Genomic DNA, 71,259 nt, shown 5'->3' with positions numbered 1-71,259 from the left:
TTATACGCTCGAGCAGAACGTAAACATTAAACTTTACATGTGAGTCCGGTGATCATTCCGATTCTTTCAAGTGTGAATTCTGAGGCGTGCAGCTCGTTTCTTCCACGAGGTGCCTCCTGGTAGTGACGCCCTTTTAGAAGCCATGTACATCCTTAATGTACCCCTCTTTCTGCCGGACAATGAAATCCTACTATACTAATGTTCCGCCCTTCTTTTGTGGCCACGTTCTCTTTCCACGAGACACCGTCGCGTGAACCTGATGCCTATATAATGCTCTGGCTCCAGTTCCCAAGGGAACTGCACTTATGCAAAAATAAGGATCTCCCACAATTCCAGATAATAACACTTGCCCAAAGCTTGGCCTCGGCTGTGGGTTGATGTTTTAATGAGGTACTTCTTGGGGAACACCATTATTATAATTTAAAATGCCCCCTTCATTAAACACATTTAGAACCCAAATCTTCCACTAAAACCGCTGGAAAAATTTAAATGATCTCATTCCTATGACTCGAACACTGGAAATGAGTTTTTAATTGTGGATTCACGAAACCTTAATGTACGGAACTATAAATAATATAATATTCACAGAGGGGTGTTTTTGCAGAACCAGGTCGCTCTACAGAAGTCAAACGCTTTTACCGAACGTGCAGTAGGGAGTTTTGAAGCGATTTTATCTATTACTTCACTGTCATTGCTCCTTATCAAGACGATAGGGCCAAACTTCACTCTTCAGCGATTGGTGATTTATGGCACAGGAGAGAGGGGTAAAGATGTGCTGTTCGAGGACGCGTTTCATAATGAGTCATCCCCCCTACTCTAAAACCGCTCGGGGAAGAGAGTTTTACTGCATGTGAGTGTCCTTTGTAAATACAAAATGCAATGGTAATAGCAAAGAAAGCGGCACTTTTTCATGGTACTTCGGTACAAATTTATTAGTATTAGCTACGCCACTTGCCCATTATACGCTCTAACCGACACCTGCACATGGACTCTGCCAGTTATGCCGTGTTCACTTGTATTCACTACTCTATGACGGCCATAAATACTGCATAAAGTTATTACATTTTCTCTTTTTATCGAATCTTTGACTTTGTACGGCGATCTCTAAACACGGATAACGAATAACATACCGCAAAGCTTTCAAGCGGAAGGTTAAAGCTATACACAGTGAAGGTCACATCTCTCTTATCGCAGAAAGCAACAATGGGGCTCTCCGAAACCCTTAATAATATGGAGCTCCCGCCAAGCAACTGTCACCATAGCAAGCTACTAAAGACCTGGTTCTAATACTCACATCCCTCGGTGTACGTTGGTGCTACCAAGGTTACCAGAAGAACGCAGCTACTGAAGGAACCTAATCCAATCATATTCCTCGAATGCGCTTTTTCGCGCAGTACAGCGCTGCGTCCGCTCAATGCTCAGAGCATCCAGAATGGGGTTTATTCTTGGAAGAATAGATGCGTCAATCTTGTCATCTTGACATGAGAGGATGCGCAGGCACGGCCCTTCACAATTTTTTAAAGGAAATTGAAGGCCAAAAAATACCCATGTGGCAGCTTCCAAGATTAAAAATTTAAGCAAACGCGGAAAACAACCAATAATATTCGAAGGCTGTGGCACCTTCGGAGCATCACCGCTTACGCCAGACGTGTGCAGAATAACTATGTTTTTACTCCCCGGTGGAAGTAAACGTGGTGGTTTAAAGAACAAAAAGAATCTGGGACAAAAAACACAACGCAAACTGAGATGACACGAAGTATGTACTTTGCTTGTGAAAGTCCAGTGTACGTCAGATTTCTAACTCTGCTTATCCATATTTTGCGTTCTTAGGTGCAGCAACTTCCAAGTTTTTTGCGCCATCCGTGTGGCTTCAATTGTTAAAGACGCTCAATAATCTTGGTTCACTTTGGTCAGCCTGGCTTTGGAATATAATCAATACAAGAAAAAAAATCGCTGGTAACTCAGTGTTTTTGTTTGCTTTGCATGGCAGGAAACATTCCATATTTTTCTTTAAAAAAGGTAAACGATTTGAAGCTTGTGTTTTCTGCAAAACAGGAAACTTGTTAAGCATATCAGTTCTGGGAAGGCACGGGCGGATGAAATAAGTTGCTTTATTTTGCGAATTTTTGTATTAGCTCACCGAGAAGGTCACACATTCGTATTCTAACTTTTCGAACGTCCAGCGAGAGCTCAAATTTTGCTAAAAATATATAACATGGGAAAATATTTTTTTTACAACCAAGCCTATTCTCCATTGTTATAGAGCCGACCACAGGCAAATCAAAACTGCAACAAGGTCGTTAACCACGGCGACTGTTCGACTGGGTGTGTGTTTCTTTGAACAGTGGGTTTATGCTGAAGTTCGTTCACAAGGACAGTCCTAGTATAGCAACCCTTGCTCGGCTTCAGATGGCTCCACGTTTCGAGACGGAGTAATTGTAGGAGCCGGGTCTGAAATATAGCGATGCTGCCTACGTTGCGTGCAAGACGGCACGTGTAGACGCGAATCTTTGGCACCGTCAGGAGACGTTCGGATTTCCTTTACCTTTAACTCGGGGGCATGGTGCACCCTCTATCGATGTTATTTTATTTGATATGGTGCAGAAAAGCAAGTCCAGCAAACTCGCAAACAACCGGGTCAATCGACCATATTTAGGGGAAATCCCCTAGGGGATCTCCCCTAAATAGGGAGCTGTTTACCAAAGTGTCACGGCGTATTTTGGAATCGTAGCACTAGCGAGTGGATGGCTATTTCCATGCCACATAGTTCCCAAGCCTTCAATTATGGCGGGATTTCTAGGCAGCAGTAAGGTATGTCAATCTTATTGTGCCGTTTTCTTACGTAACATTGAAGACATGTCGTTTGATGTCCATGGAGTTGGCGGAACTGTAAAAGTGCTGTTTGCAATTTACGCACTAACGAAGCAAGACTACATAGGGAGGTGCTTACCCTATGGTCATAACTAAAGGCCCATCCACACGGGTGCTTAATATAAACATGGTCACCCGTCGACGTGCCTCGGCCTACGAGCGCGAAGAAAGCCGTACTGTGGCGTATGATGAACGGATTATTAGTCGTTAGTTGCGCCGAAGTCTGCGCAAAGCAGATATATGCGCAGGGCTCCTGCACGCGAAGTGTTCTGAAACCAATTCCGCACCCGTGTCAGAGTAGACGGCTGGTTGTCCGGCAAAGTTGCTAGCACGCAAGGGGCTCTGTGTATTCCCTACGCGTTACTGCCCAGGAGAAAAGGGGTTGTCATTCAAAACAAAAGGCCTGGTTTTATTGTTGTTAGCTCGGACGCAGTTAAACGGTTACAAATTACTGAAACAAGCTTCAGGTGAAGCCGTTCAAGTGGAGTTGAACTTAGGCGTACGGCAGCCGTTCATGTGATTGGTGCTGCCATGGGTTGGCTCTCCCTCGCTGGCACAATGCGCGTCAAAGTGTAGAGACGAAAAAACAGTATATATTATGGATTCTTTGTAGGTGCTAGAGGACGAATCTGTCAGGTTTCCGCTTACGTCTTTGACGATCTCTCCTGGAAAGGGGTGCTGTTCGTTGGACATTGGTTCTTGCGACATTGGTTTCTGTAGCGCGTTGCCCTTTCCCGATGCTTGCACATACATAGTACAGAGTCATTTTCTTTTATCCGCCCTTGCCACAGACCTGAGCCACAAGTTCGCCCCTCTAATCACCTAGTCATCCCCTTGAATTCCTCCGCCATCCTTACTCTCTGTGTCACCCTCGTTAATCCCTTATTAATCCATCTTATTTTATATGATTCACTTTTATTCATCCTAATTTAGGTTGATACACCAATATTCACCTAATGACACCCTCAGTTTTATTAGTGGTAGATAACCATCCACGCACTAGGCGAAGTCTTAGTCGGTTTCAGGCGCGGTTGGAATTTAGCGTGGCATGCAAAGTGGTATTACCACGCAAACTGCATCCCATACAAGCTGCATTCCAACACAAACCCCATGAAGTTAGGATTATTTTCTGCGCACCGAGCACTTTTTGTACCATTTGTCTGGACGACGGCTTTTTGTGAATCGGTTCTGAACAAACAGAGATACAGTGATACCTCGTTAACTCAAACTCGCATATCTGGAAAAATCGGCTAAGTCAAAATTTTCCTCGGCACCGAACCATTTCTTAGACGTCCCATGTATTTGTTGCCCTTTATTTCGAAGTATTTTTGGGCCAAACTACAGATACTTACAAAAATATATAATGAGAGGGGAGCAAAAAGTTCGCCGCTGCGGCCCGTTTCACACGATTCGTGCAATGTTGCCGCGTGTAAGACCCTGGTTTTTTTTCTCATTTAGGTGCGCCTTCCAAAAAGGTGATCTTTTACTTGAACGTGAAGTCTCAGCCTAGAGGCATATCAACTTTGTCAAGGAACTCTGCCGATGAAAGTCTCTTTTATGTCTTTTTGCTCTTTCAAACCTTTATGAAAAGCAAGATTGGAAGCTGCTGTTGAAGAGCTGGTAAGTAGTAGCGGCTTTTTTGCAAATAACTCGATATTTCATGGTGATTCGGGCAACTTTGCTTATCTCAAAAATCCGCTTATCTCGAAATGTTTCCCGGTTGTTACTACTTAGAGTTAACGAAGTATTACTGTTTAAATATCGCCCTAATAACTCGGGCCGTATTCTAAATGAGAACACCCACAATGACCAGGCATGTTCATCCGCATGTGCACCACGCCCGCAAAGCTACACTCATACCTAAACGCAAAATATACGCATAAAATGCATTTGATGTATGTGTGTCTGTGTGTCTGACCAGAGAGCTTCCCTCTGTAGCATGTAAGCACCAACTACCTGGAAGTATGTTTTGTTTGAGTTCTTCATTGCGATGGTTTTGCTATACCGCAAGAGCAGTAATTCTTTTTAAATTCAGTGCGAATACAAACAGGCCCCGAAAGTACAACGCACGATACACAGCGCTAAATTTCAAATAGTTTTATTCCTGATGGGTGCATATAAAAAGTTGCAGCCTTATCGCACCGTTGGAGCATCGCAACGTAACGTCAACTCTTTATAAGTCAATATAAACGACTCCCATTCGTCACATGTGCTTTACAAAAAAGTAAGCAGATTTAGCGCAGTTACTATTGCGTTTAGTTGTGTTTGTGTAAAATTTTAAACATTTGTTTTCAGAAACGCAACCTTGCTCCTGACCTGCGAAACCTCTCTAAAATTCCAAGAGCATGTGTGTGTACAGGCAACGACGCCAGGCGGAGGCACGCTGGCATTTTTTTGGGGGGTATGATACAGAAACGTTGGAACTCACACGCAGCTGTGGTCGCTTTGAGTTGTAACTGGGGGAAATAACACATCTTTAATGAGCATACGGTAGCAACACGCAACCAAAAAATTTAAACTTCTTCCGCCATGTTTGAATTGGACGCCACTTTCTATTCTTGGGATTTACTGGGATCTCTTCTGGTGATTTACTTACAACACGTACATTGAACCAATTTTGCGCCTTCAAAAAAGAGTGTTAAGGATAATTAATTCCGTAGCTCCCTGCTCTCGTGAAAACCTTTGTTCATTCACAGTCAGATAATGTCGGTGATACTGCTACGTGATTACCGTTCAGTTGTGTTATTGCATCAAATAATACACAACAACTCGCCTTTTCCAGCTACCGTTCCTAAAAATTCTTTCGTAGATAGTCGTTCTGCCTCTCAAGGAAAATATTTAATTCCGCAATTCAACAACGTATACGGCCAGCGACGATTGCGGTATACTGATGTGAAGATATGGAACGAGCTTCCTTGTAGAGTTGTTTTGTTTTTAAATCAACGTGCTTCGAATGTCACGGTCAATTTGAAAGCCTATTTTTTATTTTCCCTGTCCTGAAATAACAACCTTTTACATGGTACAGATCGCTGATCATATTTATGTATTGTTCCGCAAGCGATAATCTTGTATTATCCCTGCATTTTCTTCTCTTGTTTCCTGGCTAGTCAAATATTTGATCAAGTGTTTCTGCATGGTCATGCTTTAACTCTTGATTGTGAATGTTTCTGTTTCAATTGTTGTCATATTTTTTTGTGCTGTGCTGCTCACAGGCTGCCTTTACCTTTACACCTTTTTTGCCTTGAATGGTTGTATGCGAGCCGATACTCCCCTACGTAAATTTCTATATTTTGAATGAATCCCGAACTAGCCGAAGGGTAGGGACCCAGATGTTGTTGTTTGTGTTTTGTACCTGTGGAAGCTTCGCAATAAACAATAAACATCATCCTTCTCTGGGGCCGCTCCCTCTATAGGGGGTGGCACTCAAACAAATTGAGTGCCGTGACTGCAGGAAAAATCTAATGAAGGGCTTATTCTTTGACTTGAAATGTCAGCCTAATGGGCACACTTGAATAGGAAAACACGGCGGCCAGAAATTAACGTTGTTGTGGACACGGGGGTGCTATATTTCGCACATCTCCTTGCTCCTCTACTCCTCTCGACAATCATATGAACGGTGTCACCGTGCACTCCAAAGAAGCAGGCAAGTACACTCCCACGCATTCTTCGAAGCATTTCTTTATTGTTCAAAAAAACAATATTGCAATTTTGATCCCCATTTTCCTAACCAAGACCAAGTAGTGGCTAACGATGTCTTTGCAAAGAAATACTGTCAGTTTTAGAACATCGACAACAGGCTCCTCTTATTATAACAAACAACTTTCTGTGCGGCCGATGACCATTCCCCTCAGTAGCACCGGCCGGTGTAGCAAGGGCGACGGTGGTACGCACACCTCGTGCATCGTCTGTAGTATCCACCGTACGAATCTCTGCCGTAGCCGTATCCACCACCTGCATTAACAATTTGGCAGCCCGAATCCCACTTCTTTCGGAAACTTGAACGACTGTACAAATTCTGGTCAACAGAGATAAGTGCACGCGCTAGAGTACCAGGAAAGGTAAGCGGAGAAAGTCAAAACCTAAAGGTGAAAAAGTAAAAATCTTCCAAACCCGTCATCAGCGCCGACAAAAGTTAAATTCTGCTTAAGAAAGTACTACCTTTTAACATGAAGTACGGAAGCATCACCCGTATCGTTATAACGAGTACAGTTAGTTCTGCACTTAGGAACCACTTAAAAACCACCAGAAAATCACGGCGGACAATCGTGCATCGAGCTTTGCAGTTGCATGGCATAAATGTTTTTTCTACACGAGACAGTATCCTAAACCATGTTGGTTGCTTCTTGTCTCTAGTCCCTTAACAAGGCGTCTTAAAATGCGAGATACTTTCTTTTAAGTATTGTCAATATGTAACTCGCATTTCTCATACTTGCCCGTGTGTGCGTGATATTTCTAATTAATTATTTTTACCCACGCAACACTTCACTTCAAATTACGTCGGTATTATACCAAAACAATCTCAGCAGTGCGATACCCAACGTCCTCATTTCTTTATTCAGGTTGAAGTCTCCATGATTGCATAATTTTTTGGTCAATAAAGCTATTTATTTTCGTGTTTGATTGCTATAGGCGGAAGAAAATATTCACGGTATGAATGCCGGTAGGTCTTCTGGATCCGGCGCTTAAAACAGCATACCACTTCAATCGCATTAATACCTTGTAGGGAACACATAAGCAAACGTTTGAACCTTTAACCTCTACTAGAAATCATTAAAGTTGAACGTCTAGTGCCCTACCGCTGAGCACACGTCTCAGGGGTCTGTCGGTGCCCCCTTCGTTGCACCGGTCTCTCGTTTTCGCTCTATTTCCCATTGTCGATGTGCATGGTAGAAGACTAGGCTATAGCCTATTTGACATACCAGCTTTCCTTTTACTTCTTTCCTTCCTAACTGTTTTACATCGAGTAAGGCGAAACTTCGGAATACTTGAGTCCCTGCAATGAACTGTGCCGTTATATACCAACGAGGAAAAATTTACAAACTGTTCTACGTGACAACCAGCCCATATTTTACGGCCGATATAAGTGCACAAACTAGCGCTTGTAAAATCATTAGTTACATGAATTAATGCACTCCCTACATCATGCCAAAGAATAAGACAGGGATGAGAAAAAGGCTATGACCTCATCCATGAGTCGTGCGCCTGTGCATAATTGAATGAGCATGCATCTTTTTTTTAGTAGGAATAATGCCACTGATGACTGCAAGAAAACGTTGTATAAGCTACGTACATCGCTTTGAAGATTTCTCTACATTGAAGTGCTATATTAGAAACAACACAAACTATGGCCCACCTAAACGCACTTTTGTGTGCAGTTTTGGTTTCCGAAAGGGAACGACGAGAAGTAACGGGCTTAGGACTGAAGGGAGGTTTTAGTGCATTTGTGCCATGTATGCCATGTACAGTTATTTTTCAGTACAATTTGAGCAAGTAAAACGTTTATTTGGACCGGCTACTTTGCAAGCGACAAAGTTATATTCTTGTGAAACATTTTTATTTGCAAGCATTGATTCAACAAAATAAATATTACTAGAATGTTCACAACGTGTATATTTGAATGAAATATTTATTCATGAAGTCGATAATTCTGAACACATGCATGCTTCGAAATCCACCCTCGTATGTTTATACACCCCGAAGAGAAATTCATGTATTTGTTAATTGTATATTGTGGAGATTTTTCCTCCTCCTGGTTTCGTTCCGTGTCTGAGCTTAACACTCTAGTTTCTGTGCATAATTGCATGGTACTATTGTAACTGCGACCCCTGTTGTATTTCTACGTTGGAACACTGGAGGCTTTAACAATGTGTGGTATTAGAGCTTGCTTGTAGCTTAGGTATTTGTTATAACCACTTACCATATCCATCATACAAACGGGAGCCCAGACTCCCCCTGCCGCCGCGGAGGCCCAAGCGTCCCAGTCTACCAAGTAGGGAACCGACTAGCAGGCCACCCAGTGCGCCTCCCACGATGGCGCCAGCCAACCGGCGACGTGCTGCGTAAAAGCAGCAAAATATAGCGACATTTTCAGTTTTCGCAGCTTCCGATAACTCGCGAAGAGATGATATGATGGTGGTAGTAGGCTCATTGCATCGGATGACTCGTTCGCCCGCGCCCGCCATTTAGGGAACATGTTAAAGGCTTCATGCGTTACAAAAAAACGACTCCCGCGAAAGCAACCTAGGCGCCTCGTTCTTTCCGGTGGCATCAAGATAGAGCGTCATGCCAGCCAGCCAGGTCCACGCATCGTACGTAGAAAGCAGTGTTTTGTCAAGATTCCACTCACTCGGGGTAGCTTGCACACCACACTCCCAATCAAGTGTTAAGTGGTAATCATCACGGCAAGATTGCAGGAAAGGCAGCGGCGTGTTGGTCGCGATCCAGGGAGTGGTCACCAGTGCAGGATGAATATTTTCTTCAGAAGAAATGGCTGGCGATTTTTTCGGCACTTGTACAGCTGTAGTCCTAGGAGGCTTAACGGTGAAGCGCTTTTAAAGCATGGCCTATTGCTTATCTTACTAAACATGACAGCTGTTGTCGTAACGTAATATTAGATACATGATGAGGATGCTGTCTTCTCCGCAGAAGCAAAAGTTTTACTTGAGACATAAGATGGTCATTGCACTACTTTGGCTATCATAATTATCCCTCTGACTACTATGTTATAGAGCTATATAGCCTAGATATTTGTGGAAAAATACCACTGCTGAAACTGCTCACCTCTTCGGCGTTCTCCAACATCTGTGTAGCGGGAGCCTCCTCCGCCTCCTACAAGTCCAGTGAGAGATCCTAGCGCGGTACCCAGATATCCACTACCAAGTCCTATAGCAAGTAGAAGAGGTAAGAATGGATCAAATGTTTGAAACAATTGCGGTAGTTGGCCATGTTGTCGTTCGTTGTATACCCATGTCTTTACACCTTATACGAACCGTTAGAATTCTGCTACCACATAGTAGCAATACCTTTGGGACCAACAGCATTGGCAATATTACTGAGCTCCTTCAACTGCCCCACCTACACTGAAAACCTTTATTCTCCACGGGTTACTGTAAGTGTGGCAAGCAATCCTCTTCGTAGCACCACTATCATCACCGGATCATGTGGAGTTGCTGCTGTGATTACTACTGGCTTAAATGAGTGAAACAATTGCGAATAATTCGTACAGGATGATATATGGCATTACACGGCCCCACTAAGTTTGTACTTTTGCATGAAAAAACCGACAAGTTTTCTTTAGTTCGTCCAACTAAAAAGATTCGGCTTCAGTTCCGGGTGAACTTGTGGCGGCTTTATTATTTGTCGTTTTATTTCCTGTACTAGGAAATATATCAAATCAGTTTTTAACCGCTTCCTTTGGGTTTAATCAATTTCGCAAGTTAAATTGTTAAAAAGTCCACACGGAAACAAAGTTCTTGAGTTTGTCACCACAAGTCAGCTTTAAAGGGACCCTGCAACACCTTCGGTAAACGCTTTCTCTCTTTCCTTCGCGTCTCGAAGCACTGTGAAAGCAATAGTTGTCGCCAGCACGGAGCGGCACTGCGTTATTTGCTCGTCGCACCAGCTACGCCTTCCGTTTCTGCTTTGTTTTTGTGGCTTTATTTTTAAAGATGCTATTGAAAAGCGTTTATTGCTGCTACCATGAAGGCCTCCATGCTGCTACTAAAGGAAAACCAGCCAACCGCCAATGCATGGCCTCAGTGACGTAATTCGGGCCATCGAACAACGTAAATACTGGGAAAGAGAGAAATATCTTTTGAACGGGTTTCCAAGTTATCTGATGAACATAGAGCAGTAATGTTTGGCTGAGGTACTTCGCGACTTCCTAATCAGAGTACCGGGCGTGTTGAGTGACTAGGTTATGCAAGCATTTAGGGTTTCAAAAAAAGTTGAAATAGGTGTTGCAGGGTCTCTTTAAGAAGACGCATCCTAATAATAACTACGATCATGGTATAATACACCGCCTTGCTTACGATGACCTTTACGCCCACCCATATGGAATGCTTCATGCATCCCTCCCGCACTTAAAATCAATCCCAAAAACTCACGCGCATACAGGTGCCCAAGACACACACACACACACACACACACACCAGGGATGTCACGGCATCTGCGAAAACCATAATTTTTCAGTGAGCTCCGATTGACGTAAGTGCAATACATGAAGGATGCACTCGGCACTGGGACAAACATTCTGACAATGCAAGGCATTTCCAAACGACATGATGTGCGAAGCCTTTGATACAAGGCAACGGGAAAAAAATGTACGCAAACCGGGTTTGAATTCTGTGAGGAAATCGGGCATGCCAAATGCATGCCCGATTGCTCAAGTTTTCAGTATTAGGACATGTAACCAAGCCTTTGTTTCCGGGGTGATAAAACGATGTTACAATTTGTGGTTGCAGATTTTGTTTTATGCGAGAAGCTATTCGGGACAGCAATTCACTGGTCAAACAGATAAAGCACAAAATATACATCATCCTGACCGTAAGGTTGCCCCATAGGGCCTGTAGGATTTGGATTCGTCTTTAATGCAGTGCGGTATAGATAAATTCTGACTCGTGAACTTGTGTTATTGTACTCGCAGGATTTGTCTTATTGAACTTTTTGCCCCACTTTATTCGCAACAAAAATGAGAATGCAGCCAAGATACGAAAAACATTGCTATCTTCTCAACACAGAAACATTTCTTTCTCTTGCCTTATTCTGTTAGAACTATTAGGAGACAACCCCCAGAGAAGCATTGAAATGGTTTATATATTATAGCAGTTGCGCAATGCTATACCCTGATACACGGTGTAAGATATACTTTTAGGTGTGGACACAGCAGCCCAAAAATCTGTCAAATAGAGTTTGTGGCGCCATGGCGCCGCGCGTGGACCTTTGATTGAAAGGACATCTGGTCGCAGAATTCTTACCTAAGCTTCGAAGCGACCGAGGCTTCAAGTGACTTGAACAACGACTCTCCGAAGCCAGGTGGTTCGCAGGCACCAGCGGCATGCGTGTAAAACAACATTGTTTGAGCTCACTGTCTGACCTCACACAACGCGATCTTAACGCGTAATTTATTTTATTGTTTAAACAGCTGCGATATTTTGGGCGTCCTAAGTTCATTAAGACGCACGCGCAGCTCCTCAGAACATTGGACACCGGCAGTGAGTTTGACAACATCGATTCATCTCCGCTGATTCGTGCTTGGACTTACCCCAGTTGTGCAACGTCATTTACGACGAGGAATTTTCAGTGTATTCGCCGCTAGTTTAATCCATTTCACGAACTGCCCACTTTCCTTGTATGCCGGGGCGTTGTTCGGGCAGCGGACGCTTTCTGTTGCCGCTGCTTGTACGGAGTAGCTTGGGGGGCTGTAGCCAACGGTAAATTCGACGGCACTGCATCGTTTGCGAGCGCGCACCTCTAGTACATCGCCTCAAAGCACCAGAAAGAACCCTTTCGCGCTACCGTACTCCCAAAAAAATGCTTACCGCAAGCAGCATCATTTTCTGCTGGGGATTGCTGCAGAGTAGGCACTCATTCGTTTAGGATCGCAGGTAACGTTATTACTGTCAGGTTTTCTTGCCATCCGTTGCAGTACGTACTCGATAAAACATTTGCACCCCATTTTTTCTTTGCGCAAGCATAAAAAGCGCAGCATAAAATCTCATTTGTGTGAGCGCTCAACGACTACCACGGCACACATTCCCTTCGGTTTAGTGTTGTATACCTTCTTTTGATTGTTACCGACTCAAAACGCATGCTTAGAACATGGTGAAACACTGGGGCGAGCGCAAAGGCTTTCGCACGGCTTTCTTCAAATTATCGTCTGCACCCCCGGCCGGCGGAACCAGCCAAGCTGCGGTGAGCAGAAATCAAGCCGACGACCGGGTACGGAAGCTGCCGAGAAGGCCCGACAAGGAGCCGAAGGGACCCGAACACCTTCGAGTGGGCGGCGCTCAAGCAGCTTCTTTTCTCTGCCGCTGAAGGGCGCTGCAATCAACGGTCTCAGCGGCGCCAGTTTGGCGACTTTATCAAAACGAAGAGCACACGTTCATTTTGTAAGCTGTGTTCTCACCTAATAATATATCTTACACCGTGCCCTGATATAACAGAAACCAATAAATTTCACAAACCGCCGTAGCCTCCTCCGTATAAGCCACTTGGAAAATATCCGCCAATTTCAGTGCTGTACGGCAAACCACCGCTATATCCGAGACCTCCTCCAAGAAGTGGGCTTCCTCTGAGAAGCAACCCGGTTCCGCCGATGCCGGCTCCACTTCCGTCCCCAAGTAAGCCGTATCCTAGAAAGTATAAGAATTGGTGAGGTATAACGACACTACCAGAATACCCAGGGGATAAAATTACATAAAATAAAAACAAGGAAAAGAGGCGTCAGTGCACCGTGCCTTATTTTGCGACGCAATAGGCAAAAAATTGCTTTGAAGAAAGTACGGGTTGCCTTTCTGATGACGGCTTATATATACAGCGAATTAGATTGGGAAATGAGGGGTTCATTGAATAAATACAGAAACAAGGGTAGACAGTAAGCAAAGCCAAGGAAAGGAAACGGGAAAATGTGGTAGCCACTTATCCTTCTTGAAACGATGTATTTTTGAAAGAAAGAACGTGTAGAACAATGCCCGCCACTTGGGATCTGAACCCACGTGTGTTCTGGAAATCGTGGGGTCGGATCCCACCCGACCGGCACTTTCTCTCCACTTTTTTCTGTCTTTGAGAGATGTCTCTTCGGGCGTGTGATGGCGAAGAAGTTGCTTGCAATCAGCTTATTTGAAAATACTGCTTTTTAATGCAGGCAAGGGTGCCGCCACGTGGTATTTTACGTATTTCACGGGATTTCCTTACATTCACAAAAAACGTTGTTGGCAATTACTACGTCGCTGAAAGTACGCCGTTAGATATCACTCGTATGCAACCTAGAAGTGGTATATTGGCACTTTAAGTAATTATTACAACTATTTAAATAAATCATATTATCGAAGAAATTACTGGCCGTTGCTCCATTGTACTAGAAACATTATGCTCAAGGTGTTCATCGAGTGACGCTATTTCTCTTTCAAATATTGGTTCATGATAGTTGGGACACCTTGTATATTCCTTTTTTTCTATTATCAATAAGCTTCACTTGTTCACTCGCCCTTCAAACGTACTCCACCTCCTTCTGTTTTGTGGTTGTACCCTGCAGTTGCAAAATCGTTCTCCGGTCTATTTGGTTTAACGCTACTAAACGCTGTTATCACGAACTAAAGCAAAACTATTCACACAGTGTTTTTAAAAGTTGGTCTTTAGTTGAGATTGTGCGGCCTGCTTTATAGCTATACCTGGTTAACTAGAACTCGGATATCTCGAAATATCGGGCAAGTCGAAACTTTTTTTCGAGTTGCATTTACCTAGCATAGGCGCCTTGTATTTGCCCCCTAACTTAGAAACTTTTTTTTCGGGGGACCAGGGATTTCAAGAAATGCTGGCAGAGCAAACGTCAGGCATAGTCCGCTAGAGACAGCCGATGAGGTCTTTGTTTGAACGCTTAGCTCCCACTACGCGCCAAATGTGGTTGTGAACGGCAATATATGCTGTACGAGGTCAATGTTTCAGTTGCAGGAATGCTGTCTGACGCCTACATCATTGAGAGTGGTGTGGACGATGAAGCTGATGATGCAAACGAAGGGTGCCACGAGAAGTACCTACAACGGCAGAAACAACATAGCTTCTGCGCCTGTTTCGCAACATGGTAGAATGTAGCGACGGCGACCAACAAATGATGCGATGCATTGAGCAGCTCGAGAACACTTTTTGGGACTAGATGAGAACGAGCAACAGACGAGCATCAGCCAGTTCTTTCTTCCGCAATGGTAAAAATGTATTTTTTCTGCGAAGTTTCGCCATAATAATAATTTGCCTTTTCTACAATCGCTTTTGCCTGAGTTAGGAAAGCTCCCCTCTGCGTGGAGCTTTTGCTACCAGCATTAGGTAGTTTTTCAGTGACCTGGCCACACATTTCGGCGTTTCGCATAACTCGAAACTCCGCTCATCTCGAAAGTGTCAGCGGATTTTACGACTCCGCTTTAATGAGGGATTACTGCATATCTTCTGTATGATTAGATTGTCCGTTTTGCTTAGTTTAAAGGGAACGCACAGAAAGCTAACGGCGATACTGAAGGACCGAGAGGTGGCGAAGCAGCCGTTAACCCCTCACCTAGTAGAGTAGTTAGCCTGCACTGAAAGCGCACGAAGAGACGGCCCAGTCGACCCTGAGCGATCAGTGCAGCAAAGCCGCTGTGCAGGCAAAGCCTGCGAGCTGAACACTCTTGCTTGGGCCCTGTCCCGTCCCTCGTTGCTGCCATACACGGCACATTGATGATGATTGTCGCAGCATCCCCCTAGGGATTGGCCAATCAAAGATTGGCCGAAGAGGTCATAACGTTCAACGCGTTTGCTGCTACCCAACAAGGAGGAGAGGAAGAAGAAGAGGTTGTCGTTCGTCGCCTGCGAGCTCAAGACTCTTTCTCGGGCCCTGTTCCGTCCCTCGTTGCTGCCATACACGGCGGAATGATGATGAGTGTGGCAAGATTTCCCTAGGGATTGGCCAACCAAAGATTGGCCGAAGAGGTCAAAACGTTCAACGCGTTCGTTGCTACCCAACAAAGAGAAAACGAAGAAGAAGAGGTTGTCGTTCCTCGCCTTCTAGCTGAAGACACGTAGTCGACGGCCAAGGTGGCTAAAATGTCACACATCGAATTCTACAACTTACCTACGGAGATTCTCATCGTCCCAAACAAGCCCTACGTAATCACCACAAACATCGACGTCAACGGAGTGGTGTTAAGCTTGACGTGTCGAGTCTTTATATGATGTGTGGGCGAATTTTTCACGGTTTTACCGATAAGCATTTTAATTTCGCCCCTCTCATCATCATTAACTTCGTGAAGATGGCGGGATTTTTTTCTCCGCCCTATGCTAATAATTTGTGGCCTCAATTAACGCGAAAATAGACATGTTACTCTAACAACATTATATTTTGTGGAAATCAAAAGCAGCCTTCAAAATTCTGCTACGATTTATATTTTTTCTGCTTTGGTGTGACAACACTTTGTTCTCTGTATACTTTACCTGAATCCAAGGAGTAGCCTCCGCTTCCATACCCTCCTACTCCGTCCACGTAGTCATCGTAATATCCGTAACCTTTTCTCGAAAATGGGAGACAAAAAGGATACAGTTAGGCCCCTTGTTTGTGAGGATTTCTATTATCTTTGTCCGGGAAAGCTGCCGATGGAACCAGCCGTACTCTTTTTCCAGAAGAGGGCACTTGTGCATTCCGCCAGCTCGAGCTTTATTTGGCTTCAGTGACAGCTTAGAATCATTTCGGGAGTATTTATACTCGAGGTTGCTAAAACGAAACATTAGGTTACATTGGATTGTTTGTTTTATTTCTCGAAGAGAGATGTTGGGGGAACAATCGTCAGGGCTTCAAATTTTTTTGTGCTCTGGACGTATGATACAGTTCCGTTAGCTCAGAAAAATTCTGGTGAAACCCTTCAAAATGATAAAAAAAATGCTTCGATAGGTTTAGCAACATCGCAACTACATACATCTTTGAAAAACTATAAGTTATTCCTTCACACAAGTTATCTTTTTACCAGACCAATACAAGACGAGTTTGATGATTGGGTGAATATTCTTTATGACTGATGGTCCGGTGAGGCCGCAGCTATTCTTCGTGGTAACATAATATACTACGAATGATACCAGTGCATTACCATTAAGGGTAGTTCGCACGGATACCCGTAAATGCAAAGGAAGCCCACCAATTTTATAACCGCTCTATGCTTTTTGGTACTGGTGTACAATATGTGGCAATAGTTGTCACACACACATCAAAACTAATATATACGCACACTTATCGCCCATATACCCTTGATATGTGAAGCACTGCTACAGTGTTCCTTTATACGGCATAGGTTTTTGCACCTAGTTATATCATGCCTAAGAAACGTTTAATTGGTGTGCATACCACTTTTAGGTAAGGTTTTGCATTCTTAAACAATGCGTTTTTTAAACACATTTTTTACGCAAAATAAATATTCTGAGATTTGCGCACATACTCACGTAGACACACTTACCGTATACGTGTCCAGTTAATGCCACTAAAAGTAGACAGCCGAGCTTCGTCATTTTTCCGACTCACTTCCTTTCGTGAGACTAAACCACCCACCAAGCGTCCCCAAACTCGCGTCAAAAGAGGTTTATATAACAATGACTGCGTCAATCTTGTCGTGTGTGGTAACCGGGCGGTAGAATTTTGTGCTGGACAATCTGATCTCGAAGTGTCCCAAGGTCTTTTTGACAGTGCGTGTTTTTTGAGGATCTTAAAACAATGTTCGATGTAAGTACCGAATTTAAAAAAAAATTGTTCAAGCTAGCTAGGCGAAAGGCATGAAATCCATTCTTTGTATTACATCATTCGCCATGTACTTCGAACTCTTAAAGTTGCATAGGTTGCCCTAATCACACCACATGCAAGGGGGTTTTAAATAGAGCTAAAAACTGTTTGCAAGAAAAAAATACACTAGAACCCAGGTCTTAGGTTCCTCAGTGCTGCGCTTTCCCTGCCGCTATGTTGTTTTTCTCTTGTCGCAGAGTAGCGCACATGGAGTCCCATGTATTGAAATCCTCACTGTTACGTCGTCGCTCATAGTACGTTCCCGGATCATTCGTCGCAGTCTGACATCCCGAACCCGCCCGGGGAACATGCGTGGACCACCATTTTGACGTTTCACGAGCCTTGGCCAGGCTTCGATAGGGGACAGACTGCATAATGCCGCACGCGGGTGTGATTCGTCACCACTAAATGGCCCTATGTTACTCTATGCTATCACCATCATCACTGAGCTTACAACGGCAGTTCCACTTCGAAATGACGGAAATAGGTGTTTGCGATAAAAACACCACCGGAAGAATAGCATGCGCTCTCGTCATCATCTTGCACTTCAAGATTTGAGGATACCATTGAACTTGCCACCGCGAACCTCGTCGTGCCTTGATGGCGTCGCAAAAACGGGAGGCGCTTTCCGTTCAGGAAAAGCTTGACGTACTAAACACAGTAGACAAGCAGGCAGCGCGGAAGAGAGTCGACATCCCTAGGGATCTTGCATTGCCTCGCGTGATGTTTTTCAGCGATCGCAAATAGCGGCAATCCTGCATTTTCGAGTTTTTTAAGGTTCGAAAGCCAAAGTTGCAGACATACATGGTCGCAAGGGAAAGCTACACTGTTTTCGTTCATTTTCTAAGGTAGGTCTCCTCACTGCCGCGTTTTCCTTGTAGTTACGTTTTGTTTTCCCGGTTCGGTGAAAAACGTATGATCGGGGCTCCGCTGTACTTCCAAGCACAAAAAAACCTTCTCACTTTGTGCAGTTTGCAGTTGTATTCCCGGACATTGCAGTTAAGCTTTGTTTGAGATATCAGAAGAAGGCGACCATTTGACACCGTTAGCAAGCAGCGTACTATCTGGAGTAACTCCTCTCCGAGTGTAATGCAAATATCCACTGAGATACATAAACTTGTTCCTTCCATGTTTTCGACAACGTATATTAAAACTGCTGCTATACGTCAAGAGGGCGTTGCAGCTCTGCGCGGTTGTCAGGATAGTTCCAAAATTTGTCTCTTGTTCCGGAGAAATCTATGGGAGATGTAGGAGTAATATTTTGTCTTTGTAACTTTTTTTTCGGAAAATGGTTGTTTTGAAATGAAGGATGAGGAGCATAGTACTGTTTATTTTCTTGCTTCTCGATTTAGGAAAAAAAAGGTATTTTTCTTGCGGCTTGCAAGTCTGCGGATAAATTCGCACGTTCGAACTATGTCACAGTGTTCGTGCGAAATGTTGGAAATCAAGAAATAGTAAATGTGTCACCCTTCATTTTTGCAGCCACTGTAAATATCCGCAGCATCGTACAATAGTTTGAAAGTGCCAAGTATACGGAAACATATTGCCATTCTAGTAACAATTGCCGTCAGTGCCACTGGTAGACGCACTAACAACCGCAGTGGTAGCTTCAGAGCTCCCGATGTCGGTACAACATTAGACAATATCTATTGATGTTCCTCTCAGAGTCTTCGGAAAAAGCTTGAATTGTCTTTGGCCAGTTGCTTCGCTCGAGCTGAAGTTTTTTGGGAAACCCATACGTCTTGTCATCCTGCACTGTAGATCAATTGGGTAGGAATGCTGGCCAGCTGAAGTGTGTTTATACAGCTGTTTCAGTGCAGGACGGCTTCCTTACAGCAGCGGAAATATTGAGCGAGCTGTCTTTGTCGGTTAGGAATTTCTACTAGTTTACTGCAACGTATTGGGGAGGTGTTTTTAAGTCAGAACACAGTTTATCTACCCTAGCTAACGCATTTACAGCACAACGGTTGGTGATCGTATGCGGATTGTTGAAACTAAAAAATATCATGATATCCGGGGGCGCCTAACACTTCTTGGGAGTTGTAAATACGAAAGAAGTTTTATTCGACTGAGCGCTGAACTGCGCCCACTGACGCGTGTATATTGACGTCGCTGCCAGTGATATTTGTTTATTCTTTTCGTTATTCGCAAACAATAGGCGGGAGAATACTGAGTTAGTGACGGTTCAATCAAATAAATACTTCTTATTTCATGCGCCTTAGTCCGATACATGGTCCATTTCGGTGTGCTTCAATTTATTTACCCGACATCTTATATTCAATATTTCCACTTTTTATTTTCACCGCCAAGAAATTAAAACGGACGAATGATACCGGTTTGGAGAATTCAGTACTTTAGATAATAAAGGAATTAGAACAAATAGGCGATATTAATATTTACCAAGGAAGTATTACATAGAAATTCGTCTAGACATGGTAAATATGTACACTGTCCTCGACGAAGGTTCTGCAAGAATATATTTAACTTTTGGAGCACACGGAAATTTGTTTCAAGGTATGTAACCTCAACGAAGGTGCGTGATAGCTAAGTAAAGGTTAGAAACATCCAGGTCTGCGTCGTTATTTATAAAGCACTCATTCTTTGAGGTCACACCAAAGACAACCTATATCGCTTTTTTGAGGCACCATAATTCTCGAGCTATCAATTTTTTTAGGGAAAGCATTAGTTACTTGACAGATCCCAAATTCGGCGCCGTCGAGAATACATGTCCCGCAAAGGGCCGACGGATGACGTGCGTAGAGGCCAACGGCTAAACGAATGAAGAAAAAGCTAAAAAATGCTTGCAGTGGAACAAAAACATGTGGGGATGCTCATCTAAGCCTCGTTAGTAAGCTAAAGAAACTAAGTAAACTGGACTCTGGGCAGAAATAAAACAAAATAACTCCTGAATTGGAGAAGACGAGGCTCCCTCAATGACAAAACAAATTGATGCCTTCATATTGCTGACGCTGAACATAGTAATTGCGCTGTTTCCCGCGACCTTTGGGCTTCTGTTACACATGTTTGGTGGCCAACATAAGTAATTTGATCATGCTATTTACCGAAGAGGCAACTGGCTAACAGAAAAGTGCGCTTTGTCTAATCGTCCTTTTTGCTTGGCGATGAGGATAAGCTCTTGGTCCGGCGGGATGCCAGTAGCGCCATCATGCGGACCCAAGAGAAACCTTTCATTTCATAGCCCTGCCTCGACAGATGACACGCGAACATTGTGAACTTAGGGGATCTATGTCACACTCACGTGAGGCCTAATGTTACAGTTTCATAAGCTCATAATCCAGTACCTGCGCATAACTCACCCTGCGTTTGTAGAAGTTTGGCTTAACGAAGGCTCAGAATTCCATCGTCGGGGGGCAATAGTAGATAGAGGACAAATCATGGCTATTGGAAAAGTCTCTCAGTCATATTAACGGCAAACATGCGGCGCAAATGGGAAGATGATAACAGGGGGACATTTCCGCCAATTGGGCACTAGTGTTTTCGCATGCACTTCAACATTCCGTTGGCTTCTGTGTCCTCGTAATACTTAATATACATCTGGAGTTCCATTAACACGCAAAAAGAATCGCTATTGTGACACACAAGCAACCCAACGCTGGCATGTAGGTGACATTGTCATACCACACATCAATACAAGAACGTCAATTGCATATTCTTGTGGCCTTACTTAATATTTCCTTTCGTAGTCAGTTTGTACTCAACGCCACACCCCTTGATTCCTCCCTGTGCTTTATATATACAATGGCTAGTTATTGCTCCCATTGCGCCTAAACTATCTCTCAATAGCACCCACTGCAATTGAGAGATAGTGTGCAGATATTGCAGTGCAGTGCAGATACGCTTCGTCAACTATATTTACAAGTTTCAAATGCTGAACATGTGCTCTAAAATACATTACCGGTTTGGCTTGAGGTCGCTGCAAATTTTACATTTTGAAATATCTACAGTGGGAATCTTTACTCATTATTTATTTTCTGGCAAAATAGGCCTTTAAGCTCGTTTTGTATATAAAGCTTCCTCGTGCCTTAAACGCTGCAGCTGCTTTAAAAGCAAGGTATTTCACAAGCGTTTTACAAGCATTCCGAACGCGCAATTCAATCCACAAATGTTTATGCCTAGTTTACGCTTTCAAGGTCTGAAGATTCCATGGTTCCCAAACAAAAACCTACCTCCTTAATAAAACAATTACGTTTGCTATAATATGACGCCAGGCCAGATAACGTGGCATGTATGGAGTAAAATTGCGTTTGTCACATGTAAATTAAAGCTTCTTCATCCACTCATAAATCAGATGTTCACATTTTTTTATTTACGTAAAGTAAAAAAAACACTTTAAGGGAAGTACCTCTACAACGGTACTGCCCAATGTCCATATATCCGAGCGAGCTCCTTACAGAAGATCGCCCATCTGTCGCCATTTATTGTGTGCACAATATGACCTCTCCTACCAAATATTTACGATAAAACTCCGAAGACAAACAAACGTGTTGACAAAAAGAAGTATTTTATTGCTTCCAAAAGACCCTTCTCAATTTGTTGGGAGCCTACTACCAGTATCGGCGGCGGCAATTGCCGGAAAGACAACGTCGGGAGCAACGGCGACATCTTCTGTAACGACCATATCCGCCATACCCGCCGTATCCTCCGTATCCACCGTAAGGACCTCCTGCAATTCAAATGCATTATTGTAGAATAATAATGACCTTCGGAATCCAATAATTGCGAAATGAACGCGTAATAGCGCGAACAGGTTTCCTAAAAAAGTCCATCTCAATTCAGCATTTATCGTGCGTGCAGTGCGTTACACCAATTAATCAGCGTATCTAAACAGTTTCCTTTTCAAAATAACTAGATAACTGATCTTTCTCACTAAATGTTTGCACGAACGTGTAAATTTATACTCTAGCTTCTGGAAAAAACGAAAGAGGTTCCAGCACGCTGCTCGTTTTAGGAATTTATGAAAGAGCCGTTTCCATCTTAGCATAGACCCCTTGCCGAAAAATTAACTTCCCTATGTAAATACCGACAAAAATATTAAGGAAGGTCAATTTGCGGCCATACCGACGAATGATTTTATTAAAATGGCCACAAAAACTATGAACTTTGGGTCGCCCCCATTGCCCCTGAGAAATGAAACGCAACATGTGAAGTTTGTGCAAGGTTCGTGCAGTAAAGTCCAGAGCTTTGCAAAATAACTTTTGAAGACGATCATTGATTGTTATAACAAGCAATTAACCCAAATGATTCATAAGCTCATAAAACACACCTCTTTGAAATTATTCCTAGATAGCTGGTACTTGTAAAGGGCTGTCAATGTTCTCAGAACTGCAATGAATCCGGATTCTGATTAGTAATAAATAAAATTTCTTTTAGCCCGGTTTTTTTAAGCCTTTTTTTGTACATAGACTAGGCTATTCCTGAAATGCCGGCTATAGAAACGATAAATAAGACCGATAATAAGTGAGGCGGGTATTTTCCTCCGTTTTAGGGTTTCTAACCCATAACCAGAACATTTACTGATCAATGCCGGTAAAGTAAGCATGTTCATGCCACAGAATAATCGAACTATTTTTGAATGCACCAGTCCAGTCAGAACGGAAAGTTTATAGCAAGAACTTGCAATTGAACTTTGAAGAAATCAAAGCGCCGCAATGGTACCCCTTATATCATACGGGGAACTTCGATTTCCCAGGTACTACGCCCCCAGGGAGCGCAGGGAATGGTAGAGCGAAACAAATTTACTTAGGTATAGGAACCATTTACAGAAGCAAGGTTTATGATATTCCTACTTAAAAGATTGGAAAGACTGAAAAACGATAAAAAAGTGGCAACATAACGGTAACTAAGACAAGTTTGCCCTTCCTCAAGGTAATGTGCACGCGTTCAGAATTTACGAAACCGATCCTTGCTCTGCCTGCCGTATCAATGGGCTAATTTTTCAGCAAATTACTTTGTGAGAGTGAGAGTTTGCACACCGATACCAGTCAATTCCTTTTGCATACGTATACTGGTTAGTAATAATTCCTCGGTTGACGCCGGCCAAAAAATTAAAGGCTGTTGATACTGTGAAAAATCATTCAAGTTTTTTTAAGTTATTTGGATGACCATAAGTGACTTTACGACGCACTAATATTGTTCGAATGCACTTCAGAAATGCCTTTCAGAAGTCACTGATATGACAGAAGGCGTAGCTCTGCAAAACATAGCTGCGGGGAGCACCTTTACAGACAGATTCGAAATACTCCCTAAAGCAATATTGCTTGCAGTTTTAGTTGCCTCCGCCTCATTTTTTCAGAGGCAATGAAATGCCACCATACACATAAAGTCAGTAAAATAAATATTCCGAGTGAAACTAAGCGTGCAGTGGAGATTGTGCAAACTTTCAAAGTTTGGAGGGGATGCATCTATTCAAAGTAAAGTTCTAATTCAACATCGCTCTGAATTGAACTGTTTCTTACTTCAAAGTTACTGCACTGTTTTGATATCATAATTTTTCTCTTCGTCGATCTTTTCCACGTTGCGCCAAGTTTAGGAATATTCCCACTACCTACGTTTCTACTGCGTCTGCTGCTTTCTCTGGTTAAGTGCGGATGTCTAAACATTCTCGCAGCACTGTTAGCGCTGGCCCTACCCATTAATCGGATATAAACCGAGCATAAAATATTCCTATTTCGAGCGTTTAAATATCTGCCATGCTTTGATGTCATAAATGGACAGCGACTTTGTGATACCTGTTTACTGAATAATTAACTTCGAAAATCCATTCATAAACTGCCCTTACTTATTTCTCTCATTACGTTTTCTTGATGTTCTTTCAAAACCTACCGTATACTTCAAAGCCAGTATTTCCCCACTTACCAAGGCCACTCAAAAGTCCTCCCAAACCACTGCCGTAACCGCCGTAGCCACCGTAGCCGCCGTAATTGTGACGACGCCCAAGACGCCCAAGAAGACCGCCAAGCGCTAAACCACCCAAGCCGCTTCCGAGACCAGCGGCGAGGAGGCGTCTCCGCATACCTGAAACGCAAAAGAAAACATGCTAGTGTAACACTAAAATAAAAAATTTGCTTTGGAGGAACGGGTAATCTCTACCCCATATCTGTTTCAAGGGGATAACAGAATCGGTACACTCAAACAAGCGCTGAGATTTAAAATCAAGCATACTTCCAGAGGGAATCTGTGCATTTTATGCTTTTCCTATAGTTTTGGCAGATGTTCACTTTGTGCGCGAGGAAATACAGCAATTGAAAGTCTAAATACTGGTGTGTTTGTGCCTGGCTGCTTCCATGGCTGGCTAGTAACCGCTATTTAAAGGGCAATTGAAAGGGCTCGTAGAAAGTTCAACTGCCCCGAATCTCTCTCACCGTTTATTCGGTTGCGAAAGATGCATTACCAGTTAGCAATTGCAAAACGCATTTCGGTCTTCGCGCCATTCATGCCGTTTCGCGTGACGTAAATGATTGCCAGAAGCGAGTAAGACAGCGGTGCAGTCTAGCAGGAAAACTAAAACATACAGAGGGAACCACCACGGCCACAGGAGCCACTGGTAGAGCACTTGGCGGATACGACAAAACAACTTGCCCTCCTTACACTTCCGTTACCTGCCACTTTGTGTGCGTGAATGTTGTCGCCCCATGGAATCTGAGATGGTGATTAGGCAATGTGAATGCGGCGCGCGTCCTTTTACTTCGCCAACGAAACTTCGATCGGACTGCACACCCGCAACGAGAAGGACGACAGGGGCGCACATTAGATTTTCATTTTCCTCATGGGTAGTCGGGCTGAAGTCGCTTTGATGCACTCGACTTAACAACATGGCTCCATCTGCTAGTTTAACTTGTAACATCGTGCAAGCTATATTTTGCCACCCGGTAAATCGGCATCACGGCGCGAGATTTAGCAGAACGCGTTTCGACAGTTTGCCGTGGTGATATGATAACGCTTATTGCGCCATCTATAAATGTTTTGCTAAGCCAGCTGCTTATTGGCCCATCTCACAGGAGTGCGCTTAGAGCTTTTACCAGCGCCGAAATCACTACCAACAAACGCCTTGGCTCCAATTAAAAATGGAAAAAGCGCATAACATGACAAAATAGTGTTGTTTCACCTAAGTACGCATAACAGATCACAACGCCCTGAATCAAAAGCCCAGTTTGACGCACACATTTTATTCAACTTCAAGACAATCAACAATGGTTTCGAGCAAGCAAATCGTCACGCCATGCGCGTTGAGGCCAAAGCGCGAACTTTACAGGCGATTGATGGCCTCCTGTTCGTTGTAATGGTAGCATTAGCTTCCTGTGATTTAGAGGGGCGAACGAATATTTTTACTCCGGGGCAAGCCGAGGCGGTCTTAAAAAAATCGCGCACACTCTACTTACTCGGTGCGGGGTTAATCGTCACTAGTGATAATTCCAGCACAGTAAGCATGGCCCATTCTCAGGACCACTTCGAATTTCATCGCGAAGCGAACGTGACTACAACACACACATAGCTTTAGCCGCCGGCCTGGGTGCAAAACCTCATTTGGGCCGACAGCGCTACATGAGGGCGGACAAAACTTATTCTATCAGACGCAGACTACCGTCTACAGAAGATCGGAGCTGTGGAAAGTCAACCCGCTACTTCCCGAGTTGATGTAAACAAGAAGATAACAGACGTGTGACCACGCCGAACCTGCAACAACCATCGCAACCACCCCAGGCGTCTTGGCTTGACAGCTTTCTAATGGTGGCATGGCTTAGGTTATACTCCTATCTTTAGAATTGTTCATGACTTAAGAAAGGTAACCCGCAAAAAAAGATATCTGTTTTGATAGAGCTTATCTGCGCAGTTCTCGTTCTTTTGTTTGTCGTCACGTGACTCATGGTACATCCGCTTAGTCTCCGTTTACGTCAGGTCTGCTGAGCGAATGATAGCTTCAGTTCTTCAATTATTACACATTTATTTCAAAGTACTGCCTCAGAGGCAGGTATATTCGTTTTCTGTGGACGCAATCTGTTTCGACAAACTTCGGTTTTACCTGTAGTGTCCCTTTTAAATGGCGACATCGTTTTACCTTGCTTCATATTCCGTTTCACCATGCTATCCCCCAGAGAAGTCTTTCTATATGAAGGAATGTTTTGCCTTCTAATGAACGACGTAGGTGGATTTACGAGCTTCGGAGTTGTTGTAAAAATGAAACTGTACTGTGTAGGTCACAGTATAGTTTTGTTTGAATTGGTAGTTACTGTAGGCGCAGTTTGTTCTTGGCGTGCTACGACATAATATTCAGGTCTTTTTCCATGTAAAGGAAAAACAAACATCTATGTTTGTAGCCCAAAGCCACATTACTTTTTCTCTGGATACTATTTTCTGAGTTTGATTTACTTTGTTTAAACTAGTAAGGCTCATCTACCTGTTCGGGTTGAGAACACGCTGATCCGTGGAGGTAAAACTTTCCTGTGGCGGCGCTTGTTATTATGCATTATTCTTGACACTTATTTCCGAATTCATTTTTTTCTGTATTTCCCGAGCAGCTGTTTCACTATAGAACATCTCGAGAAAATTTTAGAACAATTGCTTCTGTTCACGGGGAAAGGAAAAACGTATTAACAGTCCACAAGCCAGGAGATCAAATTCCTTGCTTCACTCTGTGATACATCCCTAGCCCTACTGATGCCCGTGATATGAAAGAAAATGAAGGAACCTCACACTAATGCGTAAGACTTGAAGGTAGTGAAGCTGTACGCAACAGCAGCATTTTTGCTCATGTTTCGCTTTACGGCGTTGTTTAAGCCTCGTCGCCGTACGCGGGACCACAGCTAGACATTCGCCTTCCTCTTTCGCACTCGGTTCTGTGCCGCACACGGCTTCGTGGCCTCCCTTCGTTGCACGCACTTATCGCTGCGGCGGTGGCCGTCTCGCTTTCCTCCGCCACGTCCCGCGCACGGGTCCCGCGCACGTCTCCCTTTTCTCCTCGCCAATCTCTCCCCTGTCACCTATTTCTCCCTTTTATCGGGCTGCTGCTCCGTGCCGGGCGCCTGCTGAAAGGGGTGTGGTTTGACATATAGCGCTCAAGGACAAAACTGGTTACCCCGCGAAGACAGCCGCGAAGACGCTGCAGTTTTTGGCACATTTTGGCCAGTCTCCTTGAGTGGGTATGCTTGGCTTGACAAACGTGCGTCCTGGAACGTGGGCGGTCGCAGCCAGGCACGCACAAGGGAGTTGTCGGCATTTTCATGGCTTTTAACTGCCGGGCGCTCTCCGCGAGGCACGCGCTCACGTGCGTTCGGCATTGTCTTGATCTTTTAACTGCTGACACGAAACTCTGACGATTTTCTAACCAGCTTCGCTGTTAAAGAAATTTTTGCCACCGGCCTAGAAAGGGTGCATTCCTCCAAATTCCATGTGATATATGTTAACACAAATGTGTGCAAACATAATAACACGAAATTTATGCGGCGTGTTGGGACATAAAGCCGCAAAAATCAAACAGATTGCGCAATCAGAAAGATCACCCTCCATATTACCCGTCTGTCGAATTATGACTAGCAGCACCAAACTGCGAATAAAATCGTTTTGCTCACCACGTGGTAATGTTCAAAAGGGGCAAGATGCGCTACTAACTATACTATAGGCGATAATTTGTAAAACTTTAAAGCCAAAAACAGAAGAATGCAGCGTGCTAAAGGTACAACGTACTGTTTAAACTCCGTAATGATCACAAAAACACAGGTTTTTGCCCGCGCAAGGAAAAAGTAAGCCACGAACCCTCCTATTTAAAGTGCTTTCACTGGTGACCAATGCCACGTACTCGTATCATACGTGTGAAGTGTCGGACTACTCACGTCTACTGAGCCGGCCACGGCGACCTAGTCTACTCAATAGCCCGCCGCCCAGACCAAGGCCGAGCCCGGATCCAACTCCGCTCAGAAGGCCTCCGCTCAGAAGGCCCCCGCCGAGGCCTCCACCAAGCCCTCCGAGTCCACCGAGCCCTCCGAGGCCTCCGAGCCCTCCGAGCCCTCCGAGCGATCCTAGTCCACCAATCCCGGAACCAAGACCCAAACCTGTAAATTGAGAAATACCGTATTTATTCATTGTATGAGTAAATAAAGCAAAGATATTATTTTGTTTAAGGCATTGTGTATTTAAGAGCACAGAAATCTGCGGCTAGAAAAGCTAGGAGCCCATTTTGTTATTTATATAGAGGTGGCATCTCCATTTGAGGAAAACACCCAAGGAATGCAAAATATTGACATTTAACCATTCAGGTTTTTAGGTTAGATAATTCATTTCAGGTTTTCGGCATACTCGAATGAAGTAGTACTAGGGCCCAAAACAATTTCTTGAAGGCAAACTGGCCGATATGACATCTCGGTGTCCCTGTAGGCTCATCCAGCGACTACTACTTAGATTCGCTTTACGTTGCTCTCAAATTATTTTCGTCTGATTGGTTACCGTGGCAAAAAGGATTTCAGGGAAAACGCACGTCTTGCTTTCGGGCCCTGTAACGTAGTTGATAAGAAGTTAGAAACGTAGTTGTCAATGTAGTCAAAAAGTATACCAAAATGTCGGAGCATGAATATTTCCAGATGCTACTTTCCGCCTCGTCGCAGTTCTTTCAGAACTGACTTGTTGCAGTTCCTCGACAAGTCAGAATGAATTTTCGCGCAGTTAATACTCGAGGCAAAAGGGGGCTGTGCGCGTAGATCAAAGTAAAGAACGTTGCGCTGCCACCTCCCAGAGCCACGGAAACGACCCAATTGTATTTATATGGAGAGTAGCGTTCGAAATTAAATTACAGAAAATCTAGTTAAAGTAGAGCTACACAATTATGGGGCGTTCATAATCAAGGTGACACCTTTCTCTGCCTAAAAAATAAAACTTTTCAGTTTTTTAAGCTTCTGGTTGTGAGATTTTTGAGCCGAAAAACAGGGAATAAATAATTTTTTTATCACATAAGAGCCTTTCTACACCTTGCCCTTGTTCACAAGGTGCTCCTTATTCTCAGGTGGCAAGTAATTGCGTTGAAACCAGATATCCAGGCACTGCTTTTGTTTTTAGCCTCGGTTCACGCACGAACTCGGCAATACAACCCACTGAATTTCCGCGTGTACATCGTAGACCAAAGTATGGGAACGCGTGATCTGAGTAAGAACGGAAACCCGGTGAACTCTTTAACTGAAACAAAGCTGGTGCTTTAAGTAGCGGTAATTAAGTAGCATTGTCAGTTTTTGGACAGACATCTTTATTTCCTGCGACCGAAAGAGTGAACCGTCCTGAAGGGAACCTGTTTCTAGTAGTAACGAAAGAGGTATGACGAGTTCAAAATTCTTTAGTTAGGCCTGCTGATAAGCTTAAAATTTTTATGCGACTATTTTAAACAAAATGCGTTACTTCCTATCCTAATTTTTTATAAATTGTGAGTTCTAGAAACGAATTTGTGCATCACTATTCTTTTATACCTGTATAAGCGTTGGTTAAGGTTTTGAGTTTTCTGTAAAGCTCTTTTCCCGTGGACACACTAAGCAGAAGACTCTGGATACATGATTTCCCGCATGGAGGCAACACGGTGGCGTGAACCTAAGAAAACCATCTATCAGCCTTACTCCCAGTTGAAGCAGTTCACGTATCAATGCGTCAACAATTTTTAAAGACCTGTTAAGAAGAATGCGATGCATTTTGTATATGGAGCATGAATAGGCTGCGAGATTGGGCTGGTTGGGATACTATCGTAAGAGTACTGGCAATTTCTTCCCTAGCCGGTACATTATCCTGAGACATTGTAAGCGGAAAGAAATTTGCAGCTGCGTTCGCTACGATTTCTCCTGGTGCTTGGAGGACCAACGTACCGAAGTGCAAAATTGGAAAAGAACCGTATTTCTAAAGATTAGTGGTCACAAAGAGCCACTGCTACTCAAATTTCTTCAGTACTGACAACGAATATAAATGTAGCAGTACGGAAGGCAAGAATCAAACGGAACATTAGGTTCAAGTTTGGTGCCGTGTGTGCACTCTTGCGCATTTACAGAACAGCAAACACCGACATTTTTTTGTTAAATAGGCTTGATCCTATCGCTCATGCTTCCAAGCCGAAAAGATATAGATTTAATGGGGACTTTTCACTGAGTTGTGGTCCACATATTTGTATTTTGTCAGGCTTTCTATAGACAATGTTCTCATGTGGAACTAAGTATGGCGTTTTTTGTGCATTATCTTGTTTTTGCTGACAGAAAACGTGGCGTTTATTACTCTGGTATTACTTCCTTTCAGATTTCATGTGATTTTCTTATTTTGTCGCAACACGTAACTTTGGTAACCCCACTTACTCAATACAATGGAATGGGGGCCTGTAAAGAATCTTCAAATAAATAAATAAATAAATAAATAAATAAATAAATAAATAAATAAATAAATAAATAAATAAATAAATAAATAAATTGCAGTAAAAACATTTTGTTGGCACTGGTAAGGCGGATTATATCTCCTGTTATTAGAATACAAACATCAAGAGCAATTTCAACATAACAAAATGACAGGAATAAGAACTGAGGACTGTTAAAAACGCAGAAATGCAATTGAAACAACAATTTCAAAATATCTTGGTGAATATCACGAGTCAGCGGGCATTGGTGCGAGGCAATACAATATACCGTATTTTTGCTATTCCAAGCACCCTCCGGTACTTTAAAAAAAATATAAGAAAAAAGTTTGCTTGCGAATCTAAGCGTCCCTATTTCTAATCAACAATCAGAACGTGGGTATCGGACGCATGGAAGCGGGCCAGAGGTGACGCTGTGGCCGAGTCATTTATGAAGTTGTCAATTAAAAACCACTCTACAGAATAGAAGACGATCTGCTGGTGAACACTGAGAGCGGCCGCCCAAGCGGCACAACAGAGTCGAATGGTAGTGAGCGTCTCTGAGGATTACACGTAAACGGTGAGTTCCCTGTCAGTACCTGTATTTCTTTTGAATTTTTGCCAGATAACACATTATTCCTTTTGCTCGTCTCGTCAAGAGATAACCTTGAAGATAAGCGGCGGATCCGGGGGGGGGGTAATTTTGGTTTTTCGATTATAAGCACTATTCGTCACTCTTGGCATCACGATCGTGAAAAAAAGGGGGTGCTTAGAATCGAGTAAATACGGTAATTAAAAACATTTCCACCCTAAGTTCACACCATGGATAACTAGGACGATAATACAAATGAAGCGTAAAGCCAAGCGCTATCAGAAAAAAGGTGCTTCTGCTCACGTTCTCAAGGAAATTCGTAGCTCCCTCTCCGAAGCTATTAAAAGTGCCAAGAATTTCTATTTTAATGTCAAGTTGCCAAACTTCATCAAAGAAGACCCTCAAAAATTCTGGAATTTTATTAGGGACCGTAGAAGCTCTGTAAACCGAATCATGTTTAACGGCACTATAATTGAGGATCCCCTAGCGATTGCGAAAAAATTCAACGACTATTTTCATAGTGTTTTTTCAGCTTCTACTCTGCCTGTCTCAATTAGCATTGATGCTTCTGATTCGGATCCTAACCTTATTTCATTTGATGGTGTCCTAAATTTAATACTGAGATTAAAAGTTAAATCATCCCCTGGACCAGACAACATACCTAATGCTTTTCTCCGGCGATATGCCGAAATATTGGCCAAGTACCTTGTTGTGATCTTCCGAGCCTCAATAAGTTCAGCAACTTTACCCTTTGATTGGAAATTGGCACGAGTTCTGCCCTTTGTGAAAAAAGGGGACCCACAGTGCATACCAAACTACCGACCAATTTCTATGACTTTCGCATGTTGCAAAATGCTGGAACACATAATTGCCACTCGTATCAACAGCTTCTTAGATGATAACCACATTTTATCTTCCTTTCAACATGGTTTTAGAAAACGGTTTTCCACAGTCACTCAGTTGGTTTCTGTTGTTCATCACATTGCTTCTGTTTTAGACAAAGCTGGTCAGGTCGATGTACTGTTTTTAGATTTCAGTAAAGCCTTCGACCGTGTTCCCCATAATAAACTTATCGAGAAATTACAGACTATAGGGCTTCCAAACTACCTAGTGTCGTGGGTGTCTGCTTACCTGAACGGCCGGAAACAGTATGTCGACGTCTGTGGACAGACATCACCTCATCTCCCAGTAGATTCCGGCGTACCGCAAGGTAGTGTTCTAGGACCGCTGCTTTTTTTAATTTATTGCAATGATATTGTTAGTGTTATTACTGATCCGGTTAAGATAAGACTGTTTGCAGACGACTGTATCATTTTCACTGATGTACACTCGCCAGATGACCAAATCGCTCTTAACACTGCCCTTAGCAATATTCTTTTGTGGTGTGACAAATGGGGCATGGTGCTCAATTTCGACAAATCTGTTTTCCTTCGAATTTCTAACAAGAAAAATCCGCTTCAGTTTTCCTATTCCTCCTATAGCCAGCCCTTAAAGGAAGTTAGTCAATATAAATACCTAGGTTTAACGATAACGAATAAGTTGTCTTGGAATGCACACATTGCCGATGTTTCATCGTCGGCTTTCCGTAAACTGTGTCTTCTAAGGCACAAACTCAGAGACGCCCCCTCGCAAGTGAAACTATTAGCATATAACACTTTAATACGTCCAAAGCTAGAATACGCTTGTATTGTGTGGGATCCGCATACTAAGTCTAACATATATTCCCTCGAAAAGATTCAAAGGCGAGCAGTCCGTTTTATTTTTTCGAAGTATGGTCGCGGTACATCAGTTACTAAACTAATGCAAGATAATGAATTCCAAACACTACAATCGCGGCGCCAACTTCTACGTCTAAAATTTTTGTACTCACTAATTAACAACAAACTTGGTCTAGACCCATCACATTACGTTACCCCACTTTCGACCAGGCAAACACGACATTCGCATGTCCTATCTTTAACTCCGTATTTTGCGCGGACAGATTTATTTAAGTTTTCCTTTTTTCCGAGAACTGTCACAGAATGGAATAACTTGCCCTCTGATTACCTCCAAAGCTTAGATCTTCATGAACCAAATGTTTAATTCTGTGAATGATTATTGGTTATTATTGCCTCTCAGATTATTGCTTGCTTTTTTTTGCTGTTGTGATGTTTTTCTTCTACTCGCTATCCTCTTACGCAGATGTATTTTAGTCAAGCTGTGTCACTCATGTACTGATCTTGTAGTTGTGTTTGTGCCCCTCCTGCTTGGGCCTTTTTGGCCTGCAGTATTCCACAAATAAATAAATAAATAAGTCAAACAAGGCCACCTGTATAATTCGTGCATTTACTAGTGCCGAAGTTTTCTGGAGATTACTTGTTGGGGATAGCAACAGAGAAAACGTGCCTAAAGCCCCAACTTGGTGCACGATGCTCTCAAGCTCACATAAAACATCAGCTTTAAGGCCATGCGAAGGAAAAGTGGATTACACAGCGAACTTTATTTCGGACTGCTTCTCCTTACGCCCAACTGTACAATTTCGGGCAACCTCACCTCCACTCAGTCCGCTACTAAGCCCAGATCCAAGACCGCCATTCAGGCCACTGCCAAGCCCCAAACCGACGCCGGATCCAAGTCCACTCGAAAGGCCTCCGCCGAGTCCTCCACCGAGTGAACTGGTACCTCCGAGCCCGCCGCCAAGAGAATACCCTATAAAATGTCATGAAATAATTTCAAGATGTCCCAATAAGCTACCACCCAACGAGTCAAAGAATGTTATAAAATAAAAATTTTTTACACTGTAGAAAGAGACCAGTCTTGTTGCCACCAAAACAATTTAAAAGCTATTAGATGTTAGATTACGCCATCGTTAATGCTTTGTCACTGTGCTGTTGGCAGACGTTTTTTGTATAAGTGCAATTTAATAAGTATTTAAGGAATAAAATATAACAGTCAGCCTTCTGAGATTACGCAGTTGGGTTCAAGTGTATTGCTCATGCACGAACGATACTCTCCTGTGTACAGAGTCGTAGAACAGTGTGTCATTCCAATTTGCGACATAACTGCATATCATACCACCAGCAGTCTAACGGAGGAAGAACAGGAATAGCCGTTGCTTGCAATTTACCTTGTTCTAATGTGTCGCGCGGCAAGACAAATTTCAGTCTCGAAGTACGAGAAAGGTTTACTCCTAATTATTACTTTTCTTTGTCACAAACCCACAGAATAATTTTTTTTAGACTCAGAAGAGGCTATGTATAGGTCACATTTGCACATTTGTTACATCTTTTTGCAGAATAAAGGTTGTAATGTTTGATGGAGTTCAGTTTGCGCTACACAATTGTTTTTTTTTTTTTCATGTAAAGAAAGTTTGCAATACACAAACGCTATATCACTCTCTGGGTATAATATCAACACATGCGTACGTGCGCCAGTCTCTTCAGGCTTTTTATTTAACTGAAAGTCCTTTTCTCGTAACACAAAAAGGGGTATTGTCACGCAGGTGAATTTTTATATTTTTGGAGAGACTTAGCATGCAAGCGTACAAAAAGTTACCTTGCTTCATTGTACTTTTGGTGAGAACTAAGGGGGCACGTTTCTCTTTTTAGAATCATCTGTTTAGTTGGTTCAGGAACACTAAAAATTTATGAACTTTCGTTATATTGACCGCACTGTTTTTATTCCTGCTGAATAAATATTGTTACCCACAAATTTATACACGACCAGTTTTTCAGGGCTACGTAATTCAACTACTTACACCGTGAACTTTTGTATACATATGTGTCGCCATGATCCAGAAAACTAGAAATCTTTCTGCTGACTTTGAGTGACTTTGATTTTGACTTCGAAAACATTTTAAGGAAGAAGCAAGGCGGAGGCATGGAACTGATAAAATGCCTCTAGTGCGCGTAGCTCGGTTCGTACGGGCTGCGGAATAGATACGTCTGTGTCTTTTACAAGAACACACAAACAGAAATATTGCCCGAAAATGAATTGGTAGACCGTTAGGAACACGTAAGGATCTCGCTCACCCCTGTCAAAGTGCCGCCCTATACACAGATGTCGCTCCTGCTTTAGACGCCTGCAGGTTGGCGTTTCTTGCCCACCCATCGCACATCGTTCCGACATTGTTTCCGTTGTAACAGTCACAATGGTGCCGTTCTCTCGCTTTAGCAGTGGCCTCGTAGCCGGACGCTTTTTGTTGCCCGCCACTATCGCCATATCATCGCCATCACCGTAATATTTTCCCTTCTGCCGCCTTATTTGTCCTTGAAAAAAATTACAACGGACGATTGCAGACAGGCGCAGAAGAAAGCAATGAACCACAGCTTCTCGAAGCCGGCCTGCCGCTTCTTGAAGGCACCGCATTCTCTGCAAGCTTAGCGTGAACTCCCCTATTTTGCAGGCGCCTTGTAGGTCTCTGTTTTCGGTCATTCTGTCTCCAGCCGTCAGCAGTGGGAATTACGGCTCAAATGGGTCACAAATAGCTCACATTACCACTTTCGAGGCTCTCTGAATGCATAATACAGTAAAAGCACTTTAATTCGAACTCGAAGAGCACCATACAATTGTTCGAATTAGGCGGAGTTCGAGTTAGCGGGGGTGCGCTAGAATGATTAGAAATCGAGCCACACTGTGCGGAAAGAGCACAATGAAGCCACCTCTCGATTCGTTATCGCTAATTAGGCGCTAATATGCGTTTGTGGCATGTGACTTCGTAAATAATGTTTCGTGAAAAACAATGGCATGCACCAGAGCTTTGGCGCCGGTGGCGCGGCGCCCTCTGTAGGAGCGAAATTAGCAGTTGCAGGAATGTAGCGCGCGCGCCACGCTGTCATTTCTCTGTTTCGGGGTTTGAATCTCTAGCAAATTTGGTCTCGTTTAGATTTGCAACACATTGTAATCACACTGGGCCGACTTCTTCGGCGAGGGGTGATATAAACTAGGGGATGATAGTTTGAATTGACCGTCCTGGATACCGACGAGTGCGAAGTGTCGGGAGGTTGCCCCCCCATTGAAATATACGGGGCTGTGCCGGGACTAGAGCGTGAGTTCGAATCAACCGGAAGTTCGAATTAGCTGAGTTTGAATTAACAAGCTTTTACTGTAATAATTATAGACGAGGTGACAACAAATAATTATGCATCGAATTGTATTGCGCTTTTTTCGGAAACATGGTGAAGGAACCCTTTCCGTCCACAGTAGTGCAAAACCAAAGAATTTTCGCACAGCGTTCTGAAGTGTATATGCCATATCAAAATAAATTACGTGAGTTCCGACACCAAATCGCAGTTCCATACTGTGGTCACATGTACCAAAGCGGAATTCTACGACCCTCGTTTAGTAGCCTATTAAGCACCGTCTCCAATCACAACGTATTTCTGTTATTCGGTTATTATGTATTTTCCAAGGGCCCATGCTTTATTAGCCCTAGCCTGAATGCCTTTTATATGAAGAAACCTCCAAAAAACGCCACACTGAAAATTGAGAGACATAGCAACAGGGCGAGCCATAATGCGCTTTACTTGACGAATTTATTTCTAGTAGTTATGAAAAGAGGTATTGCTCCTACAAAAATATTACTGGCGTTCTATTGGTGCATGTACATAGAAATAATACGGCAGGCAGGTTCTGACATATGGAAGGGGAATGATAACAGGATAAATAGATCAAAATGGATAGCCATATATCACGATGAATGTTAAGCCATTAAACCTTTACTTCAATAAAGAATATTTAATTTAGTTGTTCTGGCTGCTACATTGTACGAGCATTCGCCAAGGCTGCACGTGGTTTCAGTAGACGTATTAGTCGAACTGTTAGTCGAAAGCAGTTAGATCTTTAGATAACGTCCGAAAGAGGGAGCTCGCTGTTTAAATTAATTTTGCATAACTTTGAAGGAGTCGGGGCCTTGGGTTGGACAGGGAAAAGAAGAGCTGATACACAGGACATGTTTCAAAATATTTTCGCTAGTGGCTAACATCTCCAGGTATGCTTGCACAGAATAAGGCATACTTACCTCCGTTAAGTCGGCCACCTAGTCCGGATCCAAGTCCACCATGAAGGCTGGTGCCGAGCCCTTCACCGTACCCAGATCCAACTCCACCGTACAGGCCACTGCCGAGCCCCCCACCGTACCCAGATCCATATCCGCCGTACAGGCCGCTGCCGACACCTCCACCGTACCCAAATCCAGATCCATATCCACTCGAAAGACCTCCGCGTAGCCCTCCACCTAGGCCGCCACCAAGAGACGAGCCTGCAAAGCGACACAGTCAAAGTAACTTCAAAAAACAGATACTAACCACTAACCACGTAACGGCTTCTAAAACTGGCATAACATACTTTCCACACCACGCAAGCAAGTACGATTGTTGCCACCGTTCGTGATAAAAAGCTATACCTTACAGACGTAATCGTAGTGCAAATGCCCAGGTACTATGCTGAAGACCGTAAGGCTTCTTTTGGTGAGCGCCACATTAATGTAATAAATGACGAAAAAGAGCGAAAAATGGTAGTTATATACAGCATTGTTATGATGGCGGAATGGCTGCCGATGTTAGCATGACGGCTGCAATCGCAGCTTCTTCAAAATGGAAGTTGTGAACCGATTTCTTAGTGCAGCCCAACTCGGCCTATCATTGCCGGCAAGTCGTAACCGGAGAGATGACACACAAATGTGCTGGCTATGAATTGTCAGCTAGCCCAGGCATAACCGTTGGGCAATAAACACATATAGCTTTACGGCTTGTCGCCACCACCGCTCCCCCCCCCTCCCTTGATATTAAGCTGTCGGGCCTTGGGGAACCAATAACGTGCTACAAAATAGGTAGAACCAGAGCCAATTGAATCCTATTATTTTCTTGAAACTTGTACCGCAGTATTTCTTTGGCGCCCATGCTTTCCGAAAATGTTTCTTTTGTTACAGAAACAGAATTTAGTTTTTTGTGTACATTACCTGAGCCCAAGGAGTAACTTCCGCCTCCATACCCTCCTGATCCGTCTTCATCGCTGCTGTAATATCCGTATCCTTTTGTAGTAAATGGGGTAGATGAAAAGAAAATTTTCAGTTCCTTGTTTTGAAAACTTTAATTCAATTTCTGATATTTAACACTTTAACACTTTTAAGTAATCCTGTGACCTGGCGAATAGTTTCTATCCGAAACGCCAACATTTTTGCGTCATTGAAAAATTTTAATTTCATGAATTTAAGTACATAGAAGAATATTTACGCGTGTCTATTTGCAGCCAAAGTTTCAGAAACACCGTAATAAATTGTTATGGTAGTGTTCTTTATGTTAGAAAGTACAATATCCGATTAAAAGTCGACGCGGCACGACAACATCCTAATTAGGGCGATGTGTGATATATTTCTATTCAGTATGGTGGCCTTTGTTGAAACGTGTAAACGCTAGGTTTATTGCTTGCATTGTACGCTTTACCGAACTGCTTATCGGAACATAATTTTTGAACTAATGAACACTTGGTACATTACGTGATTCTTTTTTCTAAATGAACTCAGGAGCAGTCGGCAAGATCGTGTTTTCGCACGTAGATTGACGGGGCTAAAATATTTTTTAGCATTCTGAAAATATCAAGAAATGATTTCTTTGCAGACGCTTTGAAAATAGTTTAAACAAAATGCCTAAGGCTCGAAACAACCATGCCAATAGTTTCAAAAATGCAGCTTGCACGATTTTTATATCTACAACAGGTTTAATGAGGCTAAATTCATTTGGTGAGTATAGGTACAATTCCTAAATATTACACTCAGGCAGTCAGATTTCTGTCTTTAATATAGGTGTTAGGTAACGGTGTGTGATGTATCCCGGCACACACACTGTTCTTACAGCATAATATATATCTTAAATACAATTCGAGTAAAGTGTTCCCAATAAACTTAACTCCAGCGTTGCTTTAAGGTTTAACAAAACTCTAGGTATTAATTTTAGCACAAATTACAAGAAATGATATTTAGGCCAATTCGCGCATATGTGAACACACATACCGTATGCGTGCCCCGATAGGGCCAGAAACAGTAGAACGCTGAACCTGCCCATTCTTCTCGACTTATTTTTCCACGGCCCAAAAGCACCCTCCTTCTGTGCCAAACTGGCTTGGAGAGTCTTTTTATTTCACAGCACGCGTCATCTTCTCGTGTATTGAGTGCAGGTGGTAGAATTCATCGCTGGACAGCGTTCCCCAGAAGGGGACCAAGGCCGTGTTCGGTCGTGTTTCTATTGCAGTTCTTCTTGTGACCGAAGACAATGTCCCAGTAGGATAAAATCTGACAAACAAGTCTTATTTTTGTCTGCAGGCTCACCATGCCCAAGATGTCGCATCTGTCCATTGTGATATTTCTCTGCTACCTTTCTGTACACGTCTTCAATTCTATTGAGGTTACCCTACGCATTCAAGGCTCTCCGTTTAAAAACTTTGAGATGTTACGTCTAATCTAAACTACCGACGGAACAAGCACATTGTAAGTTAGAGACACAAAAAAACAACAATGCGCGTGGTTTGGTGGCCGTAGGGCGGAATGACGTTACTGTTCAGAAATTTTATGACAGTTGCGACAGAAGCTTTAACCTGCCTTGCGGTAGCCTTTTAAAAGAAAATGACAAAATTGATTAGAAGACAGCGGTATGCGGGAAACAGGTAATTTGGCACAGGTGGCTATGCGAGGGTAGCTTATTATAAAAACTCCATTTTGATTCGTTCGGAAAAAGGAAATTCTTTAAAGGCTTATGAAGTGTTTCCCATAATGACAGGACGTAATTAGGAGTCTGCAAGCGCTTCTATATTGCTCCATCGCGTTCGGGACAATTTACAACAATCGTCGTAAGTTCAACCCACTTCCTCGCTACAAAATTTCACAACCGTCTCATTGCACCTTTGTATATTTCTTTCTGTAAATTTCAAAAAAAAATATTTTTATGCAACTTCTGGTGTAAATGGTTTAACTGAGATTAAAGTAAACACCCTTGTCAGGGTGTTGTCTTCCCATAACTTTGTACGCATTTTTTCGGCTGCCTACTCAGTTGTCCAAAGATCCACCTACTCAATGTTACGCGAAATCGACTGAAACAAATGCGAAGTTCCTATTTAGCCACAATGCATAAGGACTGCATTGAATGGCGACGCTACATTCGGAGCTTTCGAAATATTCATCCGCTTGCTACCACTCAAAATATAACGATTTAAAAATAGAAGACCACGTCAGCAGTTTTACAGCAAGTGAGACATCCGACTAAACAAAAAAAATAAAGCCGTTCTAATCAATGTTAAAGCTGTCGGAAGTCCAGAGCAGTGATTCGCCATAATGGGTGGTGGTGCCGTTATCTGCTCACCGCTACCACCCGCTACCAAGACGCTCCTTGACAGTGACTTTGGGCAGGCTACCCACATCGTGTCTTACGTTGAATGATGTGCTTGGCCCCTGGTCATGCGCAAAGATGGCTTCACGTGCGACGAGGGCCTTCCTAAGCTTCCTTCGCAGTTCAGGCCTAGTTCACAGACTTTAACAGTGCCGAGCATTGACTCGACATGTACTACAGAACCGTGACCGTCACCTTTGCGCTCTCAAGCTCTTAGTGGTGTCCCAGTGAACATTTCGGGGCTGTGATCACCGTGACTACTAGGTTGGCGGTCAAAGTGTTATGATTGCTCGTGGCCGCTCCGCAGTTTTCTGAACTGTGCTTAAATTCAAAGTGAACCTTCAGCCATTGCGTGTTTACCCCGTCTTTTATTTTTAACCTGACCTAGTGATCTCATGACCCCGTGTTGTCGCTCCGCGGTTGCCTGAACTCCGCTAAATTTGAAAGCGAACATTTCCCCAGTGCGCTAGAACAATTCTCTAGTGTGTTTTAACACTTCTTTTACTTTTACTTCGTACTACTGAACTCTGTATACAGACTGCTTGTCGTTTTTTCTTTCTTTTTTTTTTTTTCATTTGTGTCATTATTCACCTGACGTAGCATGTTAGGCTATCTGCTGGACAGACCTCGTCAGTACCATTAAACTGCGTTCTCTCTCTCTCTCTCTCTCACCCATCACGGTCTTCGCCGCCCTGTCTCACTCCTGTCTTGATGAACATGCAATTCAAATTTTCCCCCTTCGCAGTGCTCGCGCCCCCTGCCTAAAACTGCGCAAGCGGGATCTTTTCTCTTTTTGTGCTTGCTTTTGGAGCCTCCGCGTGACTCCCGCTCTCCGGTACAGAAGGCTCTACTGGGGTGCGTTATCTCGCTGCGGCGCCTGATTCCAGCAGTCGCTTGACATCGACCGTTAGCGAGCTACGACGACAAGGGTAGTCCATAAAGTGCTCTGCAGTTAATATATAACTGCCGTACTCAGCCTGCATGCCGGTGAACCTCAAGTCTAACATGGGGGACCATTTGCATTACGACTGTTGCAACGTGTTTTTGTTTTGCAAGCAGTTGGGTTGAAACTCTCATCATCATCATCACCAGCCTATCTACGCCCCCTGCAGGGCAAAGGCCTCTTCCATGATGCTCCAATTACCCCGGTCCTGTGCTAACTGCGGCCAATTTATCCACGCAAACTTCTTGATCTCATTTGCCCACCTAACTTTCTGCCCCCCCTACAACGCTTGCCTTCTCTAGGGATACATGCTGTTAACCTTAATGACCAACGGTTATCTTGCCTTCGAATTGCATGCCGTGCCCACGTCCATTTCTCATTCTTAATTTCTACTAACGTCCTTAACACGCGTTTGTTCCCTTACCCACTCCGCTCTCTTCTTGTCGCTTAATGTTACACCTATCATCTTCTGTTCCAATGCACCCTGAGTCGTCCTCAATTTAAGTTGAGCCCTCCAAGTGAGCCTCCACGTTTCTACCCCGTAGTTGAGTACCGGTAAGATGCAGCTGTCGTACACTTTCTTCTTAAGGGACAATGGTAGGCTGCCATTCATTATCTGAGAATGCCTGCCGAAGGCACTTCACCCCATTCTTATCCTTCGAATTATCTCTGTCTCGTGGTTAGGATCCGGGGTCACAACTTAGCCTAAGTAGATATATTTGCTTACTACTTCCACGGACTCGCAACCTATCTCATAGCGCTGTGTTATTCGAAGGTTATTGGTCATTACTTTAGTTTTCTGCATAATAATTTTCCAGCCCACAGTTCTATTCTGTTTGTCCTGTGTGGTAAGCATGATTTGCAATTCCTCCCCCGAGTTAGTTAACAAGGCAACGATGAAAGCAAATCTGAGGTTACTCAGGTATTCTCCATTAACCCTTACTCCCACCAGTTCCCAATCCAATGCTCTGAATACTTCTTGTAAACATACTGGGAATAACATTGGAGAGATTGTGTCTCCTTGTCTGACGACCTTCTTATAGGTATTTTACTGCTGTCTTTATGAAGGATGATGGTAGCTGTGGACCCATTGTAGATATCCTCTAATATTCTTACATAATGCTCATCTACATCCTGGTTCCGTAATGCCTGAATGACTGGTGAAGTTTCAACCCAGTCAAATGCTTTCTCATAATCTATGAAGGCTATATGTAGAGGTCTGGTATAATCAGCACACTTTATCACTTGACTGATCGTGTGAATATGGTCCATTTTTGAGTAACCTTTACTGAACGCTGCCTGTTCTTCAGGTTGACTGAAATCTAAGGTTGCAGAAGTTGACAGGGGATTGACAGTGCTATGAAATTAATCGCCATATTATCCAGGGGGCTTTGTTGGCAGTTGCGATAGACGCCTGTACACTTGGCCTCTGAGCACTGACGATCATTTCTAGACAAGCGTAAAAATGCAATAAGAATAAATGCAATGAGCCTTTACGGAACCCTGCTTGTTCTTTAGGTTGACTCAAGTCTAAGGTTGCAGAAATTCTGTTAGCGATTAGCTTGGTAAGTACCTTGTAGACGACTGACAGTAAGCTGATTGGCCTGTAATTTTTCAAGTCCTTCATGTCACCTTTCTTATAGATTAGGATGATGTTCACGTTCTTCCAAGATTCCGGTACATTTGCCGTCATTAGGCATTGCGTATACAGGTTTGCCAGTTTTTCAAGTACAATTTCTCCGCCATCGTTCAAGAGGTCTGCTGTTATCTGATCCTCACCAGGTGCTTTGCCCTCTTTCATTTCTTTTAAAGCCTTCCTTACTTCTCCTGTCGTTACTGGTGGGATGTCTATATCCGCTGAACTACTTTCTCGCTCGGCATTATCCTGGATGTCCCGGCTACCGTACAGATCCCTATAGAACTCCTTGGCTACTGTGACTATTTTATTCCTATTTGTGTGGTGAGGTTTGAAACTCTACAGGTCACTTAAAGGGGTCCTGAAATACCTTCCGCCGATGCATGGATGTACATGTAACCAAATAAAGCAATGTATTCGCAATATCCTCCCGCAAGAATTTTGTTAAAGCGATGAGTATTAGCTGAAAAACCGTAAATCAAAAACCGCGCGTTATCGTCGCTCCGCGTTTCCTCCTTCTTTGGACTTACTCTCCGCTGTTGACGGCGCGCGAGCCTTGCCTCCCATGATGCTGCGCTCCTCAGCGGTGACGTACTTCCGCTATTGCGCTGCTCACACTGCCGTCTGCTACGGGCAAGCTTTGTTGACACCATGAATCCCGCACTCCACTCAAGGCTGGAAAAGCGAACGAAAAATCTGGCCTCGTGAGTGCGGCGGCCTGGCCTTGCCCTTTCGCGGTGTACATTGGTGCAGTTGCTTTTGGCGACACGTGACTTTTTATCGGCGGTGATCTCGCAGCCGCACGGGGAGGATCTTGCGCTCGTTCTCTTTGATGCACCGCGCACTGTTTATCCAAAAAGCGCCGTATCAGATTGGGTCCCGCTGGTGCCGGGTGTTATTTTGCGGCGGTTGTAATTCCTGCGGGCGGCATGTGAAAAAGACATTTTAAACCGATACAGAACCCGTGCACAAAACGCTTCAATCATGTGACCAGTTCAGCTTGGGGCGACGCGTGGTGGAGAGCGGCAACGTTGGAAAAACATGCTCCGCCGCGGCTCTTAGCTTTCTAGCGCTGGAGCGAGCGCCATTTTTTTGACAATCTCAAACATCGGTTGCCTTGCCAACAAGGCACAAACCACTCTAGAAGTCCGTTACGGTTCCGTGATCCCGGTTCAGCTCGGGGCCCCACCTCGCGACATGTAGGCACTGCAGGCGTACCACTCACTCCCATTGGGAAGTGCGAGATGCGTTTGGCATTAGAGGAGGCGATGGTGTGTGTTGTGGACGCCTTTGTTTCGCGATGAAATGCGACGTTGTGATTCTGCGGGTGGATAGTGCTTCCCATGTTCTGGATTATCTTTCTCGAGCGACGTACGACTCAACCCGCATGGGGTATGTGCAGTGTGCGTGGCTAAAAGCCATCTAGGTTTGTGCGCGAGAGTTAAGTGACTTGCTGTTCGTCCCCGCAAACCGCGCGCGAGGTGAGTGCCGATTTACGACGGGCAGGAGGAGGCAACCCATCGTCTGTCAATCGCGGTTCAGACTTGCAACGCATGTTGTGACGTTGTGTTCGTTCTAAACGCATCTCTGGATTGTTTTGAAGTTGAATAAAATGTGTGCGTCAAACCGGGGCATTCTGCTCATGGAGTTCGCTGCGATTGCACGAAAGAAGTGCCACGAGGCTTCAACGCTTTTTATATGGAATGTACTCAGGTAAGAGAATATCCATGTCGTGTTATGGCCGTGATGCATTCAATACAAACGGTTAAGCGTTTTTTTACACTTGTTTCGTTTGTCGTAAAATGTCCAAGCACTCCGGCACTACGCTGGCAGATCAGCCGGCGAGCCGACGCTGAGCAGACGACTCAGCTCTTCGCCTGAAGTGCGTGAAAAAGCCGCTCAATAGCAGGATGTCTAGCTCATGACGAACATCGTGCGTGAAAAAGCCGCTCAATAGCAGGATGTCTAGCTCATGACGAACATCTGGGAATCGATGACGTAGACATGTGAATATGGCGGCGTCCAAAAACACGAAGGGAAGGGTGAGAAAAAAGCGACAAACTTTGCAACAAAAGCGTGAGCTTTCCGCTGCGCGTAAAAGAGTAATACTTGGCACAGGTGACGTTGACGACCCAATCTAACGATTGCGCTAGTTCATTTAGTGTGCTAAAAACGCCTTTAAGGGCCCTTTAAATTTCCTATTTTAGGCGTGTGACACGACATAGTAATCGTTTCCGGCGGTGAAGGGTAAAATTTGCTCGCTCTTGTTAGTTCAATTCGAGCTTTAAGAGGAATAACAACACCTCAGAAACATCCAGCAGTTTGTGGCGTTACCTTTCTGCCCTTCGTGGTTATTTTAGGTTTGAAATCATCATGTTCTGTTTTGAACACAGCATCACGCGGGGTATGAATCTGCTTCAGTTAGGCTTTCGTACTGGGTTATTACCTGCGATGATATTTGCTGCTCATTTTATGCCCCTGGTTATTCCAGACTTTGGTTATTCTAGTGTTGGGCCTTAAAGGGGCCATGCAGACAAAACACAAGTTTCGTTCATTCGAAAGGTTGCCTGTTAGAATAATACTAACACCACTTCTTACACAGACTTCGCTCAAATAAGCTATAGAATTAGGAAAAAAAGAATGGCCATGCGACTGGATTACTAGCTCATTTTCCGCAACAGAACTTGTGATGTCATATGTGCCCAGCTGTGCGATCTGCAGATGCTGGCAGGAGGAAAATCAAATTATGCTGGACCCATTTATAAGCTTGCGAAATGAGCTGTTTGCGCCTGCATGTAATGCATGTTCACCCTACAGCAGTAACGATGATGTGGTAAACAATGAAAGTTACGAAAATACCTGTTAACATAGAAGTACCAATGCGCACTGCTGTTGGTACTGGGCTCACTATGCCTGTTTTAGGTGCACAGCCTCCCTCCGCTTTGGAGTTGTTTTATACTACGCTGGCCGATTGGTGTAAGCAACGTAGTCGTATATGACCCTTGTTTGTCGAGCATACCCCATGTTTCACGAAACAATTACGTTCTACCGTAACAAAAACAAGCCAGGGGCCCTATTCTCGACTGCACAAATTGCCGGCAATTCAGGCAATTTTCCGGAAGTCTTTTCTGATTGGCTTTCAATTTTGGTCACGTGCTTCCGGTTGACAAAGCGGTTGTGTGTGCTGTCGTCATTTTGACGTTTCATGTCGTCTACGGACACCAGTTCTAAAGTTTGCCTTATTTCTCGTTACTAAAGGCGCATAATTCTTGGCCGGCAATGAAAAACCAGACTAAATGCAGCGGACTTGACAACGTAAGCCTGTCTTTGCTATTCAACAACAATACTGCTTGTAATACACCCCCCCTCTGTGATTGGCTGAGAAGGCGTGACGTAATTTAAAGAGTTGGCGGAAACGATTACGTCAAGCATTGGCAACTTTAGCCTGCATAAAAGTGACGTAATGCTACGTAACAGCTTGAAAATGGCGGCTGTTTTTGTCGCAAAATACAAGCAAAATAGGGCACAATATTGCCCCGGCTTACGGCGCCGCGAAATGTGCGGCAATTTGCAGCAGGCGCAGTTTCGCATGCGCGCTGTTTAAAGCGTGTTTCCTACCGAAACAAATTATAGTTTCAACTGCTTCCAAGTCAGCGATCATGGAACATACAAATAACATGCAGTATTTTGCTTTTATGTTTGGCAATGAAATAAAAATTATTTGTTTGGCGTAACCGCAACATAAGAGGGCAGTACAAGCCTCTCCATGACAAAGAGAACCCAATGCATGGCATTTATCCATACTTGTCCTAGTAAGCTGTTGGGTCACATGATCGAACTCAAGAGAAAAATAACAATGAAAAGTGACTATTTAGTTCATTACAGCGCTGATTGCAGTCCAGCTTGACGAATGAGTGAATCGGCGACATCGGTGCGCTCCGCGGTTATCAGGCGTAGCGCTTCACTGGTCTTATGTGTCATAGAAGCGATGGTCGCGGCCGTCTTTTTCTGTGATCACGCCAAAAACTTGTAACATAGCAGCAGACGATGGCGTGGCGGCGGTGGCGGCAGGGAAGGTGATAACGCAACAAAGTTTGCATTGAAGCAGAGAGCTAAGCTATGTTAATAAAAGCGATTGAAAGAAATAAATAGATACGGTAAAAAAATTGTGTGATGTTCTTTAGCTCGACATCCTCCTTTCGCTCGCTTTTGGATCAACGTTACTCGATCGCCTTGTGGTGTTGGCTCCAAAGTTGACCTCCAGAAATGTGTTTTTCTTGTCAGCCTCAGCTACCGTCTTAATTTTTATAGTCCGTGCCAAATGTTTTTAAATCTTTCTTGCACAATATTTGATACCTTGGTAGCGATCTTTATGAGTGACTCGTCAAATTACACTGTATGTTGTCATAGCTATAGGTGCAGCACGTCACTGATTGCTTACGTCGTGCTTACGCAAAAAAACATAGGCGAAATGCCGGCAATTTGTGCAGTCGAGAATAGGGCCCCAGGTGTCCATACGGTCAAAAACGACGCAATGGCAGCCAACGGTCCATGGCTGAGTATGGCGGCGCCATCTCGGAGGAATAACGGCAAAGAAAACTACAGAGCCGAATAATGAAGAGAAAGATAGTTTTAATACGCGCCAATATAACTTCACTGCAGTCGTCACAAAAACCCACGATTTGGCGGGAGAACCAAAATTTTAACCTAACTACCTATGAAGGGAAAATGGGAAAAGGGGAAATGCACGGTTTGTATAAAGCCCAGGTTACAGAGAGTGTGACATTTCCCATGCCGAGTCTAGGACTATGAGTGGGGTTTGAGGGTGCTGGCGCTTTCAGTTACAATGGACAACAGTTTGCAAGGCACACGACCAATAATAAAGACCAATAGTGCGAAACCTTAACGGCCCATATGGCTAAAACGCTGCGGTCAGGGTAGTCCGGTTTAAGTTGCAGTCTTGTAAATTCTCTTTAACGGCGACGCTTTGCCTTGTCTTGCCCCAAAACACTACATCATATAAAGGAGCGCGTCATTTCGTTGAGACGTGTTCCGTAGCGCGTGCCTCAATGTGTTAGCACAAAGACAGCAGTGGGTGGGTATGCTCCTCTTCCAGTTCCAAAAGAAAGCCGATGGTTCCTTTGGTTGCACCACTTCAATTTCCGCACGCGGCGCGCTAAGCATCGTACTCCGGTCACTGCGGCCCCTTGTGCCGATGTCGTTATGTGCAGAAAGCATTTTGATGGTAAATATTCGTTTTCTGAATAAAATTTCTATTGCGTGTGCAGGTGTCCTCGCAGATGGTGCTTTTGCTATTCATTAGGAAAAAATGTGTGGTTTGAGGAGGTAAATGCCGCGAAAAAGAGAAAAGAACCGAATAATCTAGACTGAATCGCTACCAGCGCAAGGTAGACCCGCTTCTTTGTGTAGCACTAACCATTATTGCTTTATTAGATGCAGAGCACTTTAGGTGTTCGCCTTGTCGTCCTAGATCGATCGCTCGACCCAAGTATAAAAAGTAAAGCCGTCCCACTCAATGTGAAAGCTGTCGGAAGTGCAGAGCAGGGATTCGCCATAAAGGACCGTACCGCCGTTATCCGCTTGCTGCTACTACCCCATGCAATTCAAATTTCCCGCCTTCGCAGTGCTCGCGCGCCCCCTGCCTTAAAATGCCCCAGCGGGAGTTTTGTTCTCTTTGTCCTTTTCTCACCGCACGTGTGCCGGCGTTGGACTGCCACATTTTGCGTTTACTATTGTGAAAACCATCCCAACGGGCGTCTTTAACTAAGGGAACGCGGGTGCTGCCGGTTAATTACGTATATTTTTCCTCAAATTTACCTATACTTTCTTTGCGCTAAACAATGGTAAGATGTATAACAAGCGCCAGCGTTTCATGAATTTTGATGTATAACAAGCGCCAGCGTTTCATGAATTTTGAACGCTTTTGACTACATAAACCGCATGGCTCTCGAAGCCTCTGGGGTACGCCGCGAACAACCGCGTTACCCCGGGACGCCGCCTTGGTGCTCTATATACTTGGGTCGAGCGAGCGAGCTAGGACAACAAGGCGAGCGCCTAAAGTGGTGTGCACTTAATAAAGCACCAAAATCGTGTGCGCACACCATCCGTGTACTGTTTGGAACCGGTTTACTTTACATGATACAGTAGGGGACTCACCCTCTACTGTTCGCCTTTCCTACAGGTGGCTTGTCTTGTTGGTAGTAATACTTGTATGTATCTGCTAAAACGGCAGTAGTAAATTCACCGCACATCGTGACGGTTTGAAAGCTTGAGTAATTTCAGTCGCCATATCCAACAATGCCTAACAATGATGTCAGTTGTGTTGAGCTGTTCTTATTCTTTCAAGGGTGGTGTCAACATATAACAAGGTTGGTTGCTCCTATGGGTCCAAATTTATGGCTTCAAAACTTCTGTCAGGGGCGACGCCCCTGAGGGTCTCGGGCAGTTGCGCCTAATGTCGTCGTCGTAACCATCGTCTCATGTACTGCCGATACTAAAACAACAGGATACTCGTTTACACCTTGCACTGGAATGGAACGCATACTAATAGAACACAGCAACAATCATTTATGCCGCGCGCTGGAACGCATAGTAGCGCGTAGTAAAAAAAAAACACTGGTCACTCGTTAACGGCTCGCACTAGAGCGCTTCGTGCTTCAAAGACACGAGGCTTTTAGAGCAAAGCTGTATACTGTACGTTTTAACGGTTTAATCGCCGTTGGAAAAAATGCCAAGGCGCCAAGAATACACGCATACACTGCATGCTTCGCCCCACCCCAGGTTTCAAGTTATTGGAGATGGCCCGGGATTTTTTCAGTTACAACCATTGGCACACAACGCACTGATTCTAGGAGGTGGTGTTAAGTTTCCGGATGCACAATGGCAGTCAACGAAAAATGTAAAAAACGCGACGTCTTTCTTCTACGCCGTTTTTAAAGGATCATCAACGCTCCCTTAGTTTTCATGTTGTAAGAACGCCCACAAAGCTGGTGGCAAAGGAAAAAAAATTGATATATTTTTGGACGTATATATGATAATTTTTTTCGCTGGTATCGGTAAGGTTAATATCTTGCCGCCAAAATGCCTCAATCTGAACTCAGTCTCGCTTCAGGGAAGTTCTAGGACAATTGTTTTTTTATAGAAAAGCAGGCTATCCATTAGTGTCTAGTGAAATAGCCGAATTTATCATGATATGGGAGTGCGTAGTGGAATTTCTTTACAAAAACTGTACTTGCCCTTAAAATTCATTCCTTCGAGTATTGTGTCTAAAAAGCGTGGTATGAAAAGCCGGTTGCAAACGAGAAACACCAAAAAGTAATCTTGTGTGACTGCGCTGAGGGAACACCTTAGAACTTTGTTACTTCCTTGAACCATGGCAGAATCATGCTGACCTGGCGCTAGCGACAAAGTATCTCTTAGCTGTTGTTACTGACTACGGATTGGAGGAATTTTTAAACAGAACCCTCGCGAACATACTTTACCTTTATGCTGACGTCAAACACAAATCATGGAATGTAATTTTACCGAAAGTAACGTTCGCTTAAAATACAGCAGATCAGGAAACTACATGACTGATGCCCTTCCAATTGGTTTACCGTCACACGGCTACCACTATTCTAGGTTTGATGCAACCCGTTCACGGGAACGAAAACAACGTTGACTTGGACGATTTCAAACAAAAGGCGGAGAAAGCTCGACAGGTAGCAAAACGGATCGAACACAAACAGCGTGTCGACGCCAGTCGTTACAGTGAGCACACGTAATTTGTCCTACATCGCCGGAGACGCAACGTTGGTGTGGAGGCCAGTACGACAGCATGGACGATCCGAAAAACTGCTCTACCGCTACGACGGGCCCTTTATTGTGGTGCGTTGCATTATTGACGCCACCTATAAAGTCAGTTCCGAGCAGTAGGGCGCAGTCCTCACGACGGGAGTCAACGTCTGATGTCGTGCACGTCGTACTAATGAAACCGAGCTACGACAGATACTGTTCCCGCTTACAACGCTGCCATGCGAAGACCCAGTGTAAAAACTGATCTTTTCTCCGACATCTCTGCTCACTTGGACAGTGACGCGCTGCATCGTCATCGTCATCGGGTTGACGCCATCGTCGCCTCATAAAGCGCCATGGCATTGGGACGATGCTTGCACAAGAGGGGCAATTCACGGTCTTCCAAAGCAGCGCCAAAGCAGGGCCACAGGCTCCCTAATTACAGTAACCCTAGCGCTAGAGAAGACTAAAAGAAAAGAAGGACGAAGGCCCTTGTTCCATTGCCTTTCCCAAGCTCCATCGCTGTTTCGACGCTCCGTGTTCTAAGTAGAGCTGTCATTAAAAGCCTTTTTTAGCTTTACCAACACGCAGCTGCAATATAACACACAAAAAGGACCGCGCAGGCTTCCGCGTTACCTTTATTAAAATGACATGCTAAGGTATATAGGGCTTCAGAAGCGCACATCCGTTCAGGGAAGCGTATACGGGGCGAGGCCCATGGGCATATTTTTCACATGGATATATTGGATAAAAGGATGAACTAACGATGAATTCTGACAATGAAAACCGAGAACTGCAGCGTTCCCATTTCGGTTTTTAGTTATAGGCGTACGGGTGCAGCAATCCACCACAATTCGGAAATTCCTGCCAGCCCTTCTGGGCTGTCCTACCATCTTTTACCATCACTTCTTAAGAGTAACGTCACCGCAGTAGAGTTAGACATCACTGGAGTAGGGAGTTCAGGGGGCTTCGGAAAGATCAAGCGATGACCAGCATTAGCCTGACGGATGTGGGCGCCAAATGCTTTTTCGGAGTGCGAATTCAACGGCGAAAAACGCAAATGGGTATGGAAACATGCGTGCACCCCCTTCCCATCTTCTGGCCCTCATTGAGCTCTCTCTTGCGGGATGGGTGGCGGTGCCATGTACAGAAGACAACATACTTGTCCGTGACACAACTGTTTTGCCGCTCGTTCCCCTAGTTGGCCTTACGCTACAAACATCCAACCATCATCATCATTGTCTATGAAACAGCTTTTGGAGTTTCAGCTTTATCCTGTTTCACCCAAACGGGATTAAAAAAAACACTACTGCTGCGTTCTGCAGTTTAAGCCCACCCTTTTCGTCTCCCACATTTTTGGCAGAAGTTTGTTTCGGAAGCTTTCAGATGCAAACTAGATGAAGCTGAACCAGCTGTTATAGGTAAGTGTGCTCAATGAGGCACCCTTTTATCCTAGAGAAAGCCAGAGTGATTTAAATTTAGATGGGATTGTTGGAATATTTGTGGATTTTTATTATTTTGATTTGTAGGTAATTTTTACTTGGCGTATGAAATTGGGCAAATTTGCTGATATTTTTTTTCGTAAAAGCTGTTCACATAAAGAATATCTGTGTAAAAAATTATGGTGGTTTTCAGCATTACAAGAGCCTTTTTTATTAGATGAAATCACATGTTTGGAAAGTGGTGAAAACACCACCTAGTAACATTGAAGACCAACACATGTGCGTTGCCGGCACCTCCCATTATTACATCGGCGGCGGTATCCACGGTACGCCATTCTGCTTCCATAGTCGTTGCTGTAGCCGTATCCCAGATCTGCAAAAAAAAAACAATTGGTGGCAACAACACCAATTATTCAAACAACTGCTAAGTATTAAGGATGGGTGAAGAAACGTACACGCGAGGAATACCCTTATTAACGTAACCCACCTAATACTACTGGGGAAGCATAAACCAAGCAACTATCACGACGCTTCACCGGGTTAACTAGAGGTTTTTTATACTGCAAGGTTTGAACATAATACTGGTATACTACTCAGTCCATTTAGGTCCTAGTACCGGACACGCCTAGTATTTAACTATAAAACCTGACATCACAGACGCTTTAAAACATCGTAAACGCCTACGCGCAGTTACCAGTTACGCTGGTTCCAAATTCATTAGTTATTAGAGCTATCTATACGTCTTAAGCGGAAGCTGTATTTAAGTCACTGATGACGTTTGAGGCCGCGCCAAACCCACTGCAGGAAAGCCAACTTTGCACAACGCGTTTCGCAAAACGATGAATATCTTGGTGAGAGAAGGCACATCGATCGACCCAAGAAAACAAAAAAAACGCTTCCCGTGCTCGGAATCGAACCGGGGTCCCTCGCCTTACAAAACCGACGGCTACAAGATTGCGCCATTCGGTAGACGCAGCTCGGATTTTACTCCTTGATCTTCACTCCGGTTCTATTGGAGAAAGCATTGAGTTTATCGCATTTTTTATTAAGAATCGTCGTTGATTTTTTGTCTCATGAACAAAAGTTTTTCTTCACTGGGCCTAAGTCAAGTCCATGTTCCTTGTCCTATGATCCTGTGTCACCGTATTACTCCTGTGTTACCGCGGTCCGAGGTTTTGAGTTGACCAAAGTTTTCTTTTGAGGTCTACCAATACTGAAGGTCCTATTTCCATAATTTCTCACTCGAAGTGTGCAATATTCCAGAAGTAACTTTTATGGATGCATGGCCTTTCCTATTTAATTCACCAAAAAATTTGTCAAACAGATTTTTTGATCAATCAATTAATTTCTTGTTTTTTGGGGGCCCCATGGTACTAGTTCTTACAGAACATTCCATACTAAATGTGCCTTTAAGTTTTTCTCTCTTGGTTCGGACCGACCCTCATGACAAAAACGATCCGCTTCTGCAATAAACCTGTAATGCCGAGACAATGAAAACAAGAGATGAAATTCTTTTACTTTATTACAGTAAAAATTTTCACAAAAGAATTAAAAACGCGAGAAATCCCCCCCCCCCCCTCCCGAGGTTACTAAATTACATAATGTATCATATACACAGAAAATGTAGGTATTTCTCTACCTTCATACATCATGTAGGTCCAAGGACCAGGAACAGCTTTACTACGTTTCTGCCTAAAACTACTTTATATTTGGCGGCAATTATCTTTTGGCGGCAAAAACTTTATATTTGGCGGCAATTATACATTGGGTTGTTGAAACAAACCTAACGTAAGCTCGAACGCCATAAGAAACTGGGAGTTTATTATGGCATTCGTTTTGACAGTGTACGTCCATCTCGTCAGATCGTCCCGTTTCGATAAATGTTTGTCTCCGTCTTCTACGTGCCTCTCAAGCGCCTGTGTCATTTTTGAAACGCGAGTTCCGAGTATTAAGCACTAGTACCATCACAATCTCTCATTACGCCGTTGGGGATACCAATATTCTCGGATTTACGAGGATATTCCCATAGGGAATAATTCACGTTTGAGTGTGCTCTTACTATTTTTCAAGTCGCGTTCCCATTTATAAGAAGATATGACTAGGAAGCTGAATAATCAATCCTGATCAAAGTCAGGCTTACAAATTTGTTTTGCGTAGCCTAAGACGCCGCGTTTGTTAGTGAAGCAAGAACCATCGTAAAAACATAAACGAACAAGAAACAGAAATTCTATTAAATGTAGCGTCGGCCAAATGAATACTAGAACTAGTTTCCCAAAAATGTCTTACAGCGCAAGTCATTTTGGAAACCAATTCTTTCCAACTTGGGTTATGGTGTGTCAAAAAATATTTTTTCGTTGATACTTGACCACTGCCAGACTGAGGATGAATTCATAACGGAACCTTGAAGCGCTAGGACACAGGGACAAACGAGTGGGACACACAAGGACATTCACTCGCTTGTCCCTGTGTCCTAGCGCTTCAAGGTTTCGTCATGTGATACCAACAGGCCAAAATAAGCACCCTCATGAATTCATAGCTTCCACCAAGATCAGATCCGAATAGCCTTTGCGCTTCACTGACTGATGCTGCGACAAGTAATAAACGCAGGCAGTGGTACCGTTTCTAAGAGAAAGAAACGGAGGCTTTCCACAGGAAGCCAGTTTACATTTACCTTACGCTTGTTTAGGTTTTATAACCACTTACCATATGATCCATATGAACTGGAGCGAATATGGCCCAGGCGTCCTTCACGGCCTAACTTTGCTAGGTGGGCGATGAGGCCCCCCAATACCAAGCCACCGAGAGCGGTTCCCACGACGGCGCCGGCCACCCGCGCACGTTCTTCAACGATGCAGTAAAAGGAAACACGGAATTGTAACTGTAGCGACTGTCAGTGACAATTTCATAAAAACATATTCGGTCGAACATAAGTTGAAGCTTTACAGCATTAATACAACAGTTCCTTTCTACTGTCAGACAGGCCATTTCAGTGTTATATTTAGCTTGTGGGAAAGCCTGCTTTTTTTTAATCCTTATACTTTTAGGGCGCTGCTGCCACTGTACAACGACACAAAGCACAAATCACAGATTCCGGTTAATTGATACATGATAAGTGCGAACTGCTAAATGCGAAATGATAAGTGCGAAATAAGCCGGATAAGAAATGGTAAATGATAAGTGCGAAAATGCAGTTTGCTTTCAAAGTGTTTTCGCAGTTGTAAACACCATGCCCGTACATTAAGATAACGCCTTACAGGGGATTGCTTTGAATGGATTCAAAGTTTAGGGCTTCCCAATCGCTGATACGCCAAATCCGTAGTTATGACTGGTCTTCAAGTTTTGTCGTGTATGAGACACATATTCTGAAACACGTTCGCTGACATCAATGCAAAAGCTCTCCATTGTGCTCACTGACATTTCGCTGGGATGACAAAGATTCAAGGTGCACACAAAAAATTATGATTGTGGGATCTTCCATGAACATGTATCCCGCGTCAAACCGATGCGAATTTCCCGGGCCCTTGTTCCACCCGCACGCACAGTGAACGTTTGGTTCAAATTGACGTACAAGCACTTCGCGGAGGAGGTACCACAAGCACGCACATTGCGCTGCTCCACGTTAATCGAGGGGTGTAAAAACTCGAGACAGGTCAGCGCTCTCAATATCTGATACCATCCTCAGCGGCGAACAGGTTCGTCTACTTGAATTATGTTAAGAAAACGGAGAAATCGAGCAAGGGCTTTTATTTTTTTGGTCGAGCACGGTCAATATTTGGTATGCACAACAAAACGCCCCAAACTGGTACATTTCCTGCGGCGTTTTTTTGTGAAAAATCATTTTGATTTCTGACTTACAACGGGGACCAAAAAAGTTTTGGAACTGATTGTATACTTTCTTCTGCATTTATGCGGTTCGTCTTGTATTTTTATTTATACCGTCTTTTACCGATACTCACCTACGGGGCGGAAACTGGGAGGCTCACTAAAACGGTTCAACTTAAATTGAGGGCGACTCAGCGAGCAATGCAACGGAATATGATAGGTGTAACATTAAGGGACAAAAAGACTGCGGATTGGGCCAGGGAACAAACGCGTGTTAGGGATATATTAGTAGGTATTAAGCAGACGAAATGGGTGTGGGCAGGGCATGTAATGCGAAGGCAAGATAATCGTTGGTTATTAAGGGTAACAGAGTGAATTTATCGAGAAGGCTAGCGCGGCAGGCGGCGGCAGAAAGTTGTGCAAATGAGATCAAGAAGTTTGTGGGGATAAATTGGTCGCGGGTTTGCACAGGACCGGAATAATTGGACATATATGGAGGAACGTTTGCCCTGCAGTGGCTGTTGACATGATGATGATGATGATGACGATGAAGTCTCTTAAAATAATAGTTACTTAAAAATTATCATCTGTGAAGCTGTGGACTACTCACGTCTCCTGCGTGCTAGACTGCCGGAATTGCTCGATTCCACTCCGTTTCCTGCAATTGCGCCGAGAGGTCCCACAGGAGATCCCGCAACTGCACCACCCAGTCCTTCTGGAAAGTAAAGGTGATATTTTAAGCGTCATTGTGTTCATAAATGTTTAGCCTTGCCGTATTTATCGTATAAATTACGCACTTTCTTCGTAAACAATGACCTCAGCTGTACAGCTTCTTTTCTCTGCTGCCAAGGGGGTTTGGTTTCCTGCAACCTCGCTAAGGCTCCTCTTCCCGAGCCAGTGCGTCCGCACCTGCGCTCAGTCTGGCCAAACCGCAGATAGTAACGTGCTCTGTGGTGTACCGCGAATTTAGCATTACGACGATATGAGTATCTCGCACTGAACCCAACTGACATTCCAAAAATTAATTGGTTTTCTTCTTTCGGTTTTCTCAAAGACCAGGAAAATAAAACAAGTAGCTTGTGGCCCTTTTCTTTGCGTGTACCACACGTTTTCTTCCCATTTTTATGTTTTTTAAAGTAAAGCAGCTCACATTTTTTCCAGGCTATTGTGATCGCTTTGGGAAATTCCTTGCGGCGTTTTTCCAATTGGGTTTATGCCTAAAAGCCCGTCGAGAAGCATTAATATACAGATAGTCGCTTTTCAACAATGGCTAAAATAATTTTAAAAATATAATTTTGTTGATTTCTCGCCGAGCTTTACCGGTGCGGTGAGACACGCGCCAGTTTATTGTTCGTAATACTCGGGCCCCCCATTGGTCTAACCTCCGCACAAAGGTTGTGCTAATGGTACTTTTCCTCACCATCTAAAAGAATTTGCCCTGATTAGAAACTGCTTGCATGATGACATTGAACGCTAATTCTACTGCAACAAAAATCGGGGTTTCCTCCACAGTCTTTGAACAGTGATGTGATTGATTGATTGTGGGGCTTAAATGAGCCATGAAGAGAAAACACGTTTGGTTCATTCAAAAGATTGCCTCGTTATAATCATACTGACGTCACTTTTGACGTAAACTTTGTTCAAATAAGCTACATAATTATGAAAAAAGGGAATGGCTATGCGACCCACCAGCTCATTTTCTGCAACAGAACCTATGATGTCATATGTGACAGTTCTGGGATTGGCGGAGGGCGGCAAAAGCAAACGCAAGTTAGGCAGAGCTTATAAGCTTGCCGAATGAGTTATTTGGGCTTAAATTTAGGGCACATTTTTTTTCAAAGCCGTAAGAATTGTGGGACAAACAGTTGAAGTTACGAAAGCACACGTAAACATAGAAGTACCCATGCGTATACTGCTGTTGGTACTGCGGGCAATATGCTTGGTTTAGCTGCACAGGACTGCGAGTTTTTGGGGTTGTTTCAGACGACACTGGCCGACTGACGCAAGCGACGATGTCCGTATTTGTCGAGCGAGCACCATGTTTCACGAAACGATTGTTTTCTCCGTGAACAAAAACAAGCCAGGTTCAAATACATTCAAAAACAAACCAAAGGCCACGGAGAAAGAAATTCTTGCTCCGTGCCAAAGGCAGAAAACGGCTTGCTACGGTATGGTGGCGCCATCTAGGTTCACTAACGGCAAACAAGGCCTCCCAATCGGCTGCAGAGCTATGGTCCCTAGAAATATCTTTCTAGATACCATAGCAGAGCAGTCGGTTCCTGTTATGTCATTGCAGACCACGAAAACGCACGTTTTAGCGGGAATATCAAAATTTTAACCTAAATTAATTCATTTCTTTGTGAATAAAGCATCGCTTGCATTCGGACAAGCGCTGGGAGCACTATAAAACAAGAAATCTTTCGAACAATATTAAACTTGTATTTTGTCTTCATGACTCTTTTAAATTAAGCGCCGACGCAACGCATGCGATAAGGCAAGCTGCAGTGGAGCGCTCCGGATTAATTTTCACCTCTGTGGGTCTCGGCGAAATCTGGAACACACGGGCGTTTTTTATTTTCACGTCCATCAGAAAAGCGGCCGCCGTGGCCGTAAAATGAACCCGCGCCCTTGGGCTCAGAAGCACAACACCCTAGCCACTGAGCCACCGCGGCGGGTTGAACAGTGATCTGCTCCCGCCCCCTGCACACTGTATAAATATGTTCCAGATAATGTTTCTAAGAAGGGTGCCCTTGACCGAGTGAAAGTACATACCGTTGCCGGAGCCAGCTCCAGCGCCGACCATGTCTCCGATTGTGCCTCCGTGTGAGCCGACCGAATGCCTGTCTCGGTAACTGCCACCGTAGCTGCTGGATCCGCCTTCTGCGTCAATGTCACCTGTGTAACAGAAGCTATTTCAACTGCCGTAGCTACAAAAATTAATTCGGAGGTCTAGCCATATTCCGAGCATAGTGGCAGGTACTTCACCAGTTAGCCACCACATTTCAAATGCCGCGAAGGTTTTCGAACGCCGGTTCTCAACCCGATCAGGTGAGCCGAAACAAACGGCTCCGAATTAATTTATGCCTTCTTGGGAACGTTAATGGTGCATGAAATATCGACACGCCGAAGTTATTTTTCGATATCCTCCACGAGAAAAACAGCTGCCGGGGCGGAAATCGAACCCGCCTCCTTTAGCTCCTTACCACAAAGCTTTTGCCACTGAGCCGTTCTGGCGGCTAATCTTAAAAAAATAGCCACCTTCACCTAACTCACCGCCAAACATACCGCCACAATTCCGATTATAATCTTTGTACTTAGGGCATGGATACAAACTTATTCATGAGGACAATGAAATATTAGTTCGGAGCATTTTTATGAGTATGCTTATAATATTCAAAACAGTATAAGTAGGGAAGATGTTAACTATGGTGGATTGGATATGGTTTACCTAACCAGAGCGTTGTTTGATCATTCGGGTTAAAATTATAGCTCAATATTTGCGAGGCTTTATCTAGCAAGCAATCGCTTGATCCACCTGACACGCCGTACGTACCAGCGCCAAAGCCACTTCCGGCACCGGTAGGGGCTCCCAGTGTGCCTCCTGGTAACCCGGCCGCCATGCTGCCCCCATAGCCGAAGTTGTAGCCGGCGGATCCCACTCCACTTCCGAATTCACCTGAATAAGAAGAAATATTTTTGTTACATAGATTCCAAAAATTATCTTGCACACCTCCGCTCTGTGCGGCAGCTGGGCACTGAAGCGCACTTTTCGCGAGAGCTACTTACTAAGTTCCACCAACAGCTCAATGTCTCATAGTTCAGATTTATTTCCCCCCCCCCTTCCAAAACACCCGCCGTCACAAAAGGTTTTAGCGAAAGCATGAAATGCAACTTCTATCACAATGGCGACAAGTAAATATTTCGTATTTATTTGCATTTAGTTTATAGATGTTTATACACTTTTCGTTAATAAAGCTTTTCCCTGTTTTATGTGATAATAGGATTGGATCAAATACTTCAGCGCTCCGCATACCAGCATACTTACATAAACACGGGCATCACGCATGTAAAGGTAGGACGAATAGCGTAGAAGGAGAATCGTAAACATTTATCGCATCGGAGCAATCCGCTGCAATGTTAGGTGCTTAGATCCCATAACTAAATATTATTTTTAATTACAAGCCCTTCACAGCGTAAGAAAACTGTAAAATAAAAAAATTAGAAAACATTTCCACGATTCTAAAGAATTTTCCTATCGCAATTACTGAACAGTTCCAGATGCCTACCCATCTACGGTAAAATTCAGAATGCTGAGTCAGCTTGCGCCAAAATCGGCACTAAATTCCTATCGTGATGGATTGGCCTTCACACTTGTCTGAAACAGGTCACGTAGATTACTCAGTCATAACGCTCGTACTAATGTAGAGTAGAAAAAGAATTTCTAACGTCTCTGCGTCGGCGTTGGAGAAGCCATGTTATATCACCGCGGACACGCCGCCACAGTGCGATAACGCATAGTCGTATTTCCGGCATTTAAAAGAATACGCTTTTCGCTGCATGGGTTCATTCTTCATAACAAAATGTGTGTTCGGGTTTCGGAGGAGACAGGCACATAGGGCCAATCGAACACTGACGCTCAGCTTGAATATCGCTGTTTTCGTAAAGCTTCTTATGAATATTTTTACAGCTAAACGGACAATACTCACTCCGCAGACAGCTACCAGGCCAGCTCTGCCAGTTAAACCGCATACCTGTATGGTGGAGATCCCGAAGCTCTGCTGCCTTCACCGTTGAAACTACCATGGGCTACTAATCCTCCAGGGAAGCACAAAATATTTGTACGACTTATATTGCATCAGCAAGAAAGGGCTGATGTTGGTTAAAAACTAATAAAAGATTCTTGAGGGATGCCTGGGCAAGTGTTAGCTCGGAATTTGTGTACGGCACGAACTTCACAATCTCTCCTAAGTGCAAGCTTTGCTTTGAATTTCGGTGCTTGTTATACGGCCTTCGTCTCATACAATGCACCTTGCAAACTGCTTTCCTTCCTTGTGCCTTGCGCCCACAGCAGGCAAGTATAAACTTGCCTGTTGTGCGATGACATTGCCTGCCTGTCGCTAGCTCACTTATTCAGCTCTCTCTTCAGCTCTCCCATCGCCAAGTAGACAGCTTTTGCTCTCAACTTGGAATCACACTCGCTTTAAATCCTATTCGACCCGTGTCCTCATTGGAAAACATCGCCTTGACTTCACTTGTTACATTTGCTTCAAAGACACCTAAAGACACCGTGATTCCTGTACACATGATTCGCCATCTACTGGTTGTCTTTAAAGACTCCTATTTTGTACGTTCCTACTGAGAGAATCCCAGTGTTCGGCCTCCATGGTCATCACTTAAAGGGGCATTGACACAAAATTTTGAAGGCTAGATAACTTCGGAGGTGGATTGGTGTGAACACATATACATCATCTGCAAAATATCAACGGCGAATACAGCGTACAACATATTGAAAGTCAATTTTAAAGTGTGCGAAACGCAACCGAGCAGCCAGCAGAGGACCACGCGCAATCGACATCCCGCAGATATTTTTTAAATAAACAACATCCAAACAAGTCACAAGTTTGTGTTTGCCGCTTCCGCACTGCCGGCGTTTTTCGCCGGCTCGCCCGGCTCGCCGCTCCATTCGGAGGGCCGGAGGGCGGAGCTTCTGCTCTCGAGAACGAACGACCCGATCGTTGGCGGCGGAGGTGCTGTGATTTCGTCCGCTCATCGGGCAGCTTGCCGCGACCAAAGTTCTACAGCGATTCCAGGCATTCTGTTTCTATTACTTGTTATTTACATTGGACGCGAAAACATGCCGGAGACACAAAAAGCCCACTGAGCGAGCCGCACGGTCGCTGTGCAGGCTCCGGCCGCGATCGCGAAGTGGCCCAGGCCGGCGCTGGTAGCTCGAGTGAAAGCTTGTTACCGCTGCACGAAATTGTCCCCAAGTCCCGACCATGGCAGCTTATATGAGAAACGAGTTAAGGATGTGATGGCGGGTTGCATTAAAAATTGTCATCTGCACCGCTTACGAGAGCAGCAATCGAATATCCGCCGCAGTGCTAAGCCGAACACATCTGTAGGCGGACCTGTAGGCAGACCGGCCGGCTGCTCCCAGCGCGCGTCTTGCCACCCACTGTCTCGAGCGTCGCGCGTCGTTCTTTAGCCGCGGTAGCATTTGCACCCGCAGCGCCTGTGTCACGCCCACGGTCGCTTTTTAATTAAGCGGCTCACGAGGTCAGTACGTGGGGGTATTCGCAGAAACTTCCGGCGATGCGGATTCGACATGCTACGGCAGCTCTGCTCTGTGATATCCCTCCGACAGCTTTGGTCACATAAAATCCATCGGCTCGCGGCACCTTCTGAAACCGAAACTGCGACTGGCCGCATTGAAAATGCCTCTGATTAAACAACCGCCGCACGCTGAAGCAAATGAGGCTTCTACAGGTGATAAGTAGGTCACTAGCGACTTATCGCAAAAAAAAAAACAAGATGCAAAATTTTTGTGAGTGCCCCTTTAAGCAGGTTTTGAGGGTAGATCTCGGTGTTTGAGCCCTAGCAGTCGTAACAATCTTTTTTTAGGTCACGTGACTTTGGGTTGTAAAGAAAATGTCGTTCTTCAGCATGTTTACGCCTTTTTTTTTGTTTCTAACTATATGTTGCTTGGCGCCCTTCAGGTAGGAGTAGGCATGGGCCGCATCGTGCCATGAGTACCGTTCTTCTACATGTATTAGTGCAGCATGTCAACCCGTCTCAGCACACAGACGGCTGATTGACTGTCGCTCTCCTCTCTATCAGTGGCCCTTCATACTGCTTTTAGTTTTTCTGTCCCCTCCCTCTCTCTCTGTCTCTCTGTCTGGAGCCATCTAATGACAATAGTCGCATTTGCCGACGTGTTGCTTTCGCTACTAATTGTACCAAACTGACGCAGCAGTTATGTGAATCTAATGGAAGAGAGGTGAGGAAGATGACCGAGGGGAGGAAAACATCAGAGCCCGAATGTTTCCCAGGCGAGAGCCAATCAGCCGCACCCAGAAAGGCTGACGTCCAGCCGAGATGATCGGAGCCCGGCCGCGTATCTGATTCCTGCCTAGGTCCTCGGTCATGTTTACACGAGTCGCTTCACTCCTCACACGCAATGATGCCTAGTGCAAAATAGACACACAGCCTGGTAAGAGCCGAGTAGGCGCCCAGAGATGAAAATGGGCACGTCGACTCAGGAATGCCAAGCACATAGTACAACGAAAGAGTAACCAGAAGCCTGTGGCACGCTGCGAAAACGTTACTCGTAAACGGCATGTTAGAACCTCCTAATTGCCGGCTACTGAACACGATGCAAAACGTTCACGTTCCTGGGGTAAGGGAATCCCGTGCGACGCAGTATAAAGTATCCATCAAATAAACGTACTAATATTTTTCTCTAAGGTTAACGGTGTTATTCGGCGTTCAAGCATCATGTGTATTCTGACATATGGAAAACACCATAAACTAATGCTTGCGGTGACGAATGGAAAGCCGAGACAGCCTAATTCCTGTGAATATTTCGAACACGATAGTCTTTTTGTGCTAATGACCCCGAAATTTTGGGTCGGTCTGTCCATATGTTGGTTGATATTCTTCAAAAAAAAATTTCCCCGCATTTCCCCGAGGGGAAGAATGTGAAAGTGCGAATGCAGGAGTTGAATTTGCGCGGTTCGGTAATGTTCGCGAAAGAGAGATCACACACACACACACAACTACAAAGAAAGAAAGATGCATTTATTCACAGACACCTATTTGTGTTGTCGTTGTACTTGATTGCTAGAGCGGATCTCAGCTTTGAAATTTCGTGTCAGTACTCCTTTAAGCGGGTGCATTAGCCCTTCTCACGCCCGATTCCTGGCCAATCCCCCACGTGGGTATGTGCCATGCACAGACACCTATTTGTGTTGTCGTTGTACTTGATTGCTAGAGCGGACCTCAGCTTTGAAATTTCGTGTCAGTACTCCTTTAAGCGGGTGCATTAGCCCTTCTCACGCCCGATTCCTGGCCAATCCCCCACGTCGGTATGTGCCATGTCAGCGGCCAGGCAGCGCGCGCCCATCTCCCCCCGTTGCCAAGGAAGACGAGGAGATTCCTGGCCAATCCCCCACGTGGGTATGTGCCATGTCAGCGGCCAGGCAGCGCGCGCCCATCTCCCCCCGTTGCCAAGGAAGACGAGGAGCGCGCGCACCCGCAGCTGTTGCTATGTGGACGGACGGCGGTCACCGGAATTCAGGGTCGCTTATAAAGTGCATTCGCACTTAAAAAAAGGTGTGTTTCTTCGAAGAATATGGGCAGACAGTTGCTACCAGTTCTGACATTATCAGTTCTTACGAGCGCCTGCCCGTGTTTTTTTTCTTGTCCCAGTTTGTGTGCGCTATTATGCAAGAATAATATCTAAGCAGTTGAGAAAATTTCTAATCTTCTCTAGTTGAAAATGGTAGTACTTTTCACCTACCATTGAAGCCGCTTCCCGTCAACCCGTCTGAAAAACCGTCCCCGGATTTGAAAGTGAAACCACTCGTAGAAAGTGAAACCACATATCCTGCTCCTCCTCCAAAAGCGGAACCTAGAAACAACCCGGTTTCGCGTATGTGCCTGAAGCTCCGCACCTAGTGATGGTCCGTGCAACCTTAAGTGCAGAATACAATAATATAATTGTCTCCTCAAAAATTTTTCCAGAGATACAAATCCTCTGCAATGAAAACAAGAAAACAATGCACTATGCTGCATCATGATAGTTTCGGTTGGGGAACGTCCAGTAATGTTTACGACATCTAGTGTGTCTACCGACGTAAAAAAATAGCAACAATATAAATGCGACACAGATACACACGCACACTGGCGCATGCCGCATGTGTGCGCGGGAATTGAAGCATGCTCAAGGGGTACAGATAACCACAGCTTAGGTATTCCCATGAGAGAAAATATTCTATTAATGAGGCCGGTACTGAATCACGGGTAGTTTTATTAAGCAATTTGAACGCATATTTTGCATCCCCATTCTACTGTTACGTGGTGGCAAGACACGAACCATGAGGCATTGTTAACTATTTATTTCCAATATTTACAAGCGGCCACGACAGAGTCCGCGCAGACTGCATGCCTGCCTTGTCCCCGTCGTCTTCGATGCCGGGCCACGGCGCCATGGGCTATGGCCCAGCTGCGCCGAGACACTACTCCATAGTCTAGGTGTACTGTCCGGGTCAAGACCACACTGACACGGCTGGATGGCGGTAAGTTGGGCGAGTTGGTTACTGACTAAGGAAATCATCATACTAGCGAACACTTAACAGCGACAAGGAAAAGAGGCGACGAAACACACGCTAGAAACACACGACGAAAGGCGGTGTCGTTGATCCCTTTCGCTTGTGGGCAGCTGTGATCAGCAGCTCGACCTCGTCATAGCGGCGCTTTAGTGCAGGCCGCGGGTCTGCTGATGGGGCTGCTGATGGGTTCAGCGTCATCTCACAAGACCGTTGCTGTGCCGTTGCGGCTGCCTGTGCGACATTTGGCGTTTTGATTGGGGCCTCCTGGTTGTTGAGGCGTATCTTTGTCATATGCTTTTGAGCCAGCGTCTCCATTGCATCGCGGCAAAGCTTTTCCCATCGCCCAGAATTCGTCGAAAGTAGCCAGCAGCGACCTCGATGACGTGGACGCGCAGCCGAAAAACAGGACGTCGACACCGGCGCCGAGGATCAGATGAGATGAGTGTGATGACGTGTCTGCAGCAATTCCAAAGCGGCCAATATACTGAATACTATGGGTGTGACCCACGAGGAATAAGAAGAGGAGGCGGGGAAGCTGGTTGTTCTCAAAGGCAGCAAGACGGCCACCCTCTCGGTGTGGGCCCGAGGATTGTCGCGGCTCTCCCGTACGAGCCACTACCCGGGCTGCCAACGAGACGACAGGCGACACAGGGAGGACAAGACTCTGTTGCGCCCGTTGGAGTGAGTGGTGTTCCGGTGGCGTTGAGCGCGGGTAGCGAGGACTCGCTGCGGCGCCGACCTAATGCCTTCCGTCCCGCCGCTAGCAATCGGCCACCGTCACGTGGTTGTCCAGCGAGACTCCTCCACAACGACTCTAGTAACCATGCCCCGTGGCCAGCCAGACAAGTGCGTCTCCGAGTCGTCACATCCAGACCATATCATCTGTGCTATCTCCATCTGTGAGCGTATGTCTTCCTTCAAGACTTTTTCCGCAATCAACCGCACCTTTGTGTTTCCGCGTCCGTTCGTGTGCTATAGTGTCTGTTCCAGCTTTTTTCATCAATCTAATTATTATAGTTGGTGTGTGTGCATTTGCGAAAGCGTAGTCCAGACTCGTGACTCCCTACGTGGTCCTGCCCAACATTCATTACAATGAGTATAAACAGTGAAGTCCTTGGAGCGCCGATGGTGATGATGGTATTGGTAAAAAATGGTCCCCAAAAAAGGGCGCCCGAAGCCCGACGACGAGCCGTTGAGGGCACTGGTAACCGCGCCACGCGAAGGGGCTGGTGAGTCGGCTAATTGTCGCAAGGTCTTGCCCCGACATGATCGGATCATCTAGCCTGGACATCATCGTCGGTGACGGTCTGGAGACACGAGGCAGGACAACATGGTCAAGAGCTGGTATCGGCGGGGCTGGTGCTTGCCGACCCGGTCCGCGTACCTTCAAATTTGTTTCTCTAGTGACGGTCCGACGCTGGGGACATATTTTGGATGACAACGTCGCACCCTCCAACCCTCCACCAAACATGTTATGGGGTGGCAGGACATGAACCATCAATCATTATGAACGATATCTTTATAATATTTACAGGTGGCCATGACAGAGTCCCGCAAGCTGCACGCCAGCCTGTTCCTTGCCTTCTTAACTACCAGGCCCCGGCGCAATGGAGTATTGTCCACCTGTCCCATGACAATAGGACTAGAAAGCGTAGTATTAGGGGCCATGACTTTTACACGAGGCGAAAGCATTGTTTCTAACCGAAAATATTTAATTTATATTACCTACTCATTGTTTGAACAGAAAGAACAGAAACGCTCAGGCAGGTGCGGATGTGCACCATTTTAACGGCAGACGTATTTCAACTTGTACTTAGTCCATTGGTGTTGTACAAATAATACCAAAGAAAAAAATTGGCCGCGTATCTGCTCCTTTCGTTGCAAATGACGTCAAAAGACGATAGCCTTTATCGGCTTTTGCGAAGTAAATGCCTCCCTTCGCTTTACCGCTCACCTCTCATGTTGTTCTTCTTGCGTCGCGCTCCTCCCAAGGTAAAGACGCCAAATGTTTGCTAAATCATATAAAATTTTCCGCGTTCCACTGCTCCAAACCGGGTGTCTCGATGCGAACGCTGCTGTACGGCGAAGACGCGCGTTAATCGAGCCACGTACCCTACTTCAACGTTTATAGAACCGCGTTTCCCTACTCCACGTGCGTTGCAAGCAGAACGTGGAAACTATCTACTGGAACCTTGCGTAACTGTTGCCGGTTGATTTCTTAAAATGGCGCAAGAAGCTATAGTGGCGCGGGCGACAGCAGGCGATGGCGGAGTGAATTCTTTTTCTGCAGTTGATGAAGTATTTTATTTCGCAAAAGTCAAGCATGTTTGAATTTTTATAAAGGAACACTGCAAATATCACTTCTCTATTGATTTGTTGTCTCATATTTGCGTAATGTCTTGTTCTTCTTCAACAATGTTGACAAGTATGAACATTACACCGGCCCAAGACGGGTAGATTTAGCTGTGACTATAAGACAATTGCGCAGGCATTGTTTCACTTTGGCCGGGTGGCTGAATCGGGTCACAGACAGACAGACGGACAGACATACAGACAGATCAAAATTTCTGGGTTTAAGTAGACCAAGAAAGACTATCGTCTTTAAAAAACTCCCCGCTGCGAAGGTCCCGCCACGACTTTCGCGCAGAGTTTTAGCTGAAAATACCGCTCGCCCGTGATCATGCACCTGGTGGCGAACGCCCGGTTTCCTCCATGCTTGCGCGTGGGCGTCCGCTTAAGAGCTCCCGCCTTCGCCGTCGTCGTCGTCGTCGTCTACGGCGTGGCGTACCCGTGGCGCGCCGATCAGTACAAGCCCCTCCCTCCCACCCCCGTAGATCCGGTGGCCGTTGTGTTGCCCACGTGACGTTTTTGGTCGGTTGAGCTTGGGAATTCCGGGAAGGGTTCAATGAGACGGGAAGCCGTGCGTAGGTGAGGGGGATGAGACGTAGATGTGCTTGACGCGGTCGGCGGCGACGACGTCTTGGCAGCCGTTAACGTCGAGCGTACGAGTATTGGGTTGCCGCTCACCGTACGAGGAATTTACACGGACTTGCTTTTTCTCGTGCCTCTCTCTAGGGATAGGCTGTCAGTATTGGGAGAACGCAGTTCATACCCATCTCTGCTGTTTGTTCAACCTTGCACCACTAGTGGAGGCTGCGCCATTTTTTTTATTTTTGTGTGTGACAAAGTAGCGCTCCAAGTACACATAAAGCGAAAGCGACCTATGCCGACCTATACGTTCCCAGCTTCTTCATACTGAATCTGAGCAAACAACCGAGTAAACCGGGTAATGCGTTATTAAATATTTGATTTCTTCGTTTTGATAAAGGCGTGATAACACAGCCATCCATAAACACCGCTTTCGTACGCGTGCGGGTTTCAGAGTAAAATTGTTGTGCGTTGTATAAAATAACTACCAAACCTGTCCAGATCTACAGAATACCTCGTAATGCTATGATGGGGAGAGTCAAAACATCTATCCTAAGGAACACTCCCTGCCCTCTCCCAATTTGTGAAAATAGACGAAGGAAGTATGTTACTTCTACTTAGAGTATGTATTAAAACTGTGACATAAACACTCTCACTAATAATCCTTATGCTACACGGGATAATTTTAATTTAAAGAGGAGGAATTATTACCAAACGCGCCCTGCACATTAAAAGTGCGCCATGTATTAAACAATAGGTTCGAAGGCCTTCGGAAGGCCTTAAAAACGGCCGTGTAAACAAGTAGAAGGTACAGAATAACTGTTAAATTGTTGCAATATTACTTCAAGAATATATTCTCCCTCCAATGTACCAAATTGAGCTTTGAGCATTTGTATTCATGACTGGACCATCACTATTCAAAAATGAAGACAAAGCATGAAGCACAAAACGAAGCACTTCATTTGTCTTCGTTTTTGATTAGCGCAAGTACAATCATGAACGCATACCAACGAGCCCTTCTAGCAGTTCCCATGCATATTTATATGTTTTAACAAGCCACGAACCAATTTTTCTGTTGCCACATCAATCAGGTAATTTATTCTGTGCCTTCGGATACCAAATTAGCCTGAAAGAGTGACGTAAATTTTAAAAAATGCGTATATTTAAAAAAAAATTATTTATTTAATGCCAAAGTAACTTTCCCGCATTGAGTTTTATGCATTTTTGATGGTACCGGGTTTTATCTTTTCCTGTACATTACCTGAACCGAAGGAGCTTCCACTTCCAGGACCACCAACTGTATTGTAGACTTCATTACTGCTTCGTTGTCCTTTTGTTGCAAATGAAAGATAAAAAGAGAAAAGAAATGCAGGTTCCTTTTGTGGAATCCCCGTAGGCGTTTTCTTAAAGTGCACCGAAAATTGTCATTTATTTTAATGTAACCGCATCATTTTCCAATCGTGCTTATAGGCTCGGAAGCGAATTAGGTGGGCACTAGATGTGCTTTAACATTTATCGGGTTTCAAGTTAACCGAAGCAATTTTTAAGCTGCCTTTTTGTAAAGTAAGAAATTCGAAATTCCACGACATGACTCGGGAATGTTTATTTTTATTTTTATGAAGTGATAAATTGCAATGCAATCTTCGTGGCTCCAATGCTTTTTGGAGAGCAGTTGTCTTCACGTATTATATTTCTTTTCATTACAATGGCCGTCCTTCATCCCTTAGAACATTTATCTGAGAAGCTACAGTATCTGTTGTACAAAGACGCCATACACCTATTTTAACAAAGTTTGCACAAAAAGACTGACGTCTAAGTTTTTTTTTTGTTTTACAACGTTTTCAACCATAAAATGCTGCAGTGCTTCAACAGAAATTTCGGCAAAATATTCGCAGAATCGAAAACACCTTGGAAATGTTTCATAAAAAATGTTTGAGGTAATCATATGTATTATTGCTAATATAATCTGGCTAATAAGTACAGTACTTTGGCTAATAAGGACGCACTGGAATCACCCCTAACGGTACATGTCACAGAGATTACGAGTCAAACCTCTTAATCTGAGACACATCGTGCCGATTTTCGGCATGTCCCCCCAGAATATACAAATTTTAGAATTTCAATTTAGTCTCACAAATATCAACTCTGCTTCCGATACTTTGAGATACTTTTGTTAGATTAACGAAGTGGCTCCTACACATATGAGATTGAGATGTATACTGAATTGTATCTGATTCGAGACACATGTGTACAGACATACCATAGGACTGGCTTGTTAGGGAGAAAAAAAGTAGAAAACTGAGCGTCTTCATCATCCTCTACTTGTTTCTTACAGGAACCGGATGCACACCCCAAGTGTTTCCAAGCTAGTTTGAGACTGGGTTTTGGTTGCAAGAGGCGCGTCAATCGTGCCGTGTCTCCTACGCAGGTGGTTGAATCATTCGCTTGACGAAATATTCCCAAAGTGGACCAAGGTCGCCTTTGCCATACGCTTTTCTATTGTAGTTCTTCCACTGAAAAAAGACAATGTCCTAGTAAGGGGAAAAAAGTCATCAAGAACAGTTATTTTTACCCAGTAACGCACTATTCCAAGGACGTTGTATCCATCCGTCGTGATAGTTGACGGGCCCCTTGCTGGGGCTGAAGCCTCACGTTGTTGCGTACTCCAAACCAT

The 71,259-nt window shown here is 44.4% G+C and overlaps 4 protein-coding genes across 6 annotated transcripts in view; all 4 read right to left on the bottom strand.

Annotated features, from left to right (window-relative positions):
• The window catches only part of LOC144150945 (uncharacterized), a gene marked incomplete at its 3' end in the record, with an annotated part of 32,815 nt that extends 31,388 nt beyond the window's left edge, over positions 1–1,427 (bottom strand). The window contains exon 1 of the mRNA XM_077682252.1: positions 1,295–1,427. Within this exon, the coding sequence (XP_077538378.1) occupies positions 1,295–1,367 (73 nt within the window). The remainder of the gene's footprint in view (positions 1–1,294) is intronic.
• Positions 1,428–6,531: 5,104 nt separating this feature from the next.
• On the bottom strand, positions 6,532–17,215 carry LOC144150933 (uncharacterized). Its single transcript, XM_077682226.1, has 6 exons — positions 17,061–17,215; positions 16,051–16,122; positions 13,056–13,223; positions 9,652–9,753; positions 8,789–8,926; positions 6,532–6,822 (listed from the first exon to the last, which is right to left on the bottom strand). Exons 1-6 carry the CDS (start codon positions 17,110–17,112, stop codon positions 6,719–6,721), a joined length of 636 nt encoding a protein of 211 aa, XP_077538352.1. The 5' UTR covers positions 17,113–17,215; the 3' UTR covers positions 6,532–6,718.
• Positions 17,216–21,883: 4,668 nt separating this feature from the next.
• Positions 21,884–39,475, bottom strand: LOC144150934 (uncharacterized). Of its 2 annotated transcripts, XM_077682227.1 has the most exons (7): positions 39,320–39,475; positions 38,270–38,341; positions 37,331–37,570; positions 33,865–34,020; positions 28,228–28,446; positions 24,257–24,415; positions 21,884–22,064 (listed from the first exon to the last, which is right to left on the bottom strand). In XM_077682227.1, exons 1-7 carry the CDS (start codon positions 39,369–39,371, stop codon positions 21,946–21,948), a joined length of 1,017 nt encoding a protein of 338 aa, XP_077538353.1. In that variant the 5' UTR covers positions 39,372–39,475; the 3' UTR covers positions 21,884–21,945. The 2 variants fall into 2 exon arrangements, with proteins under 2 accessions (XP_077538353.1, XP_077538354.1); XM_077682228.1 differs by lacking the exon at positions 38,270–38,341 and having other exon boundaries at positions 39,320–39,471.
• Positions 39,476–52,659: 13,184 nt separating this feature from the next.
• On the bottom strand, positions 52,660–71,017 carry LOC144150939 (uncharacterized). 2 transcript variants are annotated; one of them, XM_077682237.1, is made up of 7 exons: positions 70,846–71,017; positions 69,847–69,915; positions 59,879–60,001; positions 59,098–59,205; positions 56,936–57,040; positions 55,207–55,344; positions 52,660–52,876 (listed from the first exon to the last, which is right to left on the bottom strand). In XM_077682237.1, the coding sequence occupies exons 1-7, from the start codon at positions 70,898–70,900 to the stop codon at positions 52,758–52,760; spliced, it is 717 nt and encodes a 238-aa protein (XP_077538363.1). In that variant the 5' UTR covers positions 70,901–71,017; the 3' UTR covers positions 52,660–52,757. The 2 variants fall into 2 exon arrangements, with proteins under 2 accessions (XP_077538363.1, XP_077538362.1); XM_077682236.1 differs by having other exon boundaries at positions 52,663–52,876; positions 59,098–59,220.
• Between the last annotated feature and the right edge of the window lie 242 nt (positions 71,018–71,259).

Source organism: Haemaphysalis longicornis, unplaced genomic scaffold (genome assembly GCF_048455015.1).
Source record: "Haemaphysalis longicornis isolate Haplotype H1 unplaced genomic scaffold, Haemaphysalis longicornis Haplotype H1 scaffold_81, whole genome shotgun sequence".
Lineage (NCBI taxonomy): Eukaryota > Metazoa > Arthropoda > Arachnida > Ixodida > Ixodidae > Haemaphysalis > Haemaphysalis longicornis.
This window is presented reverse-complemented; position numbering and strand designations above follow the sequence as displayed.

Coding starts and splice junctions, on each gene's coding strand:
- LOC144150933 (XM_077682226.1), bottom strand. CDS start 17,112: ATGACGAAGCTCGGCTGTCTACTTTTAGTGGCATTAACTGGACACGTA. Junction 9,754..13,055: donor ATACGGAGGAGGCTACGGCG/GTTTGTGAAATT, acceptor TACTTGCTATAG/GACTTGGTAGTGGATATCTG. Junction 6,823..8,788: donor CCGTTTGTATGATGGATATG/GTAAGTGGTTAT, acceptor TTGTTAATGCAG/GTGGTGGATACGGCTACGGC.
- LOC144150939 (XM_077682236.1), bottom strand. CDS start 70,900: ATGATGAAGACGCTCAGTTTTCTACTTTTTTTCTCCCTAACAAGCCAG. Junction 60,002..69,846: donor TGGAAGCTCCTTCGGTTCAG/GTAATGTACAGG, acceptor CTTCTTATTCAG/GTGAATTCGGAAGTGGAGTG. Junction 57,041..59,097: donor TGGAGCTGGCTCCGGCAACG/GTATGTACTTTC, acceptor TTTACTTTCCAG/AAGGACTGGGTGGTGCAGTT.
- LOC144150934 (XM_077682227.1), bottom strand. CDS start 39,371: ATGGGCAGGTTCAGCGTTCTACTGTTTCTGGCCCTATCGGGGCACGCA. Junction 38,342..39,319: donor CCTATCGGGGCACGCATACG/GTATGTGTGTTC, acceptor TTACTACAAAAG/GATACGGATATTACAGCAGC. Junction 22,065..24,256: donor AGGACTTTTGAGTGGCCTTG/GTAAGTGGGGAA, acceptor TTTGAATTGCAG/GAGGTCCTTACGGTGGATAC.